At 39.7% G+C, this 71,193-nt stretch overlaps 4 protein-coding genes, 3 long non-coding RNA genes and 1 pseudogene across 15 annotated transcripts; all 8 read left to right on the top strand.

Annotated features, from left to right (window-relative positions):
* The first annotated feature begins 2,472 nt into the window (after positions 1-2,472).
* LOC120287577 (TMV resistance protein N-like) lies at positions 2,473-6,290 on the top strand. 2 transcript variants are annotated; one of them, XM_039300440.1, is made up of 3 exons: positions 2,473-2,651; positions 2,817-3,353; positions 5,050-6,290. In XM_039300440.1, exons 2-3 carry the CDS (start codon positions 2,875-2,877, stop codon positions 6,209-6,211), a joined length of 1,641 nt encoding a protein of 546 aa, XP_039156374.1. In that variant the 5' UTR covers positions 2,473-2,651; positions 2,817-2,874; the 3' UTR covers positions 6,212-6,290. The 2 variants fall into 2 exon arrangements, with proteins under 2 accessions (XP_039156374.1, XP_039156375.1); XM_039300441.1 differs by having other exon boundaries at positions 2,840-3,353.
* Positions 6,291-6,651: 361 nt separating this feature from the next.
* On the top strand, positions 6,652-9,137 carry LOC120287578 (disease resistance protein RPV1-like). The gene is made up of 2 exons (XM_039300442.1): positions 6,652-6,916; positions 7,021-9,137. The coding sequence occupies exon 2, from the start codon at positions 7,482-7,484 to the stop codon at positions 8,601-8,603; it is 1,122 nt and encodes a 373-aa protein (XP_039156376.1). The 5' UTR covers positions 6,652-6,916; positions 7,021-7,481; the 3' UTR covers positions 8,604-9,137.
* Positions 9,138-15,673: 6,536 nt separating this feature from the next.
* LOC120287581 lies at positions 15,674-18,741 on the top strand. 3 transcript variants are annotated; one of them, XR_005545708.1, is made up of 5 exons: positions 15,674-15,896; positions 16,132-16,341; positions 16,835-17,056; positions 18,052-18,310; positions 18,417-18,741. It is a non-coding gene; the product is annotated as an uncharacterized LOC120287581 (long non-coding RNA). The 3 variants fall into 3 exon arrangements; XR_005545707.1 differs by having other exon boundaries at positions 16,967-17,056; XR_005545706.1 differs by having other exon boundaries at positions 16,971-17,056.
* A 3,830-nt stretch (positions 18,742-22,571) lies between these two features.
* On the top strand, positions 22,572-24,995 carry LOC120287580. 2 transcript variants are annotated; one of them, XR_005545704.1, is made up of 4 exons: positions 22,572-22,703; positions 23,717-23,767; positions 24,157-24,249; positions 24,458-24,995. It is a non-coding gene; the product is annotated as an uncharacterized LOC120287580 (long non-coding RNA). The 2 variants fall into 2 exon arrangements; XR_005545705.1 differs by having other exon boundaries at positions 22,598-22,703; positions 23,588-23,767.
* A 5,232-nt stretch (positions 24,996-30,227) lies between these two features.
* Positions 30,228-31,529, top strand: LOC120287159 (disease resistance protein RPV1-like). The gene has a single exon (XM_039299863.1). The coding sequence runs from the start codon at positions 30,228-30,230 to the stop codon at positions 31,527-31,529; it is 1,302 nt and encodes a 433-aa protein (XP_039155797.1).
* Positions 31,530-49,237: 17,708 nt separating this feature from the next.
* Positions 49,238-71,193, top strand: part of LOC104414065 — a 118,302-nt pseudogene continuing 96,346 nt past the window's right edge.
* LOC104414214 (disease resistance protein RPV1-like) lies at positions 55,789-62,711 on the top strand. Its single transcript, XM_039300439.1, has 5 exons — positions 55,789-56,079; positions 56,302-56,770; positions 58,239-59,355; positions 59,804-60,076; positions 60,180-62,711. The coding sequence occupies exons 2-5, from the start codon at positions 56,559-56,561 to the stop codon at positions 61,185-61,187; spliced, it is 2,610 nt and encodes an 869-aa protein (XP_039156373.1). The 5' UTR covers positions 55,789-56,079; positions 56,302-56,558; the 3' UTR covers positions 61,188-62,711.
* Positions 63,500-68,191, top strand: LOC120287582. Of its 5 annotated transcripts, none has more exons than XR_005545711.1 (3): positions 63,500-65,514; positions 65,640-67,494; positions 67,622-68,191. It is a non-coding gene; the product is annotated as an uncharacterized LOC120287582 (long non-coding RNA). The 5 variants fall into 5 exon arrangements; XR_005545710.1 differs by having other exon boundaries at positions 63,500-64,760; positions 65,243-67,494; XR_005545712.1 differs by having other exon boundaries at positions 63,503-67,248; positions 67,331-67,494.

Below are 71,193 nucleotides of genomic sequence, written 5' to 3' on the forward strand. Positions count from 1 at the left end.
TGCAGCTTTTTGTGGCCTTGTCCAGTCTTTAAGGGTGCGCATGGTTTCATTTTTGTTCCTTTTCTGTTCCCGTGAACAAAAAAAAAGTGTTTGTTCCGGGAACAGTTTCTGAACAAAAGAACGCGTTTGGTAAGTGTAAAAAAAAAACTGTTCTTGGAATAAAAAAGAACAGAAACATGTTTGGTAAATGCAGTCAATTTCTGTTCTTAGAATAGAAAAAGAAGAAACACGTTTGGTAAAACGACAAAACAATTTCTGTTTTTTTTTTTTAATAAAGTTTAAAATTGATATTAAATTGTCATTCTTATGAAATGCTCATTAATTTTATTTTGTTCATGGTTAGTGAAGACAAACATTTTTAGCATGATCATATGGCATATTTCGTATAAAATTTTGTAATTAAAGTTTGTATCTAGTAAATTCAAGTACAACCACGCTGCACCCCGACTTCAGCTAAATCTCCCCCTTGGTGGTGAAATCGTCCTTCAACGCTCTCGCCACGTGCTTCACCAGCCTGTCCATTCCACATCACCATGAGCAACAAAATAACAATCGAAGGAAACCACATCACCAGCCTATTCATTCAAAATCACCACCCCCCGTCCACCTCGCTAGAGCTGCAGCGGCAGCTGCCGCACGAGCAGCTCGAGCAGCTCCGAGCTCACCGCAGCGGCTGCCGCTTGAGCAGCCCCAGCCGAGCCGCAGCTCCGGTGCCGAGCTGCAGCTCACCGCCGCTGCAGCTCGGAGTCGAGCCGCAGCTCGCTCGAGCTATCGCTCTCCAAAGAAGCTGCAACTCGAGCTCGCAGCAGCTCGAGCTGCTGCAGCCGCTGGAGTTGAGCTGCAGCTCGCTCGAGCTCGCTCCAAAGAGCCGCAACTCGAGCTCGCAACGGCTCGAGCTGCCGCAGCAGCTGGCCTGCTCGAGCAGCTCGAGCTGCTGCAGCCGCCGGAGTCGAGCGCAGCTTGCTCGAGCTACTGCTCCAGCAGCTGCAACTCGAGCTCGCAGCAGCTCGAGGCAGCAACTCGAGCTCGCAGCAACTCGAGCTCGCAGCAGCTCGAGCGAGCGAAGGGGGAGGCAATGACGAGCTGCAGCTCGAGCGAGCGTTGCTCCCCTTCGGCGCGGCAGATCTGGGCGAGCAACGCTCGCTCAAGCCTTGAGCGAGCAATGCTCGCCAATGCTCGCCCGGATCTGCGGGCAGTCTGGCCGAGCAACGCCGCTCGAGGGACGGCTCGCCGCACCGAAGGGGGAGCGTCTTGACCGGAGAAGGAGCGCCGAAGGGGGAGCGACGCCGACCGGAGGAGGAGGGCCGAACGGAGAGCAACGCCGACCGGAAACGTACCTGGAGTCGCCGGAGTGAGGAGTCGCCGGAGAGTTAGCCGAGTGGGAGCCGCCGGAGAGATGGAAGACACGCCGGAAACGGAAGAACGAAGCTTCAGCCGAGAGGAGCGACGACGAGCACGCACGAAGAGTTCTTCGCTTTGTTCCGAATTTGTTCTTTTGTTTCTTTCGTTTTTGTTCTTTTGTTCCGTCGAAGAAGTGTTTCTTTTCAAAAGAAACAACTTTTTTTTTTGTTTCTTTTTCTGTTCCTATTTCGTTCCAGAAACAAAAAAACAAAAAGGAACAAAACGCAACCAAACGCGTTTTGTTCCTTTTTGTTCCCGAGCACACTTTCCGTACAAAAGTGTGCCGGAAACGTTTCTTAGAAACGTTTCCATGCACGCCCTAAGAGTCTCGAATGAGCAAAGATAGCCATTCTAGAGGCTCTTCTTGGGTAGTGGGCAGAGGGAGTAGAAATTTTCAGTGGAACATAGAAAGGCACTATTGAGAATATCCAATGGGAGATGCCTCTCCACTGATCCCCATAATCACCAGCAGCAATTTTTCACACCAAGTTCTCCTTACTTGGAGCATTCAGAATAAGAGGTTACGGACTTTAGTGTTTGTCCCAGCAGCGTAAGAACGTCTGTTTTTTTTTTTTTTTTTACCAGTGAAAGTTCAAGTAAAATTTGTTCCGACAATGAAAGTAAAGCATTTCTTTTGTTCTCTTTTTGTATTTGGGCATCAGCGACAACTTCAAATTACACCCCTGAAGAGGACAACAAAGATATATAAAAATAAGGTATAAGTATATTGGAAGTTTTTTAAACTTGTCAAGAAATAACGATTGGGTTTGAAAACTTTTAAAAATTACAATTAAGTTCTAAAACTTGTTACAAAAGTACATTCGAGTCTTAAAACTTTCAAAAAGTATAACCGAGTCTTAAAACTTATTATGAATGTGCAATTAAGTCTTATAACTTTCAAAAAGTATAATCTAACTCGAGGATTTGATTGAATTATTTTAATAAGTTTTAAGATTTGATTGCACTCCTTGAAAGTTTAAAGACTTAATTCAACTTTTACGATAAGTTTGAAAAACCAAAAATAATGTTAAAAAAGTACGCCTCTCTGGTCTTGTAAGGTCTGTTCTTCGGAACCGGATCCACACCCTAAAATATCTTGAACCTCAAGCACTTTCTACCTTCTTGTTCTCACTCTCAGATCTGGGCTCTCTCTTCCCTTTCTCCTGCGGTGCCCTTCGACCTTTCTCTCTCTCGATCTCGACTCAGTCGCTGTTTCATCTCGGTCGGCCGTCCGTCAATCAGCGCACTAGGTACTCTATATGGGTTTCGTTTTTAATTTCTTGGTCGAATGTCATAGCCAATTGATGGCTGTGATTCAGTGACCAACCTAACCTACCACCTGTTTTATTTTTCTTTTTTTTTTTTTTTTTTTTTTGTTTCTAAATTGCGCTCAATTGATATCTCGCCTCAAGCAGGCCGATTGATAATTTTCGTTCAGCTTGGTTCTGACTCAAGTCTCGATTGCTTCGTGCAATGGCAACATCCATTGACGCTTCAAGAATGGAGTTCGAGGTGTTCCTGAGTTTCAGGGGACCGGATACTCGGGACAACTTTACTAGTTGCCTCTATCATGACATGGTCGAGAAAGGAATCCGCGTCTTCAAAGACAACGAAGAGCTCCGAGTCGGTCAGAAGATTGGTGGGAACCTTTTGCGAGCCCTTGACAACACTCAAATTTATATCCCGATTTTTTCTAAAAGCTTCGCTTCCAGTGTGTGGTGCCTCCGTGAGGTTGCGCATATGGTAGATTGTACTTTAAAGTCGGACGGGAAGAAGGAGATCCTCCCCCTTTTTTTCGACGTGAAACCAGATGATGTCAAGCTCAGAACCGAATTGTACAGTAATGCTCTGTCTGAGAATGAGAAGAAGTATGGCCCCGATGAGGTGACGCTGTGGAAAGCTGCTCTTCGTGAGGTTGCAACTAGAGCAGGTTGGGAGCGGAAAGGGGAAGAGTAAGTTTCCGCAACTTATTCCAGCTATTAATTAATTTTAATATAATCTGAAAGGGACGCATATTTTTCTTATAGATTTGAAAATATCTTATATTCAATTTATCTTCTAGTCCGACCAAAAAATATTTATTTTCTAGTAACTATAATTTCTCCCTATAATTGATACGATAGTTGAAAAAATTTAATGCGAATGTGGAAATCATTGTCAAGTTACAGTTAAATGCCAAGTTAGCATCCTGTTCGTTTGTCAAAAACCTAATATATATATATATAAATAGCGAAATAAATATCTTTCAACATTTTAGGAAAAAAGGTAAAGTAGAAACAACAAAAAGACAGATATTAATGCTTATTCAGTGATGATCAAACAGACTGATTCTGTCCTACTAGCATACGAACTAATTATGTGTTTGATCAGTCTAAAGTATTGCCTGCACATTAAAAGCAACTATAACTTATTTGGTGAATATCAGTTTTCAACAAAGAACGATTTATTACGACCAAAATAAAAATAAAAATCAAAGAACGATTTATCAATATAAAGTAGATAAGCAAGCATCCGGATCCGGCCACTTCTTCTCTACTATCACTAAAGGACCTATATAGACTGCTAGCGTTTCAACGGTGCTTTTTGCAAAAAAAGAGCAGAGAAAAAAAAATGCAAAACATTTGCATCATATTTAGTCGCAGTAATAGTGTTATTACATTACGTGTTTTATAATTCCAATTTTAGGAGTATTTTGGAAATTCTGATAATATTGCTCCTCTATAACATGTTATTCATGAAACCAAATAGCGTAATAGTGATTAAAGCCTTGTTAAATCTCAAGATGATAACTAGTACATAGATGGATACTAGAAGCAGCAATCTTGCATCACGCCTCACTTTCTTCATAACAAATCTGAAAATGGGGGAAGTTTATTGACAACGTCTTAAGACATTTTTATCTATGTATCTCGCTGAGATGGGAACAGTCATGGCCAGATTAACGGTATATCTTGATGGTGTCTCCCAGATCTCAATGACATTGAGAGAGAGAGAGAGAGAGGTGACTTGGAGACACGGCCTAAAGTGAACTTTCTATCCCACTATATATGTATGTATGTAAGTATGTATGTATTCTATAACATGAATTAGTTGATGCTGATATTGAATCTTTAACGAGCTAAAGGCCAAGCTACTAAAGTTTTTATATTTCATTTATTTAGTCTATGAATAAGTAGTAGGACAAAATAGTCATAAAAATATTTTAGATTCCTATTCATTCTTTTCCCTTCCTCCATCAAACATGAAATGACCTAATTTCCTCTATTTGCATTCTTTTCTTTGTAAGCATACAAACAACGTTACCATCCAATTATTCCTTTATTTTGTTAACTCTCTGCGGTCAGAATCCATCTTATTTCCCCTTCCTCTTAAATCACTGCATTGAAACTGAGTGTTAGTGTTTAAACCCAACCAATGGGCGTCTGGGCAGCAGCCGCAACAGCTAATTTGAGCACTTCGTGTTTTTAGATAACTATCATTGTAACTTGAGATTGATACTTTCTAATGGGTTAAAATTTGTTATTTGAATAACTGCCACCGTTTGTAAACCTGTTGTAACATATTTTGATTATCTTATTTAAATTGTACATGCTTGATAGTTAGGAATAGTACGTTGTTAACATTTTCTTAATCCAAAATGTCTGGCAGATACGGGGAGCTTATAAAATTGATTGTTCGAGAAGTTCTGCTTAAGCTGAAGGTGAAGAGCAGAGATCTTCCCTACCATCTAGTTCAAGTGGATGATCAAAAAGATATAGAAAAATTGTTGGATGTTGACTCTAATGGCGTCCGTTTTGTTATTATCCATGGGACAGGTGGAATTGGTAAATCAACTCTTGCTAAGGTTATCTTCAACCGATTCTTGCCTAAATTCAATTACTCTAGTTTCCTTGAAGTTGTCCAACATCAAGATCTTTTACAAGTGCAAAAGAAACTCTTATCCGACACACTGGGCTTGACCTCTATTGACGGAATCCATGACACCCATGATGGGATCCATCGCATAAGAAATGGACTCAGTGACAAGAAAGTTCTGGTTGTTGTCGATAATGTGGACGAGAAGAGGCAACTCGAGAGCCTTGCAGGTAGCTGCGATTGGTTCGGTTCCAGAAGTAGGATCATGGTCACAGTCAGGGACATACGCGTAGTACTAAATGAGGACAAACAAATGCGACCTAGCAATTACTTGGCCCACTCAGTAAATGAGATGCCTTTGTATCGAGCAATTCAGCTTTTCAGTAAACACGCATTTAGAAGCGATACTCCTCCTGAGAATTGCTACGATTTCTCGAAAGAAGTTGTTTTAAGCGTAGGAAGGCTTCCTTTGACTCTGGAAGTCATGGGTTCTCTTTTTGCTGGAATGAACAGATCAAAGTGGGACGAGACACTGGAGGACTTAAAGCAAGGCCCACCTAATAATGTCCGAGAATCACTGATGATAAGCATCAACAAATTGAACACCATAGAAAAAGCCATATTCCTAGACATAGCATGTTTTTGCATCGGGGAGGATAAGACTTATGTGGACTACATGTGGCGTAGTAGCAACCATTCTCCACGCAGTGCAATTGATGTTCTCCTCCTCATGTTGTTGATAAAGATCGATTGGTACAATTGTTTTTGGATGCATGATGAAGTTCGAGATCTAGGAAGGTACATCATCAAGGAGGAGAATTTTGAAGATGCTGGAAAGCGCCGTTGGATGTGGATTGATGAAAATACTCTAGACATACTAAGGAGCGACGAGGTGAAAGTTATTAAGAGTAGAAGATATGGTCAATCCAGCAAAATCTCTGGTTGTGTTCCTTAAATTGAGAATGTCGATTGATGGCCTGCTTTGTTTTCTAACTTATAGGGAAATAAAAAGCAACTCTATATAAACAATAAAAGTACATGTTTCCATGCCTTACTCATGTGAAACGAGAAAAAAGTGCACGCTCTAGTTGGTTAGTTGGAATTCTTCATTTCTTGTTTCAGTGAGAATGAAAATGGATTCTTTGCTTCCTCGAAAAAGTGTTTAGTCTGTGAAAAGACAAAGGAATCAACACCAAATATACATTTTGAACATGCTTGGTTTGTCTTATTTTCAAGTTGAGAATAACACTAATTATCTTGTTACTACACGCCTTTGATTTAATTATTTTGGGTTCAAAGAAAAACTATTGATATCTTTTACTACTTTGCATTAGTTTTTTGCTTCCTATGTTGCATACTCATCTTTGTTCCTTGCTGCTACTAGCAGGAAAAAAGGAGCTATACGTGCTCTCGTTTTGGTATTAGTCATGACTTAACATCTAAAGAAATAGCATATTTGCCAAAACTGAGGTTCCTTGGAGGGCAACGACTGAATTTTCAAGGCGACTTCAAAAACGTTCGTCCTAATCTGAGATGGCTTTCTTGGCATGATTGCCCGCAGGATTTTTCAGCTACGAATCTTTACCTGGATAATTTGGTTGTGCTCGACCTTTCGAGGAGTGACATCACTGACGACTGGGGTGGATGGAGGCAAATCAAGGTACCAACACACCTCACTCATGTTCGTTCCAAATTGTGTCAATTGATCTTCATCATCTCAATACTTTTTGCCGGCATGTAATCTGCCTTGTTTTTCCATTGCAGATGGTTAAAAAGTTGAAAATTCTAAATTTGGCGTGTTGCTATTGTTTAACCAAAACACCCGATTTTTCAGAGTTTGGCAATTTGGAGAAATTGATTCTAGAAGGGTGTGAGAATTTGTCTACCATTGATAGCTCAATAGGTAAGCTAAAACTACTAAGTACTTTGAATATTGAAGGATGTACATCCCTTGGAGAATTGCCCGAAGAAATTGGCTCTCTAGAATGCTTATCAAAAATTATTATGCCGTGCACCGGCAGCCTGTTTAGGCTTCCAGAGACACTAGGCAATCTAAAATATTTGACGAAGTTTAAAGTTACAAATCATCCTTATATTAGCCAAATTCCTCACTCTATTGGAAGGTTGAATCTCAAGCATTTGGTTTTGTTTAATTGCGATAATCTTCATGAGCTTCCGGATTCTATTGGGGAAATAGAATCATTGGTCAAATTGATTTAAGAAGCATGGAGATTTTTGTTCTCCCTAATTCCATTGGAAGGTTAAAGAATCTCAAGTATTTACTTTTATCTGAGTGTAAGAATATGTTGGAGCTTCCAAAATCTATTGGGAAGTTAGAATCATTGGTGAAATTGGATTTAGAATCCTTGGGCATCTCCGTTCTCCCTTATTCCGTTGGAAAGTTAAAGGATCTCAACTATTTGCTTTTATCTCATTGCAAGAATATGGTCCAGCTTCCAGAATCTATCGGGGAGCTAGAATCATTGGTGAAATTGGATTTAGAATTGTCAGGGATCTCCGTTCTCCCTTATTCCATTGGAAATTTAAAGAATCTCGATCATTTGCTTTTATATAATTGCATGAATATGCTGCAGCTTCCGGAATCTATCGGGGAGCTAGAATCATTGGTGGAGTTGGATTTAAGTTTGTTGGAGATCACTGTTCTCCCTAATTCCATTGGAGGGTTAAAAAATCTCAACTATTTGCTTTTAGCAAGATGCAAGAATCTACATAAGCTTCCAGACTCTATCGGGAAACTACAAGCATTGGTCAAGTTGGATTTACATCTCTCGGGGATCTTTGTTCTTCCTCATTCCATTGGAAGCTTAACTAGTCTCAAGTATTTGTCTTTATCTGAATGCAAAAATCTGCAAGACCTTCCGGACTCTATTGGGGAACTAGAATCATTGGTCACGTTGGGCTTAAAACTCTTGGGTATCTCTGTTCTTCCCAATTCCATTAGAAGGCTAAAGAATCTCCAGTATTTGCTTTTATCTGAATGCAAGAATTTACATGAGGTTCCGGACTCTATTGGGGAACTGAAATCATTGTTTGAGTTGGATTTAAATCTCTTGGGGATATCCGCTCTCCCTGATTCCATTGGAAGATTAAAGAATCTCAAGCATTTGCGTTTACGTGAATGCAAAAATTTACATGAGCTTCCGGACTCTATTGGGGAACTAAAATCATTGGTTGAGTTGGACTTAGAACTCTCAGGGATCGCCATTCTCCCTAATTCCATTGGAAGGTTAACGAATTTCACGCATTTGTCTTTTTCTGGATGTGAGAATCTACTTGAGCTTCCGGACTCTATAGGGAACTGCAATCATTATTCGAGTTGGATTTAAATCTCTCGGGGATATCCACTCTCCCTGATTCCATTGGAAGATTAGAGAATCTCAAGCATTTGCGTTTACGTGAATGCAAAAATTTACATGAGCTTCCGGACTCTATTGGGAAACTAAAATCATTGGTCAAGTTGGACTTAGAACTCTCAGGGATCGCCATTCTCCCTAATTCCATTGGAAGGTTAACGAATTTCACGCATTTATCTTTTTCTGGATGTGAGAATCTACTTGAGCTTCCGGACTCTATTGGAGAACTGCAATCATTGTTTGAGTTGGATTTAAATCTCTCGGGGATATCTACTCTCCCTGATTCCATTGGAAGATTAGAGAATCTCAAGCATTTGTTTTTACGTGAATGCAAAAATTTACATGAGCTTCCGGACTCTATTGGGGAACTAAAATCATTGGTCAAGTTGGACTTAGAACACTCAGGGATCGCCATTCTTCCTAATTCCATTGGAATGTTAACAAATTTCACGCATTTGTCTTTTTCTGGATGTGAGAATCTACTTAAGCTTTCGGACTCTATCGGGGAATTGCAATCATTGATCGAGTTGAATTTAAATCTCTCAGGGATATCCGTTGTGACATCCTGAATTTCCAGTGTTGTTTTCAATTGAATGAATCGGGCTTTTCATCGACGCGTCTATAATTCTATTCTATGAGCTGATCATGCACGAGATAACTAGTTTATCTGGTGAAGCCATTAAGGGATTTTAACGCACTATATTTGAGAATTCGATCAGGAATCGACCGCTCGACCGTGCTAATTTGCAAGAGTCATTACGGCACAGTTAAAAATCGATCAGAAATCAGAAATAGGTCGATTCAACAGAGATATGTGATTAAAGTGTAGGTGATTCCACCTAATTGCAAGAGTCATTACGGCACTAGATCGATTTTCCGCCATTTTGGTACCCTATGCCCGTATTTAAAACCTCGAGATTTTCACGATAACTGAAAGTCACCAATGTGTCAAAGATGTACAATGTGGCTCGAAAATAATCGACCACGGGTCAATTACACTAAAAATTCCTAAAAGCTACCTGGTTGGTTAGGTCACACTAAAATCGCGTCAGATTGAAATTAACCGTGAATTTAAACCCGATTTCAGAAATTGAAAATTCTATCATGTTACGATTCATTTTAGGAACGTTGACTCATCCTCCGAAGATTTTTCTGCAAACCGAGACTTTTGGCAAAATTTCAAAGTATGGCCGTTTTTGTCTGGAAAAATTAAAGGACCATTTTTTGTCACGTTTTGGGATTCGGGTTGGACAAATTGATGATGTAAAATGTTGATTTGGTTGATGGCACCTTAGTGGGATTTATGGACATCAAATTGAATCCAATTGGAAAGGAATTGAAGTGGATTTGGGGGATTTGGTCCAAAATTCGTAGGCCAAGGGGTGTGCAATATTTGAGACATCAATGAAGTTTCTAGGGGAAGATTGTGGGCTGCAAATTAGCTTGGATGAGAGCCAAGTCAAGTAGGGGCCAAGAATTGATCAAACTAAGAGATATTTAGGCATTTTGGGTCCCTCCAAGTCTTTAGTTGTCTTCTTCTTTTTCAGCAGCTTGCTTTATCCATTGTTGTCACTTTTGAAGCTCCAAAATTTCAGAGAAGCTAAGTAGCTCCCTCCCCCTTGCCGTCGCACGCCGCCGAAGCTCCCTGCCACCACCACAAGCCGCTCGCGAGCCTGTCGCGCCCAGCCGCTTGTCCCATGCGTTGTGCGCCCGTCTCGCATGTCCTAAGCCACCTCAATTGAGCTGCCCAGGCCACCGTCAAAGCCCCAGGGTCACCGTCCAGCCGTCGTCCGCCTCCGCCTGGCCCATTGTAGCCACCCGCCAACCCTCTTTGCCGTTTCGGCCTTTCCCGTCGCCATTCCAGCTTGCTCGGCCTTGAAGCAAAACCAAACAGCCAAAAAGGGCTTTGAGGTTTCTAGGCTATTTTTCAGGCCCGCTCGGTCCTCCGTTGGTGTCGCCGCAAGGTTGTTTATTGCCTGTCTCCGCGTCGCCATTGTCGTGGACTCATCGAAACCCAAAACTGGTGAGTTTACTTGCTAAAATCTGTTTGGAGAGTTAATGATACTTAAGGGTTGATTAGTTTAGGCTAATTAAGGTTTAGGTGGTTAGTTAGAACGGATTAGCGATTTAATTATTCAATTTTGCATGTTAAGTGGTTAGAACGGCTTAATTAAGGACTAGATGGATCGTGCTATTTATCTATATTGGTTCGGAAATTTTTTTGGTCCGTTTCGGTGTTTAATTAAGCATTTTCGGCCTAAGTTGCTATTTTTGGTAATTATTTTTGGTATTTATTTAATTATTTATTATTTTCCGGAAATTATACCGGGATAGTCAATGACCGGAATTTCGTGCTGATTGCAATGGTGTGTTTAGTTTTAGCAATTGAATGCTATTTTGTGAAAATTGAGTGGAAATTGTAATTTTTGGTATTTATTCCAAAATTATGTGATTTCGAACTATTGTTCATCAGTTTTCAACACCAAAAATACTTTTAGGCACTATATTAAATAGTGAGATTTTTTAAAATAAAGATATTGCATTTTTGGCTTAGGCGGACCGTATACCCATACACAATTATTTTATCGGGTATTTTTAACACGATGAAAATAGGCCAAGTTTGTTATTTTAATTGAGGAATTTGTGTACAAAGCACAATATCCTTGGCCGATATTGATTGATCGTGTTTCAGCTTGTGTGAGCAATATTGAATCGTTAGCTTGTGTGAGGAATATCGTACGTTAGTTTGTGCGAGCATTATTGTATGTTAGCTTGTGAGAGTAGTATACTATATCAGCTTGGGTGAGCTATAATATATATCAGCTTGTGCGAGCTACCATCTATATATCAGCTTGTGAGAGTTATAACCATCTATTTCAGCTTGTGTGAGCAGTGATCATATCGATGAATTGATAGATGGTATTGTTTGATAGATGATATTGATCGAATCAATTGTATCAAATTGAATGGATTGAATGATCGATTAGATGGAATTGATTGGTCGAGATTATGAATTGTATAGACGTGCAGGAAGAAACTGAGGCAAGGTAAGTCCTCTGTGTGTGCATAGACTGCCTTTAGGCGTATTTCCATCCTAGTTAGAGTTTAGGGGGTGAATTTGCTGAAATATTGTCTCATCCCGTCGTGGGCTCAATCTGTTCAAGTCCTTAGATGACTGTTCCTCCCGAAAGTTTTGGTCGGCCCATGAGGGTTACAGAGTGGATTTTTAACTATCATGATCCCTGAAGTCATTGGGTCTATGAACTTATGGTGACCACCGTCTGGGTTGAAGAGGGCTTACCTCAGAGGGTACCTCATTAATTCAGAGCGTGGTTCTGCTATGGACCCAATGGATTCCCGGTGGGTCCCCTCCATGTTTTGAGATCCCCTTGGTGGTAGTCGACACCGCTCTAGGTGAGAGTGCAACTAACCCTTCTGATGGTGGTGTGGAGAACTGGAGCCCCCAGAGCCTGTAGAGATCGAAGGTTCAATGAATGTGTCCGACTAGTAGGTCTTAGGACAGCTTCTTTTGAGAACCAGTCTTTTGTAGACTCTTGGCTATAGTTTAGTGTGTATATAAACCGGGGTGTTTATAAAAGTGTTTTGGTTGTGAATATGCTTCCTGCTTTTCTATCCCATGTTGGTTGTTATCAGGAGTTTTGTTTCGCTTCTGCATGTGCATTAAAATGAATGGATTGGCGACGCGTCCTAAGATGTCGCAAATTTAATCAACCACCGAGGGATGGGCACGCGCTCGAGGCTTGGAGCATGACATCCTTTCTCCCTGATTCCATTGGAAGATTAGAGAATCTCAAGCATTTGTGTTTACGTGAATGCACATAAGCTTCTGGACTCTATTGGGAAACTAAAATCATTGGTCGAGTTGGACTTAGAACTCTCAGGGATCGCCAATTCAAATGGAAGGTTAATGAATTTCACGCATTTGTCTTTTTCTGGATGTGAGAATCTACTTGAGCTTCTAGACTCTATTAGGGAACTGGAAACATTATTCAAGTTGGATTTAAAACTCTCAGGGATCTCCGTTCTCCCTTATTCCATTGGAAGGTTAAAGAATCTCAAGCATTTGCTTTTATTTGAGTGCAAGAATTTACATAAGCTTCCGGATTCTATCGGGGAACTGGAAGCATTGTTCAAGTTGGATTTAAAACTCTCAGGGATCTCCATTCTCCCTTATTCCATTAGAAGGTTAAAGAATCTCAAGCATTTGCTTTTATCTAAATGCAATAATTTACATGAGCTATCGGACTCGATTTAAGAACTAAAATCATTGGTCGAGTTGGATTTAAAACTCTCAGAAATCTCTATTTCCCCTTATTCTTGTGGATGGTTAACGAACTTCACGCATTTGTCTTTTTCTAGATCCAAGAATCTACTTGAGCTTCCAAACTCTACTGGGAAACTAAAAGCATTGTTTGAGTTGGATTTAAAACTCTCGGGGATCTCCATTCTCCTTAATTCCATTGAAAGGTCAAAGAATCTTAAACATTTGCTTTTATTTGAATTCTCACATGAGCTTTCAAATTTTATTAGAGATCCAGAATCATTGGTCAAGTTGGATTTAAAACTCTCCAAGTCCATATTCCCTAATTCCATTGAAAGATTAACAAATGTGACGCGTTTGTCTTTTGGTATAGACGATAGTATACTTGAGCTTGTGCGCACTAATTGGGAACCAAAGTCATTGGTCAAGGTGAATTTAAAAATCTTGGAGATCTCCGTTCTCCTTGATTCATTGAAAAGTTCACGAATTTAACCCATTTGTCTTTTTCAAGATGCATGTATCTACATGAGCTTCCAGACTCTATTGAAAAAATGGAATTATTGGTCGAGTTGGATTTAAGATTCTCGAGGATCTCCTTTCTCCTTGATTCTATTGGAAATCTGAAGAGACTAAAAGTCTTAAAGATGGCATACATAGAGATACACACGATACCTTGTTCTCTTGGAGGGGTGGAGTCGCTTGAAGAGCTCGATGCCTCATTTTGTCCACATCTCAAGGATGAAATCCCATGGGAATTGTGGAGCTTGACTCGTTTGAGGATCCTGGATTCAGATGGGAGCCCAATCTCTACAAAGGCCGAGAAAGATCGGTGGTTTCCCTAGTCTCCAGATGCTTAAAATTGCAAGCCACCGACTTTCCCCCTTGCCAGAGCTTCCCTTGAGTTTGAAATGCCTTGTTGTTGGAGCTGCTCAACTCCCTATTCTTCCCAACCTCTCGAGCCTAGTTCATTTACATCATCTTGAAGTGCATAAAGAACAACGTATGACACTTTGGATCCCGCACAAGGTTACCTCACCTTGGAAGGACGTGCTATCCATCAATCGGCTTCCACTTATCTTATCAACCTTGAAAATTCACTCTATCCCGCAATTGCCATACATTTATGACTTGCAAAATTTGTCGGTTCTCTCTATCAGCGAATTTTGATGCCATGCTTGCCTGATCTATTGCACTTGAAGAGATTACAAGAGTTACAGCTTAATGACTTCCACAAACTGGCGGTGATTCCAGGTTTGGGGCATTTGGAATCACTGAAGTTTCTGCACATTATCATGTGTGATGTGATCAAACAATTGCCTAACCTATCGAAGTTGAAAAATTTATTGCATCTCAAGCTAATACATTGCATAAAGTTGAGAGCCGTTGAAGGCTTGAAAGAGTTGAATTTTTTGGAGTATGCAGAGATCAGATATTGCAAGTCCTTGGAAAGGTTGCCCGATGTGCCGAAATCCACCAAATTGGAGACAGATCAGGCGCCGCTAGAACCTGCTAAATACACCATGCAGCCAGCAAAGCGATTGCGACTTTGAGTGGACTAGTACGACAGGTGGGCAATTATAGCCTCGTTGAACTTCTCAAGTTCGTTTTTTTTTTTAATAATGAGGGAAACAGAAGTTTTCATGAGGGCTTCTATTTGCTAACCTGTAGAGTTGGCTTGGAATAAAGGCCAAGAAAGAGCTGGCGGCGAGTATTCAGAGTTTTAAGACCCTGCACGTGGAATAAAAACCAAATTTGCGGCCTTGCACGTGGAATAAAAACCAAATTTGCGGCCTTGCACGTGGAATAAAGCCAAATTTACAACGCACGGTATAACCGACGAGAACTAATCCAGGTGTCTTCATGTCACTTCTTGCGCCATCTATTATATTTCTTGATAGTGTTAGAACGATGTTTTCAATTTTCAAATTTAATTCTCGTGAGGCATTAAGTGTTTTGCTCTATTCATTTCAATCATCTCTAAAGTACGAATTTATTATGTTTGAGTAGGCTTAACAAATATCATTACCTAACGCACGGTATAACCGACGAGAACTAATCCAGGTGTCTTCATGTCACTTCTTGCGCCATCTATTATATTTCTTGATAGTGTTAGAACGATGTTTTCAATTTTCAAATTTAATTCTCGTGAGGCATTAAGTGTTTTGCTCTATTCATTTCAATCATCTCTAAAGTACGAATTTATTATGTTTGAGTAGGCTTAACAAATATCATTACCTATATCTATGATGTCGGCTGCATTAGCCACGATGGCATTTCCTAGTGTTTGTCATTTTGCCAATCAAAGACTCAAATTATTTTAAATTTGTCATCCATCACACTTTTGATGGAACAATAAATGGGACTATTGTAATTACGTAATCCGCCTATTAAAATGTTGCCTACGTGATTCTACACGGCCAATGAATTATATCACACATCAAGGACTATGTTTTTCATTTGGCATTCAAAACAGCACATACTAATGGTTTACATTGATGTAATAATTTAGCCATCCTAACTTTTGATTGCATAAATTTAACAAGTTTTAAAATTTGATTATGTTATCTAGAAATATTAAAAATCAATTATACTAATAAGTTTTAGAACTCAAATGCATCAATCCCAAGATAAAAGGTAAGAGTTGGGTCTTTTTTCTCCGCATCCCCAATCCCCTCCCCCGCCCCCAAAAAAAAAAAAAGAATTAAAGGGTCTGATCCTTCAATTTATCACTTGTAATGATAATATCCCCCCCCCCATCCTTCAATTTATCACTTGTAATGATAATATCTTTTCTTTTGTAGTGGTGGATGTGATTATAATAATCAACGTTAAGGGTCTTTCGAAGTTGTGCTCTTGGAGGGATTGGGTGGCCTCTGGCAGTTTTGACGAAGATCAACCCGCCTGTCTCTGTTCTTCATCTGTATGATGTCGAGAATACTGCCGGTGTCACCGCGGATATTAGCCCCATGGACACCGGTGCCGTGGTGAGTTTCCCTTCCCATCTCTAATTCGCCTGCTGTTTGCTGAATTTAGGATGAATGGAATTGCTAGGCTCTATATCAAGGTGGAATTTCATGTTGTTGATTGCTTTCTTGGGGATATTGTTTGGATTTCCTATTCAGATGAGTAAGCTCGATATCATCCTTGAATATATGGATCGTTTCATGCATCAGACTAATTTATTGCTTCTATTATCTGGTCCGTGGATTTCTGAGACAGCAACAAGTGGAGGAATTGTCAACATAAATGCCAGAAAGGTCAGAACCCTCTGTGATGGAATTACCGAATGTTGCCCGAAAGCTATTGTCAACCTGATTACCAACCCTGTTATAACCCCAGCTTCCGTTGCAGCCAAAGTTTTCAAGAGAGCTTGCCCTCATGATCCAAGAAACTGTTGGGTGTGACCATGCTCAACTTAACTAATTCGTGGTACGTATCCCTCCTGGTTCTACTGCTGGTACTATCAAGAAGAATCGAATATGTTTATAGGAGTACAGAGTATCAGGTTGTCTGCTTTGTATAAGCCTACAAAGATAGAAGCGTGTTTCTCCTTGTTTATTGCCCTATTTTGTCTCAAACGTCATGTCTTGCGTACCTGCAATTGATAACTTGCTCCAAGGGCATTTAACCTTTTCCCAGCTTTCGAAAAGATATCTATGTGGACTTGGTATTTTATTAAATAGGCTAATGCCTCACGTATGGATCATGTGGGAGGTGTAGAAGTGAAGTTTATAAAATTGGGCTATTTCCAAGTCTAGCAGCAGAGTCCAGAAACCCCATTTATTTGACTGTTTGGGGGTGAAATATTAATGTAACTGCTGTTATGTGCTAGTGAGTGTTAATGGTTCTCTTCGCATGATCAGAAGGTTGTTTATGATCAGAGATACTTGATACTAATGCTCAGGCAGCAAAATCTGTACAGGATAGCAGTTTTGAGACAATGCCATGAAAGCCAATAACTTCTTTCCTAACCCCTTCTTTCCTTCCCGCCAATACATTGTAGGTGTTTGCTGATATATCTCATCAGATTTCTGATCTATTATGTTCCATGAAGGCAGAAGTACTAGGTCTTGATCCCAGAGAAATTGATGTTCCAGTTGTTCGAGGTCACGCAAGGGTGACAATATTACCTCTTTTATCTCAGGTTTGTGATGTATTCTTCCTAATAAGAAATTCTTATATGTTCAACAGCAAGCCTATTAGAAATTGCACTTTCTGTAGAATGCAAAATGTCAGTTGGCATTTTCAAAATCTGTAGACGTCAATTTTGGCAGTGTTGACGTCATATCACATTCCGTTAGTCTCTTCAGTTTTGGGTTTCAGGTCTTATAATAGTGCTTTAGCTATTCTAGTGATGTTCAATTTGCTTAGGGCTTGTGACAAGCTCCGGAATACCAAGGCTCCCTGAGGAATATACTTTTATTTACCAGCAAGCATTTTTGTTTCCCAGACACTCGACTGCATGCTTAATCATGTTAGAGTCTGTAATCTTTAAATTTACGAGCCATTTTGAAGATGTACTCTGCTGAGAAGTTTCTTTATGAGAAGGATGAGATTTTCGCGAGAATCACTTCTTAGGTGACATGTGGGCTATATCCTGCAACGAACATTAGAGAGCTTGTTATCATCTCTACATTCGATTTACAAATGCTGCCTTTGGCAACCTATCCACTACCACTACACAAGAAAAGTGTTAATAAAGATCTTTGTCGGAATAAATGGGACACCTCACGTGTGAAAGTATGCACAAGGTGATGATTGCTTTGTCTTGGGCTATCGGCAGAAGCAAGCAGTTATGGAGAATATCTTAGTTTCTGATTATTTTGTTTGGTCCTTATGAAGGAAAACAACGGAAATTATCAGAAAGTATGCAAAACAGAGCAGCATGCATCTCTTGTTGTTACGACTAGGAGGATCACTTGAATTTTGATGATAAGTGGAGAAGTTTCGTGCAGTGACAAAATTGTTGAATATATCAAATTCTCTTGAAGTGATTTTTGAGGTCAACTCGAAACTGGATTTTTTTGCATCGATTTCCACAATGAAATGATGACATCACGTCTTAGTCTACATTTGTCTGCTTCCTTTGTTATGTCATGAAGCCGACTGAATCGTGTACTCTGTGTTTGATGACTTTAGGCTAAAAGCTGGAGCTGGCTTGGCAACTCTCTCAATGGCGAGTCCTTCTTCGGCCTTTTGAGTTGTGATCCGATCTCTTTCATGAATGGGAAATTTGATGGCTCTTTTATATGTGGACTCATTTCACATGGTCACATAATGTGAAAATGAAATATGCAGGCATATGCTGCTATGAAGTTCGCCGATGCGTGCCTGCGTAGGTTGAGGGGCTACGCTGGCCTAAGCTGGCATTGTTCAGTGTGCATTTGTTGCTTCTCAGGTTTATTGCCTTAAATAAAACTTGTCAAGATCCAATCCTCTTACTTCTCTTGAATTCAAAGTAAAATGACCAATGATTTTCTCTATTGTCGCCCCTTTTTTTTCAGGTGACTGATCTTCTGTTCTTTTCGTCCAAAGTGCGCCTCAATCGTACTTGGGCGGAGGAGCTTCTTCTTCTTGGCCCACTGAATGAGTACGAAAGGTCTGGAATTTTAATTAATCTTGAGATTTTTAGGTCTGCTCAGATGACAACAAAGGAAGATGGAAGTTCTTTTAATTTCGGCCTTTGTTTGTTAACCTGTGGAGCTGGCTTGGAAAGGGCAAAGAAAGAGTTAGCGGCAACGAAAATAGTTTCTGGTTAGTCGGTACTCAATATGGGTTCTTGGGAATAAGTGGTCGGACCTAAGCAGATATCAAAATTTATTCTGCATAGCTGACATAGGCAAAACACCGGGGTTTTTCTTTTCTTGCATGTAACTTACTCAATGGAAATTTGCGTAATAACAAGGTAGACGGATGTTTGCATGTCATCGTTTTATGTCTGTCTTTCTAGTTTCGCGTTTACATTGCTGACTTTCTTGTGCACCTGTAGTGTTGCCTCCAAGGAGCACTGTCAGTTCAGTTATGCAATACCACAATAAGCAAATGATGGAGAGAGGGTGCAGAATGAGCTGAAGCTCAGTCATTGCCACCAGGTTTGAAGTTTTAAGAGATTCAAGTGCAGCTTTTAGGGCTTTGTCCAGAAGATTTGAGAGAATGAGCGAGAGAGCCATTATAGAATCTCTTCTTGGGTAAGTTGGCGGAGAGTGAGTTGAAATTATCATTTCGACACCATAGCATGAGATTCAGAACTTTCAATTGGAGATATCTCTCCGCTAAATTCTCCTTTTTTTTTTTTTTTTTTTTTTTTTTGACTCAAACGTTGCATTTCATTCAAGGAGGTAGAAGTTACAACCTGTATGAATGGTGTCGGTACATAGCAAATCCAGTAGAAGTTGGGGAGGCGAAGAAGCCCATTTTGGAGAAAGGATGCCACGGCCATGGGGCATGGGCCTTTGCGGCCCAATCAGCTATAGAGTTTGCTTCCCGTCTGCAATGCTGTATACGCGGCTGAGGGAAGCAGGGAATCAGTGCTGCAGCATCAGCAAACAACGCACGACAGTCCCACGGCGGTAATTGGCGATGATTGACGATTTCCACAAGCACGAGTCAATCAGATTCGACCAGTAGGTGAGCATTGGCATGTCCTCTCTGCAACAAATATGTGAGTGTGATAATTAGGGCTTGGATCTCACTTTGCAGCGGGGAGGAAGAGGGGACACTACCGGAGAATCCGTCGATCAAAATACCCGAGTGATCTCTACAAACACACGCGATGGCACCCGTGTGGTTCACCGTTGGAAAAGCCCCATCAATATTGACTTTGATGCCGCCCGGGAATCCACACCCAATTAGGGTTCAGAAGTGGTTGTCCTGTGTCTGTTGCCGGCTACACAGTGCTACTGATAAGCATTGCATTGGTAAGAGCCAGATCCACAAGCTGATTGGGGTTGGTGCGTTGATGTCAGAAGGTGAAGTGGTTGCGCGCCTTCCAGATCTACCAAAGAAGCGATGCAACTCAAGAGTGGGTAAGTTAGCCTTACTCTCAAGTAGATCTTGTAGCCATGCATCCATTCTATGCATTCTGTAAGCTGAAATATCAATCTTTACACTGGGATGAGACCAAATATCATTTGTCCATGGGTAGAATAAGAAAATATGTTCAGTTGTTTCAGGAGTATGTGATGAGCATACCGACAGACCGGGTCTGATTGATGTGTCACCGAAAAAGGTTGTCCTTTGTCGGGAGGGCGTTGTGACATAAAGACCATAGGAAAATTCGAATTTTTGGGGCAGTCTTTGATTTCCAGATCTGTCACCATAGTTGGGGGGATGGTTGGTATGATGAGGATGCACAATTTTTGTCACTGCTGTGAGCTGAATATCTGAGGTTATTATAGCCACTTTTCACTGTATATGTACCTGTATGCGTCCCTGTCCATATAAGTTGGTCTGTGGTAGAAGCATGGCGTAACTGAATGGCAACAATTTCCTCAACTATTTGGTAGTCAAAACTATGTCTAAGAAGAGGAACGTTTGAGGTGTTTACTGGGATTATAAACCGGCTACCTTCTCGGGTTTCTCCTCTAGGCGTTGATCCGCCAATGATTCCTCTCGTGAGCCATTTATCCTCACGTATTCGTATCTTCTACCCATTACCTACAAACCACTGAAGTTGGTTTAGGATAGAATCTCTGCCTAAAAGTAAACTTTGCCAACCCCAGGATAGTCTAATGCCTTTTTCTGCATGCCAAAAATCGCCAGAATGAAAATAGTCCCTTGAAAACTCAACCCCATAAGGATAATGGGTTTTGGAAGAGTCTCCATGCTTGTTTTCCCAAAAGGGCTTTGTTAAAAGTAAGTCTCGAAATCCAAGTCCCCTTTTATTCTTCCGATCTTTAAGTAGGTCCCAAGCCCTCCAGTGTATTCCGGACCTGGTATTATTGTTTTGCCACCAGAACTTTGCTATTTTATGTTCAATGGACTAACAAATAGAAACAGGAAGTTTGAATATGGACATGGCATACTGCGGGAATGTCCGCACCACTGTTTTTAACAGGATTTCCTTGCCTCCTTTAGATATGAGATTCTCTTTCCACCCTTCCAGCTTTGCATTGACTCGCCCCAGAATCCAAGCAAACCCATGTCTTTTTTTGGAAACCCCCCAATCATATGGTATACTCAAGTTTTTCCCTATCTTTTCAATCACTAGTACTCTCAATTCTCCAGCCAAATTTTGTTTTAAACTGATAGGACAATATCGACTAACGAATAGTCCTGATTTATTTCTATTCACTGCTTGACCCGTGGCTACACAAGATCGGGTGTAGTATATTTGCTAAATTCTAGCATTTTAGGATTCGTCCATTTAAGAAAAATATTGTATCATCCGCAAAAAAATAGATGAGAGGATAGGATACCACCTGTTAAGTTTGATCCTCGTTAGATTCCCCATGTCGACAGCTTGCTGAATAAGAGTAGATAAGACATTAGCCATAAAGATGAACAGATATGGAGAGAGAGGATCTCCTGTCTAAGCCCCATTGTTGGATGAAAATAAGGCAATGGTTCTCCATTTAACTTAACACTAAGGGAGACTGTGGTGATGCATTGCATCACCCACTGTACCTATTTATCATGAAATCCCAGTTTTTTAAGATAGGTCTCTAGAAAATCCCACTCAACTTGATCATATGCTTTCTGCATATCCAATTTTAACACTGCTTGAAATTTTTTCTTTCTTTTCCTGATTTTAAGTTGGCGAATGACCTTTTGTACAACCAGAATGTTAACTTGTATTTGTCTACCCGTCACAAAGGCACTATGTTCTGTTGAAATCAACCCAGGTAACCAAATCTTCAGTCAATTCGCTAGCACTTTTGAAAAGATTTTGTAGATAAAGTTGCAGAGACTAATGGGTCTATATGATCTAACTTCTCGGGGTGCGGTACATTTGGGATCAGAGAAATGAGTGTTCTGTTAAAATTAGGGGGCAGCACTCCTGTGTTGAAAAAATCTTGCACTGAGATAAAGATATCATCCTGGAGAATATCCCGGTGGGTTTGATAGAATAGCCCGTTCAAGCCATTGGGTCCCGGTGCTTTAGTAGCCCCTAATTGGAAAGCTGCGTGCTTAATTTCCTCCCGAGAGACCACTGCTGTTAAACCTTTATTCATTTCTGATGTGACCACTTGGGAACACTGGGTGAGTATAGGGCCATAATCACGGTAACCAACCGAACAATAGAGATTTTGAAAGTAAGTCAGTGTCATATTCTTCAGTTGGTTAGAATCGCGGGTCCACCCGAGGTGTTCATCCTGCAACATGCTAATTCGGTTGCGTTGTCTGCATTGTATAGTAGTCGCATGGAAAAACCATCGCAGCCATTAAATCCTTGATCTCATCACCCAATATTGTTCCTCATGTTGCCATATGTGTTGTACTTCATCTTTCAGGCGAAACACAAGTGCCTTATCATAGTGATGACTGGGTTGATTGATATGATTCCAAATCTGTTGCTTTAACAGTGAATTTGTTTCGGCCATTGAGAATTTTGATTTACTCCACCGGTGAGTGCCAAAGAAGTGTCTTGAAGCTTGGCAGATAGAGAGGAAATCGGTAGCGGTGAAGAGGCCCAAGCATCTCTAATGACCGTGCGAGCCCTTGTCTTGAAGCCAAAAGGCTTCGGGAAAGTGAAAGTCTTCCTCCGCCTTAAAGGATTGAGTTCAGTGAGTTAGTAGGAGCGGGTTATGATTTGAGCCCAGTGCAAGAAAAGCAAAGACTTCAGCTTCCGGGTAAGTTATTCTCCAGTCCATTTATCCAGCGTCCTATCAAGTCTTTCCTTGACCACCTCATCACCATCTCTATTGTTCATCCATATGAAGGCACAACCCTTACTTTCAATAGCCAGAGGCATACAGTCATTTAAAAATTCCCTGAAGGAGTGCAACCTATAAGGCTCAGCTATCTTCTTGCCCGCTTTCTCCCAATGATATGTAATGTCATTAAAGTCACCAATGCACACCCATGACAGGGTATTTGAAAAACTAGGTTGTCTTAAATCTGCCCACAATTGCTGTCTATGTTGATAATTTGTAGGCGCATGAAGGCAAGTAAGTCGCATGGGATTTCCACTCGGTGCATCAGTACAACTCATGTCAATGAAATATATAGTATGTTGCTCCACGCATAAAGAGACCTGATCATTCCAGAATACCACCATCCCTCTGGCCAATCCCATAGCACTCACCACAAAACAACTTGGAAATTTCATCTTCCTCCTAATTTTCTGAATCACCATGTCCTAATTTTTGGTTTCCATAAAAAAAAAACGACATTGGATCTTTCATGGGCCACTAGGGCCCTTAACGCCTGAACTATCAGGGGATTGCCCAATCCTTAACAGTTCCAACTAATACTCCTCATTTGTCACTTGGTGGCTTGTTTGGGCAAGCCACCACAACCCAACTACCTACCCCTTCGGTTGCAAATATTGGGGTATCGGTAAGATGAGATTCATCAAGGCTTTCATTGACAGTAGAGTGCGCTCCATAAGGATTATATCTCTTAGCTTTCTTGAGAGGACTCTCTTTGGTGTTTTTTTTTGGACTCTTTAGTATCTTGATTTTGGAAGAACCTTCAGCTGAATCTCTGAGTATTGTATACTGTTCCACTGCAGGGGATTTTAGTTTAGGCGCTACATTTACTTTTGGATAATCATCAAGGGTAGGATGTTGCAGGATTGGTGCTGTAGTACGATCAATGTGTTGTTCTGAACTGACCTCCATGTTTGCTGGTTGCTGATTAGGGCTATGAGGTGCAGCAGAGAGTAGGAGAGGCGAATGCTGTGGAGTTTCCGGTATGATCTCTTCAACATCATCTTGTTTTGCTGATGCTTATAAAATGCTTGCCAAAAGGGCTGTGTTCTCGACTTCTACCCTTAGCCATTGACCATATGATAGTTTATCCTTCCCATCCATTTTTGCCTCATCATAGGGAATGGCTTTACAAGACATTGCGTAATGGCCTAGGATGCCACATGAATAGCAATAGTGGGATAGGCGCTCGTATTGAAAGTCAATCCATATATTATTTCCTTCTAATCTGATAAGTTTACCATATTTAAGCGGATCTTGCAGATTGAGTTCCACTCTAGCCTGCCCTGACCTAAGTGTAGAGCCCTCTTTAGTCTCAATTTTAACCTCCTACACCTTGCCAAGATGTCATGTTCTCTGTACATCTTTCCAGGGGAAGCCCAAAAACTTGCACCCAGAATGCGCAAGTTGTAAAGTCATAGCAATGCAAGGGTGTATTTGGTACCCAAGGCTTCACAATAACTAGGTGACTCGCAAACAGCCAAGGGCCATTATCTAAAATCCGTTGCTTTTCCCCTTTTGAATTGAATTTAAATACATAGAATCATGCTTCACGTTGAGAAATTTCGACTTGATAATTGCGCCACTCTTTTTAAAGTGTTCTGAAGCGCTTGAAAGTTAACAGAAGGGTTAGACAGGATTTTACCCACTAATATGAGCTTACATTCTTGTAGCTTCTCAGCTGGGACTTCTTCATCCCAAACATCAACTTCCTGTTCGGACTAGAGTCGACCAAGTCTGTTGCAGAGCGCAGCAAGACGGGCATCCTCTGCCTGTCCAGTTTTATCCATCAGCAATCATGCCGAAGAGAGGAAGCAGAAAGGGTAGGTAGATTCCGCATGCAACGCACCGATGAAAGTGAAACAGAACAGCTCTGCAGTCGGGACCACGCCAAGATAACGCGAAGGATTCAGACGAGAACACCAAGATAACTTCAAACGATGAAATTGAAGGGAATCACCCAGACGGTCAATAGAGGTGAAGATGGGCGACAAAAGTGAAAATTGCACGGTATGCGTAAGGGGGTTAGGGGTGGGAATATGAGAGGCGGAGACTACAATGATGAGATGGGGGTCTCGGTTGGATGAAACCCATAGCAAAATTGGAACGAAGCTCCTGGAAATTGAGATGATGCGAAGGATTTGATGGAAATTGGTGAAGGAACTGAGGGTTTAGATGAAGAAGAAGTCTACCAGAGGGTAGAGACAAAAACTCTACATATCGAGAGAAAGACTGCAGTTAATTCTCCCTATTCACCAGCAGCAATTTCTCACACTAAGTTCTCCTTACGTGGAACATTCAAACTGAGAGATTATCGAGTCTGTTTTTTTTTTTTTTTTTTTTTTGCATGAAAAAGCAATTGATTTGCTGAAAAAAGAAAAACAAAAAGCTTTAGAACATTATCTTGAGGTTGGACGGGCCTCGTAACATTTGCTGCTTTCTTTGGGTAGTGGCTAGCCGCTCGTGACCGACTGACAACGAATGAGTATTGCTTCAAGTTAAAGATCATTTTAAATCCGTTTTGCAAGTCTTTTCTCTTTAACTTGTGAAAGTTCTTAGTTGAATTTGCTCCAACAACAAGGGTGTGTTTATTTCATGTGAAACACGAACATTATTTTTAAAGAAAGTAGTCAGTTTTTACTTATTAAGTGGTATATTGAAAAGGTACGACTGAAAACGTTTTTGCATATTAAATCTCATTTGAAATAATAATTATTAAATAAGATGAAAAAGTGAGCATTTGTTAAGTCCTTACTACGTTTGGAGAAATGATTTTTTATATTTAAAAAGGGGAAATCTGGAAAATTAGTTCGTAAAAAGCTCTTTCAATTAAACAAAGCTACCCTCAGAGTATACATTTCTATTTTTTTTTTTGGTCGGTCTCAAAGTATACATTTCATTTGTTCTCTTTTTCTTTTCTTTTTTGGTATTTGGGCATCGGTAAAATCTTGACATTCAACCATGAAGAGGACAACTTATATCCATAAAAAAAAAGTGCTAAAAGTGCAGAGTACCTCTTCGGCCTCGTAAAACCTTAGAATATCTTAAGGTTAAAGCACCCTGTACTTTCAGGTTCTCCCTCTCAGATCTGGCCCCTCTCTGGTCTCTGCACCCTGCATCGCCGTCTTCTCTCTCTCTCTCTCTCTCTCTCTCTCTCTCGGTTTCTCAGGTTGCGGCCTCTCCTTTGTCGATTGGCCGTCAGTGAGCCCACTAGGTAATCTATGGTTTTCATTCTCGATTTTTTCATTGAATGTTTCGATTCCAGTGTGCTGCGATTTCGATTTCTTTGTTTTTGATTTCTTTGGGAGTTTCCCATCGCAATTGACGGCTGTGAGTCGCAACTAACCATACCCACCACCTGTTTCTTTCCTTTTTTCTTTCAAACTGCCCTCAATTGATCTCTCGCCTAAAGCAAGCTCAGTGGCAATTTTTGTTTGGCTTGATTCTGTCTCGAGTCTCGTTTGCTACATGTGATGGCACTAGCCACTAACGCATTAGGAATGGAGTTCGAGGTGTTCCTTAGTTTCAGGGACCAGATACTTGGGACCACTTTACCAGTTGCCTTTATAGTGATATGGTGGGGAAAGGAATTCGTGTCTTCGAGGATGACGAAGAGCTCCGAGTCGGTCATAAGATTGGTGAAAACCTTTTGCAAGCCCTCAACGAAACTCAACTCTATATTCTCATCTTCTCTAAGGGCTTCGCTTTCAGTTCACGGTGTCTTGTTGAGGTTGCAACTAGAGTAGGCTGGAAGCAAGATGAGAAAAAGTAAGGCCATGCATGGTAATGTTCTTTTTTGTTGTTCATGAACAAAAATTTTGTTTTTTTGTTCCTGTGAACAAAAAAGAATGTAAAACGCGTTTGTTCGCGTTTTTGTTCAAAATCTGTTTTTTTGTTCTCGAACAAAAAAAAAAAAAGAACGGAAATGAGAAACAAAAAAAAAGTTGTTTTTTGTTCCGAAAACAATTTTGAAGAAACACTTCTCTCTCTTCTCTTTTCTTCTTCTTTTCTTCTTTTTTCTTTGGCTGGTCGCCAGCCTTGGCCATGGCCGTCAAGGGTCGGCGACCTCGCCGAAGCGTCACCGGCCCCTAGTGAGGCCGAGCCTTGCCAGGCAAGCGAGCCCAAGCTCGCCCAACCAAGGGATGCTGGCCCCGTCGCCCGAGTCGCCGGAGGCCGACGACCGCCGAAAGAAGAAAAAAAAATAAAAATAAAAAGAAAGGAAAAGGAAAAATAAAATAAAAATATTTAAAAATTAAAAGAAACAAAAAAGAATATAAATTTACCAAACGTGTTTCAATTCATTTTTTATTTCCGGAACAAGTTTACCAAACGTGTCTTTTCGATCAAAAATTGTTCCCCTAATGTAAACACTTTTTTCTATTTTTGTTCCGCAACAATTTTTTAACAAAAACGTTACCAAACGCGCCCTAAGTTTCCACAACTTTTTCTAAGTTGCTAATTTTAATAAAATCAGTAAAGAGTGGATTTTTTCAAAATGTTAAACATTTGACGATATTTCATATTCAATTTATCTTCAAGTAACTATAATTTCTCTCTATAATTGATATGGCAGTTGAAAAAGTTTTATGCGAATGTTGAAGTTATTGTCAAGTTGCTGTTAAATGCTAAGTTAGCATCCTGATTGGTGTCGAAACCGTAAAACAAATTCAAATAGCAAAATAAATATATTTTTATCTTTTGGTATGAAAAAGTTTAGGAGGAGGGGAGTTTACCCATGTCAAGGCTAAGACATACCACTGGTCTAGAAGGTCTTATAATGGATTTACGAGATAAGAATATTACAAATGCCGTAACATTTTATTTTTTTTTAACCACATAAGTATCATAACTTCAAAAAAAGTTTCACTCAAGTGCTATAACTTTTAATCAATCACTTAAATGCCAAACAATTTAAAAACGTTCACCAAAATGCAAGAAACCGAAATGGTATAGCACTTGTGATAAACGACTTAAAAGGTTATGGCACTTAAGTGATAGATTAAAAGTTATAGGCAAGTGATCTGAAAAAAGTTATTATACTTATGTGAATGCCATACATAAGTGATCGAAAAAAAAAAAACTTATATACTCAAGCAAACACCATACGAAAAGATAGCACTTATGGTATCTAAGCCGGGCCTTCGTTTCGCACTATTATGGATACGAAAATAATGAAAAAAAAAAAAAATTGGATTCTTTTTCTATGGATTTACATGTCGCCTGCCAAAAGGGACTGCTGGTAACGAGATTCAAAATACTTTTTTTTTCAACAATTTAGTAAAAGGAAAAGTGGAAACAACGAAAAGACATATAATAATGCTTCTTCAGTGTAGATCAAACATATTGACTTTGTGCTACTAGCATATGAAATAATTGTATATTTGATCGATCTCAAAATAATGCCCGCACATTAAAAACAGCAAACTTATATGATGACTATTGATTTTCAATGGAGGTGTCAAAATGGGTTTAAAACCCATTTATAAACCTGATGGGTTGGGTCATATATGAGCTAGCTAAAATTTGTTAAATGAGTTAATATGGGTTTCAATAATAAAGTGCAATATAATGGGGGTTTTTAATGGGTCTAAAGCTCAACCTACCTGCAGTTCCTCTTTACTTGTCTTCAGGTTTAGGTTGAGGCGAGTTTTCAGGTTGGGCAAACTTATTTTTTAGTTTTGTCTTCTACTAATGATTTTCTTTTTTTCAAAATTGATAAACAGTAAAAGATTTATGATCTTTCGAGTTTTAGAAAATCGTGAAAATTAATATATGATTTTACATGTCAATATGTATGGGCTTATTGAGTTTAATGCGACCATGCAATTACTTGGCCCACCAAGTAAACGAGTTGCCTTTAAATCGAGCTATTCAACTTTTCAGCAAGCACACCTTTAGAAGCGACGCTCCTCCGATAGATTATTACAATTGCTCGAAAGAAGTCGTTGCAAGTATAGGAAGGCATCCTTTGACTCTTGAAGTCGTCGGTTCTCTTTTTGCCCGCACCATCAAATCGAGTAGGACGAGGCATTGGAGGACTTAAAGTAAGTCCAGCATAGAGACGTCCGAAAAACACTGATGATAAGTTTCAACAAATTAGATGACAGAGAGAAAGCCATATTCTTGGACATAGCATGTTTTTGCATTGGGAAGGATGAAACGAATGCCTATTACATGTGGCATAATAGCGGATATTCTCCTCGCAGCGCAATTCAAGTTCTTCTCCTCATGTCTTTGATAAGGATCGACGAGGACGATAAGTTCTGGATGCATAATGAAGTTCGAGATCTAGGAACATACATTGTCAAAGCAAACAATGTCGAAAATGCTGGAAAGCGCATTTGGGCATGGATCGATGAGAACACTTTAGACATACTATGGTGCAACGAGGTAAATGTTACTAAAATTAGAAGATAGTCTAGGAATATCTCTCGCCGTCTGCTCTTATATCTACAGTATGGGTTGATGGCCTGCGTTGTTTTCTAATTTATAGAGGGGAAAATAGCTAACTCTATAAACAACAAAAGTATATGTTTTATGCATTACCCACGTGAAAGGAGAAGAAAGCTTAGGCGCCATTGGATAAGTGGAAATTTTGTTTCTGTTTTTCGGTGAGAACGAAAATAAGTTCTTTGTTTTCATGAAAAGGTATTTAGTGTGCGAAAAGATAGAAAAATCATCATCGAATGAAAATCTTAAACATGCTTGGTTTGTCTTATTTTCAAATTGATTGAAAAAAAAAGAGAGTTAATTGTTGTGTTGCAACATGCATTTGAGTATGATAGTTTGGTGTCGAAGAAGAACTCGGATATTGATTACTACTTCCTTGGTTCATTGCTTTCTATGTTGTGCACTCATCTTTATTTTATGCTGCTAGCAGAAAAAACCAGCTGTACGAGCACTCAGTCTCGGTATTAGTCATGATTTCACACCTGAAGAATTAGCCAGTTTGCCAATGCTAAGGTTCCTTGGAGGGAAAATAATGAATTTTGTAGGTGACTTCAAAAATTGTCTTCATAGACTAAGATGGCTTTCTTGGTATATTGCCCGTTGGATTTTTCAGCAATGAATTCACCCAATGAATCTACTTGTGCTCGAACTTTCGCGAAGTAACATCATTGATGACTGGGGTGGATGGTTACAAATCAAGGTACTAACACACCTCATGTTTGCTTCAAAATCAATCTATTGACCTTCACTAGCTAGTTGTATGCTACTGTATTCTCTACTTTTCATCAGCTTATAATCAGCTTCTTTTTTTTTCCACTGCAGATGGCAAAAATTTGAAAGTTCTAGATTTGTCGCATTGCAAAAGGTTAATCAAGACACCTGATTTTTCCGAGTTTGGCAAGTTGGAGAAATTGATTATCACTGGATGTGAGAAATTGTCTATGATTGATGGTTCAATCGGTAAGCTAACACTACTACGTATGTCGAATATTGATGGATGCATTACCCTCCAAGGGTTGCCCAAAGAAAGGTTCTCTAGAACGTTTGTCAGAGATTATCATGCCCTCCAAAGGCAAGCCTTTCAAGCTTCCTGAGACACTAGATGGCCTAAAATCTTTGATCAGGTTTGAAGTTCGAAATCATGATGGTATCAGCCAACTTCCTGACTCTATTGGAAGGTTAACGAATCTCACACATTTGCTTTTGCCTGGATGCAAGAGTTTATATAAGCTTCCGGACTCTATTGGGGAACTAAAATCATTCGTTCACTTGGATTTAGAACAGTCAGGGATTAGGGCAATCCCTGATTCCATTGGAAATCTGAAGAGACTAAAAATCATTAGGGTGGGGCACCCAAAGATAGAAAGGATACCTTGTGCTATTGGACGCACGGAGATGCTCGAAGAGGTCGATGCCCCATGTTGTTATCATCTTAAGGATGAATCCCTATGGGAAATGGAGAGCCTAACCCGTCTAAGGATCTTGAACTTAGATTGGACCCCAATCTCTACAATGCCAACAATGATCAGCGGTTTCTCTAGTCTCCAAACGCTTATGATTACAAGCCAAAAGCTTTGTCCATTGCCAGAGCTTCCCTCGAGTTTGAAATGTCTAGTGGTTGCAGCTGCTCAATTTCCTTTTCTTCCCGATCTCTCGAGCCTAGTTCATTTAGATCATTTCGAAGTGTGGAGACTTGATTCAAGTACTGCATCATCTGGGGCGAACGAGGTTATCTCACCTTGGAGGGATGCGCAGTCCATCCATCAGCTTCCGCGTAGCTTGTCAGAATTGAGACTTAGCGGGATCCCACAATTGCCAATTTTTTCCGACTTCAAAAGCTTGTCGGTTCTCATTATCAGCGGATGTCCGTTGCCACATTTCCCCGCATTTGAATACTTGGAGAGGTTAAGGGAATTGAAGATATCATTGTGCGAATTCCTGGAGAGCACGCCCAGTATGTTGTGCTTGAAGAGGATACAAAAGTTACAGCTTAGTGACTTACCCAAATTGGCGGAGATCCCAGGATTGGGGCAGCTGGAATCACTGAAGTTTCTACACATTAGCAGGTGTAATGCTATCGAACAATTGCCTAACCTGTCGAAGTTGCAAAATTTACGGCATCTCAGGCTAGTTCACTGTGGAAAGATAAGAGCCATCGAAGGTTTGAAAGAATTGATTTCTTTGAAGAATGCAGAGATCAAACGTTGCATGTCCCTTGAAAGGTTGCCCAATGTGTCAGCATCCACCAAGTTAGACACTAAATGGAAGTGGCAAGACGCTGCTGAAGACATCTAGTAGCAGAGATTTCTGCATTCAGTCTACCGTACCAGGGTGGCCAATTGTGATTTTCAGCATTGTAGGACAAATAAGCCTAAAGCAGATTTCATCATTCCGAATACGCAAGGACCTCCAATCAAAGTACATCTCAAACATGTAATCAAACGAATAAGATCTAATGAGGTTGACCTCGCCAACGGTCGGCCAGGACAAGTCTCCCCATGGCTAGGCAAGCGAGTTCAAGCCTCAAGCAAAGGCCGGGACGACAAAAAAGCCCAAATCGCCAAATTAACCCCATCAAAGCCCACTCATCCCTGCAAGCAAGAGAGAACAATGGGAATCAAAAACAGAACGCGAAATGCCATTTTTAAGCCCAATACTGGACTCCTCGATGTTAATGTCGTAGGGGACACCCTCGTACCTGATCTCGCTCTCGGACGTCAAGCTAATTAAGCTCCCAATGTACGAATCCGCCGTCGAATTCAATCTCGAAGAAGAACTCGCGATTACCATGCTGTCACGCCATCCAATGGTTGGGCAAGGCTAGTGGCAAGGCGAGCTCGCTCTTGCCCTGCAACGATGAGGGGAGGTCAAGCCTTCCCGGCCCTTGCCTCTTGCCAGTATCAAGGTCCGGCGACCAAATGGAGGAAAAAGGAATGAAAGAAGAAAAATAAAAGAAAAATAAATAAATAAATTATTAAAATTTTAAAATGTAATTAATAAATGTTCACATTAGCGCCGACCGTGTCATATAGAATGGCCGACATCCACGTGAACACCAATTAGCCAAAATTGATAAAATGAAATGGACTGGTATAAATACAAAATGTTTAAAACTCAACACCAATCATGGAGGTAAAAGGGTGGACCTCTGTCTTCCCTTTATGCTTTTTGCATGAAGGATCTTAAGGAGGATGATTAACATCACAACTAATTAGATGAGATCTTGATTTATGAAGAAAATATTTATCCTTTACCAAAAAAATCCACTCATAATAAAAAATGCTAATTAGTTGCACTCGCTGCCGTATGGGATTTGCTTTATTGTACAAGATATAAAATATTCAATTTTAGAATTGAAATTCATAAGAGATATTATAAATTGTATGAAATGTCCACTGGCTGGATATTTACATAATAACTCATCGAGGAAATTTAGGAGAAAGAAATTGGGATCGCTTAAAAGTAGATAAATTGTCTTTGCTTTATCTATACTAACAAATATGAGGGCACATGCGTATACGTGTCAAGATAAATGAAAATAAAGATTAAATGTGTGAGAAGACAGATAAATATCTAAATACAAATCATTTGATGCAAAAAAATTCTATCATATGAAAATAGGGAGCTTCACAATTAATTTTGGAAAGTAATATATTTTATATGACAATTATAGAAATTATGTTTTGTCAATCATATCACTATGTCACCATAATACATTCAAAAAGACACGGAGGTTTCAGGAAGTTTGTGAACTTTTCTGGGAAGATTGTGGATGGTATAGAAAAGAAATTAAATTCTATTTGATAGAGATATCGTGAAATAATTATTAATCTCTGCATATATCCATTGATATAATGTTTGTAAATGACTGATTGAGAATATTGAGGAATGAAAAGAAAAGATTAAAATCCCTTAAAAGTTGCGGGTTCTCTTTACTTTACATACTAGTATAGCTTATATATACAAATAACAGAAGATATATGAGCATGAAATTTCTCTATACTTTGGCTAAACAAATTAGGTACATGAAATAATATTTTCACTAACAAAAGACAAATTATTACATCTAATAATTGAGATCCCAGGTTGTCGAGTCAAAAGGAAGAGGCACATTAAAACTGGGCCTGCCATTTTACCAGCATCGAGGACTTTGCATTTCTCTCTTCTTTTGCTCAATTATTTGCATTTATGTCCGACACCAAGATCTTCCTTCCAAAATTATATTTGCTCGGTTACATTCACGGCACCATTTAATGCCCACTCTTATTCGCATACGTGCATGTGCGGCAATTGAGTTATGTACCCGGAGAATTCTTTATATCAAAGGTGTATTTATTTCTTGGAAAAAAAAAATTGGTGGAGAAAAATAGTTTACAAAGAAATGGCTGTTTTCGGTTATTCGACAGTGTACCTGAGAATGAGACGGAAATTTTTTTGATTTATAGATCTTACTATCTTCCAAAATTATAACTCCATAGCCGAGTGAAAAATTATATAACCAAATGATGATTTAGTACGACAAACTTACAACAAATTGGACACTTACATGTGATTGAAGCTAACGTTAGAAATTTACTTTTTTTATAGAGATGAAACTGCTAGAAGAGGAGGAAAGACCAACGAGGAGAGGGAGAGTAGATTCAAGCTCTATGCGAACATGCACGAGGAAAAGGATCCTGGCAAAACAATTCTTCTATTTAAGATGGGAAATCGTTTTCCTTAAATTTAAGCATGGTTACTTTCCTCGATTGGATAATCTTTTCCGTTGATTATCCACTTTTAGGAAACCAAACATATGAAAATTTGGAAAACCATTGCATAAAAATCATATCATAAAACCAGACACATCCTAATATTGCTAGATTATTTATTAAAAAAAAATCCTAGCTACTATATTCTCCCTCACTAATATAGAGGTAATTATGGTATGTGCATATTGACCCACTTTCTTCATTGTCTTCACCCATTTTTATATCTTGAGAAAATTGTCCCAAAAATCCTAAACTCATTACACTTTTACTAATTCAATCATAAATCTTTAAATTTTATCAATTAAGTCCTAAACTTTTTCACGTTTTACCAATTAAATTCTAAACTTTTGCATGTTCTACTAATTGAGTTCATTTGGTTAATTTAAGTCAGAAATTATTGACGTGGACGCTGACCATCCTCCGAGGCATAGGCTATGCTAACAAACAATTTTCAATAATATTGTAATTTTTTTTTTAAATTTTAAATTTTTATTCTTTTCTTTTTCCTTTTTTTCTTTTTTTCTTATCTTTTTCTCTAGCTCTAAGCCGGGAGGTCGCCAATCAACCCTTGCCGGCCATGGGTGGGCCTCGTGGCCCTAGCCGGACCCTTGTCCTCGCCAACCAAAGGGCAAGGGTCCGGCAAGGGCCAACGCCCTTGCTTGTGGCCGATAAGGGCATGGAGGCCCTCACCCATGGCTAGTGAGAGTAGTGACACCCTCATCCAAACCAAGCAAGGGTCGTGACCCTCTCCCTATGGCCAATTGGAGTCAAGCTGCGACTTCACTGTCCTGGGTTTAGGAAAAAAAGGAAAGAAAAAGGAAAAAAAAAAGTGAAAAAAATTGATAAAATATTAAAATATTATTAAAATTGTGCACGTCGGTACAAGTCGTACCATGTACAACAGTTGGCATCCACATCAGCTCTTAAGTGTAGAGTTGCCTCCAACTTACACTATCATTTCATTCGTGTGACGCAACAATAAGCAAATGATGGGCAGAGAGGGCCGAGGGAAGGCCGCAGCTCGTAAGTGCTAGTAAGCTTTGAAAGTAAAAGAGACGCAAACTCAGATTCTTGAGTCTTTGTCGACACGATTTGATCATAACCAAAGAGATTGTAACAATAAAGCCATTGTTACAGTGATCGCGTGCTAGCGGGTGAAATCAAATACAGGCGACGAAGGTGGCTTCATCCGGGATGGCGCATGCTCCTCCAAGAAAGTCGACCGATGGGCTGTTCCCCTGGGGATGAGGCCCGTGGATTCAAACGCAGTAAAGGACTTGATCAATCCCTACAAACGAGCGGTTGATATCTCTAGGAGACAATTTTGTAGTTCAAATTTGGAAATCTCAATCGAACTTTCGGTGTTATTATTCTCAAAGGTGTAATAAAAACAAATAAGGTATACGGATTGATCTGATCAATGAGTTTCACTCTGCACACAAGAGAAGAAGTTTGTATAGATTCAAGACCCTCCTAGTTATTTAATCTTCCCTACTTCTGGGGAATCAAGTTGAAACTTAAGTAGATCTTTTGATTGGTAAACAATACTCTTGGCCTTTTTCATTTTCTTTTTCAGTAATAAAATAGTCTGAAGCCAGAGAAATCAATTAGGGATAGTTATACGAGGCATTAAAGTCACGTCACCTTAATGGACCCAAAGCCCAAACCTAACAAATTCTATGTAGAATTCAAATGGGCCGTCTTTATGCTCTTGATTTCCAATTCAGGCCCTTGAGAAGAGCTTGCTCCTGGAAGGCACATTGCGTGTTTATCTTTCTAAAAAACAGAAAGAGGAAGACATCATGCGACACGCATTTACCACCCACATGAACTATATAATCCAAGTGTCCATGTCACCTCCCGAGCCATATATTATATTTCTTGTTCATGTTAAGATTATTTTGTCTTTTTCAATTTGAATTGTTGTGATGCGTGAAGTTATTATGCTTTGATCATTTTAATAATCTCTCAAGTATCGATGTAGTATGTAAGGTAAGACTTAACAAATTTTCATTACCAATAAATATGAGATTGACTGCATTAGGCACGATGGCATCTCCTGGTTCTCGTGGTTTAGCTAATATAAGACTAAAACTATTCCCAATTTGTCATCCATCGCACGTTCGATGCAACAATAATGGCTCCTACATGGCCAATTAGTTGTATTGCATATCAAGGACTTGCTCTGCAATTAGTGTTCAAAACAGAACATACTGATGATTTACATTCAAGTAATAATTTGATTACCTTAAATATAGAGAGTGATCCTAGTTAATTGACTCAAGTGCTCTCTTAGATTTCCAGAAGATGTGAATCAACATCGAAGCCTATAGACAATCCACAAACATTGCTAGAGAGTTGAAACTTTTACACACAATGACTTGTAAAACTAATATGGTAAAAAATTATCTATTATTGTAGATATGATTGATGTCTTCTCATAACGTGAATATAAAAAGATAATACATAGTGACGAAAGTAAGCTATTGTACACTGCTTTTAATACCATGCTTTCCTCTGTTTCTGGTTGGAGGAAACCGGCCTTCTAAGTTATAGGTTACAAATATAGGCATCACTAACATTTCCGTTTAATCAAATTTACATGTAGATGATGTTTATAACTTGTATGGCATAATTGGAGAAAGTTTCTTTTAATTATAGATGAAGGAAAATATGATCCTTACCGTATGGTATCTGGAATATCCTTTCTAAATGAATAGATGTAACTAGATCACTTCAAAATGACATGTACATCGCATGTTCTGAAACAAGTGAAAACTCTTATTTCTAGGAATTAAATAATTCAAAGTTTGTCTTGCAAACATAAATAACTGAAAAGAGTGGACTTAGGTCAGGGGTGGTTGCAAGAGAGAACGCAAGTTCATCATATTTACCTGCCCCAACCATTTCCTCTCATTTGCAACTTATCCTAAAATAACCAAGCAACTGAAAAACCTCAAAAAGTTTCGACCCCTTTGCAAAGTCTCTTGTCCTATTATTTTCTCTTTCCTCTCTTATATTTTATGCATGCCTCACCCACTCGCCCGCAATCGAATTGAAATGTCAAAAAGAAAAGTTGTGGAAAAACATGAAAGGTAGAGTCATGCATGTGTCCCCTCCTTTTGCTTTTTCCCAACATATCACTTCGAATTGTACCTGAGGATTACGAAGAGATTCTCTATGTTCTTTTTCTTTTTGCATGAAGGATCTTAAGGATGGATGATTGAAACTTCTGTAAATGTACATGTAGAGCATGAAGTATTCCACACTGAATCATGCTAAACTTCCCATCTAAGTATATGAGATTTGCACCGGTGTCTAGTCATTCTTTAGCTATAGCATTTAGGTTGGGAGGGGTCACTATAACTTGGTTCAATTATAACTTCTACAGGTTCTGTTTAAATCACATGTCTCTCAATTTCTAAGGCGCTGGTTATAACTTATAGAAGCGTGTAAACTAGAGAAGAACAATGATATTAATGGCACTTAGTAAACTTCAAAAGATACTGTTTGGTACAAACTTTTTCATAGTACTTTAAGTTATCAAAAAAGGTTTGTAGTTTAATAAGGTGTTTGGCAAATATTTTATAGCTATACTAGCTTATAGCAGAATTTAGGAACTACCTTATCGAATTTTAAGGTTTTGTAGTTTCAAAATACATATTATTAAATATGTAAAATTACAACCATTCAGAGCACAACTACTATTTATTCAAGATTATAGCAAACGAGCTCTTATTGTGTAGCACCCCAAGTCCATTAAAAGTTAAAAGATTGAATAATAAAAAATAATTTAGTATTCAATCCCAGATGCTTACATATTATCCACATTACCAAAAAAAGATCTTGAAATAATTAAGATCTACATGTTATTCATTCTCACTGTAAAGAGAAAACACTCATTATTATCTTAAAAATATTTGAAACCCCTACAAAAATTAGATCCTGGAATCATGCCACAGAGTGCTCGAATTCGCCGACACCCCGTCCAGTCGAGGATTCAAACCAAACAAAATCCAGAGCTTCTCAACAGCCACGGGGACGGCCAAGCAGGAGCGCTGGAGCGCTCGCCCCTCCAAAACTTGCTATTAATAAGGCCGTGTGGTCTATAAATAAATGGAATAAATATGCTGAAAATACTAAAAATTATCACAAAAGTGTCATCAAATTCTAAAACTTTCAGATAGTGCAATCAAATTTTAAAAATTATCAAATTATTTGTAATTAAGTCCTTCATTAACTCCATCCAATTTGGCTAACGAAAGGCATTTGTGTTATGTGTGGATTAGATATATAGTAAATGGTACAATATTGATCGTAAATTTGTACATCTAGTCGCCATAAATCTCCTAACCACATGATAATTTGCGCCAAAGAAGTTGAAACTTGTGTATTGTTCGGTGCTCATAACCTTTTTAGTGTCTTCTAAACACGGTCGTATGACAAGGTGGGGGCAGAATTTTACTCAATGCCAAAAAATTATCGATTCTTTTTTATGCCACTACCAGTAAAAAAAGAAGTGACCAATGACTTTTGCTCAAGTAACTTGTTGGTAGCTTACTAATATTTTACGAAAGTACCAACATCTTTTAGGTAAAATATTGCCAAACATTTTACTAGCAAAAGTGCACATGCGATTTGTGTATGCAAAAAATTGACAAGTGAATTTCCTTATTACGGAATATTTGAATTACTAATAAATGAAAAGAGATTTTTGATTTAATATAAATAACTTACAAATTTACATATGAAAGAGAAATATATTTCAAGTTTTGAATTAATTTTTCCGTAAGGTCGTTATAAGATAGAAAACATTCAATTTTCACATTGAAATTCATAAGAGATGTATAAAATTCATAAATTTTACGTTGCTGTCCATTGGTTGAACATGTGTATAATGACTCATCGACAATATTCAGGAAAAAGAAATCGCGATCACTTAAAGTTAGATAAATTCTCTTTGCTTTATTTATACTAGCAAACATGAGGGCACATGCGTATACGTGTGAAGGAAAATGGATAAGAAAAGATCAAATGTTTGTAAAAACAGATTAATATCAAATAAATTTATGAAAGAAATTTCAATGATTATCAGAATAGAGAGTTTTACATTTAATTTTGGAAAATAAAATATTGTATTTGACAATTATTTGAATTACGATTTTGTCAATCGTTTCATACTATCTCGCCATAATACATTCAAAAAAGACACGGAGATTTCAGGAAGTTTTTTGAACTTTTCTAGGAAGATTGTGGGTAGTAAAAAAAAAAGAAAATTATATTCTGTTTAAGAGAGATATCGCCAAATAATTTTTAATATACGCATATATCCATTGATATAATATTTATAAAATGAGTAATCAAGGGTATTGAGGAATGAAAAGAAAAGATTGAGATCTCTTAAAAGTTGGGAGGTCATCTTAACTTTATATACTAACATAGTTTATAAACATGAATAACAGAAGATACATGAACATGAAATAACTCTATTCTTTGACTAAACCAATTAGGTAGATGGCATAAATATCGATTTATTTTCACTAACAAAATACAAATTATTACATACTTGGATGCCCATGTCACGATATTTGGACGTATGTGAAGATTTATGGGCCAGGAGTCGAATTTCAGATCATTTGAATCGAGAAACGAAGGATATAGGACGACTATAAGAGCAGGAAACACTCATTTTACGACATTGTCATTAAGTAGAGAGGGTGGGCACATGTAGCTGGTCCCAGGTTCGTAACTCTTGTCGAAGGGAAAAGGCAACATTAAAACTTAGGTCTGCCATTTCACCAGCACCGTGGACTTTGCACTTTTCTCCCTTCTTCTACTCAATTATTGGCATTTATGTCCGACACCAAGATCTTCCTTACCAATTATATCTTGCTCATTTATGTTGACGGCACCATTCAATGCCCACCCTTATTCGCATACGTGCATGTGCGGCAATTGAGTTATTTTCCCGGAAAATTCTTTTCATAAAAGGTGTATTTATTTTTTGGAGAAAAAACTATGGAGTATGATGTCTTTCGTGAAAATCATTTTCAAAGAAATGACCGGTTTTCAGTTGTTTGGCAGTGATCCTGAAAATGACATGAAAAGATCTTCCTATATTCTAAGAATGTAAGTTACATAGCCGAGTGAAAAATTATAAAATTATACGATGATTCAGTCCAATGGACCTACAACGAATCAAACGCGTATATGGGATTGAATCTAATGTTAGAAATCAATTTCAAGAGGGAAGACCAGTGAAGAGAAAGAAAGAGAGTAGATTCGAGCTCCATCTGAGTGCACGTGTGGGAAAGGAGCCGGCAAAAGAATACTTCTTTTCAGGCTGGAGCAATCATTTTTCTCAAATTTAAGTACGGTTATTTTTCTGGATCGAAAAGTCTTTGCCGTTGATTATTCATTTTTTAACAAGGCAAATACATGAAAATTTGAAAATCGCTATATAAAACTAATTCATAAAAACAAACGCACCCTAATTTCACCATATAATTTTAACAAGTCCTTGCTACTATATTCTCCCCCCCTCGGGTAGACGTAATCATGGTACGTGGGTCTTGACCCACTTTCTTCATTATCCTCACCCATTTCTCGGCAAGTGTAAATTTTTTTTTGAAAAATGAGACACTTGAGTGTCACATCTAGTGAATTATGTCGAAAATTCTACGTGAAGATTTTTTATTAATTTTGCTTGCTTATGTGACTCGCTGAAAGGCTAACTTAGTAAAAAAAAAACACAAAAACGACTTGTTTTGCACAATTTGAATTTTAATATAAAAATTAATTAAATTTAATTTAAAACCAAATTTATATTTTTTTAAAAAAAAAGACAAAGATGAATAGCAGCACGCCGCAGCGAGAGCTCAGCCCCCGTCGCCACCATTCGGCCCTTGGCCCCGATCGAGGCAAGGGTCGGCGACCCTCACCGAATCTAGGGAGGGCCACACCCTCACCCGGATCTAGGCGAGGGCTCACGAGCTATCCTGTCGGTTGATTGGGGTCGCTAGCCCTTGGCTAGGCTCGCGACCCCGGCCGACCCTCCCCCACCTTCCCGGCGATGGTGGGAAAGCAGCGACGATGAGGGTGAGCCCTCAACCGCCGGCTGCTATTCATCTTTCTCCTAAAAAAAAAAAAAGACAAAATTAGTTTTAATTTAATTTTTATATTAATTATTTACCTACATCAACAACAAAATGATGTCGTTTTGGCACTTATCTAGCCATGTCAACATGCAAAACAACATCATTTTGCTTTTGGCTCGTCGGAAAATCGCCATGTCAATGTTTTAGCCGGATTTTCTCGCTATTGGCACTTAACTAATCCATTTTGCTCCAATTTTGGCACATAAATGTCACTTTTCTAATTCTTGGCACTTAAGTATTCTCTCATATCAAGTTTTGAATACCCGAACTCCCCATTTCTCTATCGCCATTATCACCAATGTTGCACCTTTTTCTGCTTTTCTTTCTCTTTTTACACACATTCATCCGTGTCTTATTTAATTCTTTCCTTTTCTTTTTTTCCAGTGGAAATTATTATAATATTGAACTTATGGGAGAGACTAATGTAGGATGAGAATCAAATTATAATTTTTATCTAATTAACCGGTATTTGTTTTTTTATAAGATGATTTAGGTTCCTTAGCATACTAGATTCTCGTTTTAGGATTTCATATAAGAAAGTTCTGTCTATAGTTCCAAATGTTTCACCAAATGTATAATCAACTCCTATACTTTTGAATTTGCACAATCAAATCCTAATTTTTCGGTATTGGACGTAATTTAGTCAATCTGGTGAGCTCACGTATAACTTTGCTAACATGGCATGTCAAAATGCAGCATGGCATTTTTTTTAAATTTCTTTATGCATATATGGCTTTGACATGGCACCACGTCAATAAAATTAAAAAACTAAAAAAGTTTGAAGAAAAACCCAATAAATTAAATAAAAAAGCCAAAGATTATAGATAATTATTTATTAAAAAAAAAAAAAACAAAGTCATATGGAGAGGCACTATACGTAAATTATCACTAGCAGTGCACTTTCTTTTCTCTGTCCTTCATCCTCCTAATCATTTTAGTTGACACGAACCTGCAAATTATCATATCGAATAGCTTGATTTTTTTAGAGTGGAATGTCCCTAAGCTAGAAGCTCGGTTTGATTGAATGAGCTTATGGAAAACGAGAGATTTCACCTTCAGTCAGGGATGTAGATTGATTAAAGGGAGTAATCACGTATTTGGCTCGTTCCTACTGAAAATGTGGCCTTTGAATATTTTGTCTCTCCCTCTCTCTTGAATTATTCTAGAATATTTGCATGTATATATAGTCATCTCCCCCTCCCCTCCCCTCAAAGAGATCAAGAAGCAACTCCCAGCATGCTTCTAGGATGGCTAAAGGAGTAATAATGAACCGGACTATACACCAAGTAGGGAAAGAGTAATTCTGAGATATGTATGAGAAAACTGGAATTAACTTACGAAGACACAACGGCAAGCTTTGCTTAAGTGAGCTCTAGTTAAAGCACTACCAGAAAGGTGATCTTCAAGGAAATTGCTTGCATGCACATCAAATGACAAAACTCGAGGCTCGGTATGGGACAGGTCAAAATGGACAATACCTCGAGTAAGTTAATCTAGGATTATCACATCAACTTATATTGAAAAACAAACAAAGCTGAATGTGAACCAAATTATGTGTAGGCATAGAGATATATGCAAAAATAAGTCTTATGCTATTTGGTATTGAGTATTTGATATTCTAAGAGCATCCAGCCAATTTTCAGGAGCCATGAAATAATCCCACTGCCTTGAATTACTTTTGTGCCACCTCTCGACAAATATGCTTGTGTTTTCAGGATGCCCTTCTGTTCTCCCTGATTCCATTGGAAGGTTGAGGAATCTCAAGCATTTGCTTTTGAATGGGTGTGAGAATTTGCATGAGCTTCCAGACTCTATCGGGGATCTAAAATCATTGGTGGAGTTAGATTTAGAACTCTCAGGGATCTCCATTCTCCCAAATTCCATTGGAAGGTTGATGAATTTCCTGCATTTGTCTTTTTCTAAATGCAAGAATCTACATGAGCTTCCAGATTTTATTGAGGAACAAGAATCATTAGTCGATTTGGATTTAAGTTACTCGGGAATATCATATCTCCCTTATCCTATTGGAAGATTAAAGGATCTCAAGCATTTACTTTTATCTGAATGCAAGAATCTACATGAGCTTCCAAACTCTATTGGGGAACTAAAATCATTGGTCAAGTTGGATTTAAAACTCTCAGGGGTATCCATTCTCCCTGATTCCATTGAAAGGCTGAAGAATCTAAAGCATTTGCTTTTATCAAAATGTGAGAATCTACATGAGCTTCCGGATTCTATTGGGAAACTAGAATATTTGGTCGAGTTAGATTTATCGCTTTCGGGATTTCGATCTCCCTAATTCTATTGGAAGATTAAGGAATCTCAAGCATTTGCTTTTATTTGGATGCAAGAATCTAAATGATCTTTCGAACTCTATTGGGGAACTAAAATCATTGGTCGAGTTAAATTTATAACTCTCGGGGATCTCTATTCTCCCTATTCCATTGGAAGGCTAAGGAATCTTAAGCATTTGATTTTATTTGGATGCAAAAATTTGCATGAGCTTCTAGACTCTGTTGGGAAATTACAATCATTGGTTGAGTTGGATTTAAAACTCTCGAGAATCTCTGTTCTCCTAGATTCCATTGGAAGGTTGACGAATTTCACGCATTTATCTTTTTCTAGATGCGACAATCTAAATGAGCTTCCGGACTCTATTGGAAAACTAGAATCATTGGTTGAGTTATATTTAAAATTTTCGGGGATCTCTATTTTTCCTAATTTCATTGGAAGGTTAAAAGATCTCAAGCATTTACTTTTATCCGGATGCAAGAATCTACATGAGCTTTTTGATTCTATTGGGGAACTAAAATCATTGGTCAAATTGGATTTAAAACTCTCGGAGATCTGTGTTCTCCTTGATTCCATTGGAAGGTTGACGAGTTTAACGCATTTGTCTATTTCTGGATGCAAGAATCTATATGAGCTTCCATACTCTATTGGGGAAATGAAATTATTGGTTGAATTGGATTTAAAATCCTCGGGGATCTCCCTTCTCCCTGATTCCATTGAAAATCTAAAGAGACTAAAAGTCTTAAATGTGGCATACACAAAGATACACACAATACCCTATGCTCTCGGAGGGGTAAAGACACTTGAAGAGCTCGATGCCTCGTTTTTTCGGCATATCATGGATGAAATACCGTGGGAAATGTGGAACTTGACCTATCTGAGGGTATTGGATTTAGAATGGAGCCCAATCTCTACATTGCCAGGAAAGATCAGTGCTTTCTCTAGTTTCCAAACACTTAAAATTGCAAGCCACCGGCTTTCCCCATTGCCAGAGCTTCCCTCAAGTTTGAAATGTCGAGTGATTGCAGATGCCGAATTCCCTGCTCTTCCCAATCTATCGCACTTGAAGAGGCTACTAAAATTACAGCTCAGAGACTTCCCCAATCTGGCGGAGATTCCAAGTTTGGGGGAACTAGAATCACTGGAGTCTCTGCACATTACCATGTGTGATGTGATCAAACAATTGCCTAACTTATCGAAGTTGAAAAATCTACAGCATCTCGAGCTATGCCGTTGTAGGAAGTTGAGAGCCGTCGAAGGCTTGAAAGAACTGAATAATTTGGTATATGTGAAGATAGAAAATTGCAAGTCAATGGAAAGGTTGCCCGATGTGTCGACATTACCAAGTTGGAGTTGGGTTTGGCAGAAGCTTTAAAACAAACCGTTCTCTCTACCGTGCAACTGATTGAAGAATATCATGACTGGTATCAAACTGGTGCAGTTGGCTTTGAACTTCTCCCAGATTTTCTTTGCAACCAAAGTGCGCATCGGTCGTACGAAAAGGTGTGGGAGTATAGCCTTGTCGAAATTCTCAGGTGCGTTTTGATTACATCAAAGCAAAACAGAAGTTCTCATTTCGGCTTTTCCTTGCTAACCTGTAGAGCTGGCGGTTGGGAAGAGAGTTGGCGGCGAGTTATTCAGAGTATTGAGGACCTGGTCATGGGATAATGCCAAACCTGCGGGCCCTGCACGTGGGATAAAATCCAAACTGGCGACACACATTCACCACCGACATGAACTAATCCGAGTGTCTCTCATGTCACTTATTGAACCATCTATTGTATTTCTTGATGGTGATTTGATTTACAGGGTGCCAAAGTACGAGAATGCATCGTATCTCTAATTTACTCCCATTAATATTCAGTGACTATTCCACGCATTCATCTTAGGCCAAGCTCTAAGTGCAATGAGTGAGAGCGTTAGAGTATTTGAATATCAATCATGAGGCTCCATTTATTTAGTACGTTAGTACTTTTGGATCCATCGGCAGCCACTGAGCCCTCTTTTCTTTAATGTTGTTGACTTTATTTTTCGTGAAATTTTTACGTGAAATTTTATAAAAGAGAAATAACCCTATAAGTTAAAAAAAAAAGTCTTCATAAACCAGCATCCTAAAGGAAAATAATCTACACCCAGCTCGTCTATGTTTTTCCATCTGTAGGGTGTTGTGAATACTCCTGGTGTCACCGCTGATATCAGCCACAAAGACAGCGGTGCCATGGTGAGTTTCCCCCTCCGATCGTTAATTTGCTTGCTATTTGCTGAATTTAGCATGGTGGAATTGCTAGGCTCTAGACAAAGATGAAATTTGATATTGTTGATTGTTCTGTGGGGATATTGTTTGTTGGATTACCTTTCCGGATGAGTGAGCTTCATATCATTAGTGAGTATATGGATCATTTTTTATGTCAGACTAATTTGATATTGTTGACTGTTTTCTGTGGATTTCTGGGACAACAAAAACTGGAGAAGGCCCCTGTAGGGATGGACCTCGTCATCATCCCTGCCGGAGTTCCTAGGAGAACAGGAATGAAAAGAGATGATCTGTTCAAAATGAGTGCTGGAACAACGGAACCCTTTATGAAGGAGTTGCCACATGTTGCCCGAAAGCCATAGTCAACTGGTTTTGTAGCTCTGTTAACTCCACAGTTCCCATTGCAGCCAAAGTTTCCAAGAGCGCTGGCACTTATGATCCAAGAGACTGTTGGGTGTGACCATGCTCGACGTAGTTAGAGCAAATACTTCTGTGGTACATATCACTCCTGCTTGTATTGTCTTGCTGATACCGTCGAGAAGCATCAAGTATATTTAGAGTTCAGAGTGTCAGGTCGTCACTTTGTATAAGCCTACAAGTTTAGCACGCTTGTCTTGCCTGCAATCAATTGCTCCAAGGGCAGCTAACTTTTTCCCATCTTGCAATAAGACTGGTATTTCATTAAATAGGCTAATGCCTCATTTATGGGATCATGTGCACAGTGGAGACGCCAAGGTGAAAAATCAGGCTATTTGCAAGTGCTGTTATGTATTAGTGAGTGTTAATGGTTCTCTTCTCATGATGATGACCTCGTTTTTGGTGATAGCTATTTGGGACTAATGCTCAGGCAGAAGATTTGTACAAGATACCAGTTTCGAGAGTGTCATGCAAGCCAACAGCTTTTGTACTTTCCCAGGTAGATTTCTTATCTGTTATGTTCCTTGCAGGCAGAAGTACTTGGTCTTGATCCTAGAGAAGTTGATGTTCCAGTTGTTGGTGGTCATGCATGAGCGACAATTTTACTTCTTATATATTCGACAGAAAAGCTATTAGAAATTGCAATTTTTTTATATGCCAAATTTCAGTTGGCATTTTCAAAATCTGTAGGTTAAGCCACCTTATTCTTTCACTCCTCAAGAAATTGATTACTTTAAATCACATATCCAAAATGGCGGGCCAGAAGTTGTTGAGGTAAATAAATTTCATTTCGTTTACAGATTTAGACTTCAATTTTAGGCAGTTTTGATGTCATATCACATTCTGTTAGTGTCTTCAGGGGCTTTTCATTTTTTGTAAAACAGTGCTTTAGCTGTTCTGGTGATGTTCATTTTGTTAAGGGCCTGCGACAAGCTTCAGAGTACTGAGGCCCCCTAAGGAGTACACTGTTCCAGGAAAGCATTTTTTTTTTCTCCCAGACACATGAGTGCATGCTTAATCATGGTAGAGTCTCTAAATTCTTAACATTTACAAGAAATTTCGAAGATGGCTTTGCTGAGAACTTCCTGTTTGAGAAGGATGAGATTTTCACAAGAGTTACATCTTAGGTCCATATGGGCATATGTCATTTGCAAGTCAATTTTATCGTGTGCAGACTTTGCCTATGCACTGTAATGATTAATGAATATAAGAGAGCTTGCTATTGTCTCTACTTGTAGAGGTCACAGAATTCGATTTATCGATGCCACCTTGAAAACTTATCCATTACCACTACCCAAGTAAATGCGTTGATGGGATACCTTGTCTCGGGCTATTGGTAGAAGCAAGCAGTTGTGGACAGTATCTTAATTTCTGATTATTTTGTCTGATCCTCAATAAGGAAAACAGAGGAACGTAACAGAAAGAATGTAGAAACAGAGCACCTTCCATCTTTTGTTGTTACGGCTAACAGAATGACATGCATTTTGATAAGCGGAGAAGTTCATGCAGTTGCAGAATTGTTAAATGCATCAGACTTACAGTGATCGTACATGCCTACTCGAAACTACAATTTTCTGCGTCTATTTCCCCAATGAAATTATGACATGACATCTTAGTCTTCACTTACTTTGCTTCCTTACGTTATGTCATGAAGCAAACTGAATTGTTTACATCTGTGCTTTCACAATTTTCATGCTAAAGCTGGAGATGGCTCTGCAACTCTCAAAGATCTTTTGTTTGGCCCTTGAGATGTTGTCTGGTCTCTTTCATGAACCGGAAATTTAATGGCTCTTTGATATGTGGACTCTTTTTACATGCTCAAATGATGTGAAAATGAAATATGCTGCTGTGAAGTCTGCGGATGGATTCCTACATGGGTTGAGAAGCAACGCTGAAATTGTCGAGCGTGCATTTGTTGCTTCTCAGGTTTGGTGCCTCAAAGAAACTTATCAAGATCCAATTTTCTTGCTTCTCTCAAATTCAAACTGAAATGACCAATGAGTTCATCCTGGTGGACGGATGTCCCATATCTCTCATGTTCAGTGTTCAGATTTCCGACTTCCGTTGGCACCCATAATGTTGCCTGTGCGCATTATCAGATGTGCAGTGCCCCTATTGTAATATGTTAACGTAGAAGCTACCTAAGATCGTGTAATTTATGTCGACATGTAATTATCAAAGAAAATAAATGAGAAACAATAAAGGACGCCAAAAATTTACATGGTTCGGTATCAAGTGTCGATACCTATTTCTATAAGAGACGCAACAACAAATAATTTATTAATAATCGGAGAATCCGAATTTATAATCGCCCACGTACTCTTCTATTTCCCACATTTAGATTAAATTCAAACCCGTAATATTCATAAATAAACAAACATTTGGATCTAAAAACTCAATGCATAAATTTCACCATGTTCAAGCACGTCCGCATCGAGAGCTCCTCCTCGTGGCTGCGTTCTCCGTGCGGCGGCCCCTCGAGGAGGCGGATATGGCAAGACTGAGATCCATCACATTTTTAGATGCAACTGTTCACATTTAACGGTCCAAATACATTTTGAATAATGGCTCAAAAAACTCTAGATGGGAAGCTGATGGCTCCCAGACAATCAATCAAGCGTCGCCTTTGTCAAGTCATTATCGAATACACCCTACAAAACCCAAACCACCAGAAATATTAACGAACACAATAAATTAAGGCCATAAATCAAATGATGTCATGCTCTAAGATATAGGACTACCAGAAAGGATTTACTTTCGTTAAATAATTGTCGTGCCGTGTCATGCTTAAAACCTTGATTTTAGATTTTTTCTGATTTTGTTACTTTATTTTTAACTACTGATGGGATGCAAAAGTGTACCATCCTAGATTATAGTACTATTTCACATGGCCTTTTCCTTGAATTAAATCCTAACTCACGATTTTTCTCATCGCCGTTACATGATGGGATGATGGATATATTTAAGTTAAATTCCCATGATTTCATAGAATTGCAATTTTAACTCCAAGTTTTGGCAATATAACGCCTAAAATGAGGGAAGTCCCAAGCTTTATTAAAACTTAAAAATCAAGGTCACTATAGCGTATCTGTCCATTTTATGACAAAAAGTCTGTAAACGTTAAAAAGGAAAATGCGATTGGGGCGACGGTTGTTGATTGATGCTCCTTCGCATCTTTCGTCAACGAAGACTCGAGTGCCGAGCCTTGTGGCGGGCGAAGACTGCGCTGCTGCCGAATCTCCCTTGCTGTGCAGGACATTGCCGGGATTCAAAGTCGTGATCCTGGAGGGATTGGCCAAGCCCCTGGCAGTTTTGATGAAGATCAACTCGCTCTTCTCTGTTCATCTGTACGATGTTGTGAATACTCACTAGTGTCACCACCGCGGATATCAGCCCCATGGACACCAGTGCCGTGGTCAGACCAATTTGTGGCTTCTATTAGCAGGTCCGCGATGGAATTGTCGACATAAATGCTGGACTTATCAGAAACCTCCTGCGATGGAATTGCCAAATGTCGCCCCAAAGCTATCGTCAATCTGATTAGCAACCCTGTTAACTCCACAGTTCCCGTTGCAGCCGAAGTTTTCAAGAGAGCTTGCCCTTATGATCCAAAGAGACTGTTGGGCGCGACCATGCTCGATGTAGCTACAGCAAATACCTCTGTGGGACGTATCACTCCTGCTTCCGCCGTCTTGCTGATACTATCGAGAGGCATCGAGTGTTTTACAGAGTACGGAGTATCAGGTTGTCGCTTTGTATGAGCCTACAGAGATAGAAAGCGCATTTTACCTTGTTTAGCACGTCCTCTTTCGTCTCAAACGCTATGTCTTGCATACCTGCAATTGATAACTTGCTCCAAGGGCATCTAACCTTTTCCCAGCTTTCGAAAAGATATCTAAGTGGACCGGTATTTTATTAAATAGGCTAATGCCTCATGTACTAGATCATGTGGAAGGTATAGAAGTGAAATTTTTAAAATCAGGCTATTTCCAAGAGAAGCAGCAGAGTCCAAAAGCCCCGTTTATTCGACTGTTTGGGGTGAAATATTAATGTAACTGCTGTTATGTGCTACTGAGTGTTATCTGTTCTCTTCTCATGATCATCAGATTGTTTATGGTCATAGATACTGGGTGCTAACGCTCAGGCAGCAAAATCTGTACAAGATACCAGTTTCAAGACAATGCCACAAAAGCCAACAACATTTTTCCTTTCCCATCCCATGATATTGTATTGTAGGTGTTCGCTAAAATATCTCATTAGATATCTGATCCATTATGTCCCTTGAAAGCAGAAGTACGAGGTCTTGATCCTAGTGAAGTTCATGCTCCAGTTGTTGATTATATGCTCGACAGCAATGCTGTTAGAAATTGTAGAATGCTAAATATCAGTTGGCATTTTCAAAATCTGTAGGTTAAACCACCTTGTTCTTTCACTCCTCAAGATTACCTGACGCCACGCATCCAAAATATCAGCACAGAAGTTGTTGAGGTAAACAAATTTCGATTTATGTGGATTTAGACGTCAATTTGGGCAGTGTTGCCATCATAGCATATTCCGTTTGTCTCGAGTTTTGGGTTTCGGGTTGTATTATTCTACATTGTAATGACAATTTGGAATAGACTTTGGCAATGATGACAACATTTGGCAGGACGACAGAAGTACGAGTGCGGTGTAGCAAGAGCAATGTCACTCCCGAGCTTTGAATCCCTTCACGCAGTTTCCTTAGTGTTGCTCTACAACAATGCTTTGCAGTGTGTGTGGAGTGCGATGGAGGAATGATGCACAAAATCGCTCATGGTCGTCTACGAACACCATCAAAAATTGAATGAAGTACATACGATCTTGATAACTACCAAACAGATCCTTATCAATCTTACACTCTCACGTAGGTTCGGAGAGTGCAAACTGATCCTGAGTTGAATACATCCAATTGAAAAAACCGGGGATAGACTGCCCCAATTCCTATATCTTAGTGAGCCAAATCACTATTACCATTACATTGAGCTAGTAAATCTCACATCTCTTTGACAGTCTCAAACCTACTAACCTGTAGACCAGTAAATATCGCTACAAAATCCACATGATGATTTGGTGGTTTTTACTGATCTAATCTTCTGGTTTGTCAGCATTATTTTTTCACAATTTCATCAAATGTTCGTGTAGGCATGGCTTAACCCACAAACAATAATTAGAGCCATCTTAGATGGCTTGGATGGGCCGTGAGACCTGCGACTAATCTTTGTAGAGTACTGAAAGGTTGAAAGTAAAACTGACCTCAAACTTGAACAGGGCACAGTAGAAAAAGCTGTGGCTAGTTTGAATCGGCAATGAATCAATCCATAAGGCCTCGAATCGATCAGTCAAAGTATTAAGCCGGTTCTGTCAATAATGTTATTGGGCTTTTGAAGCCTCCTGCTAACATAACATTGGAGGATCGACTTCTATGGAGATTGATGGCCTACTAACATAGCTTGCTGACGTCATGGTTTAATTGTGTATGAATTAATTTTTACTGGTGCGTATGAAACTAGACTTGGTGCTTGTAGGTGCGTGCAAGCTTCATCTACCCTGAAATTGGAAGACCGACTTCTATGGCGATTGATGAGTTGACTAGCATTGTCGATTGAGTTTTTGGAGGCACAAATGTTGATATAGGCATTTTATGGATTATTGTTAGAGTTCTGATGCCCATTACGTAAGTTGACACCTAAATTTTGGGCATTAATTTAATTATTCATTAATTGCATAGAAAATTATGAATTAATTTTTGATCCCTAGCAAAAATAATTTTCATTAAATTGCATTATGTATGAACATTAGGAACATTTGCGTTGCTAGTATTAATTATTAAAGTTTTCAGAATTTTTTATTTAAAAATAACAATTTAAAAACGTATTGGGCCCGGAGTAGGGCTGGGCCAGCCTGGCCCCCTTTTCTTTTCCTTTTCCCTTCCCCTGCTTGGGCCCGGCCCTTGCCACTTCTTTCCCTCAACGCGACGAGGACGCCGGTACGAGGGGGAACAGCACAACCGCAGGAGCGTCCGGTCGGGGTCAGGCCAGCAGGGGCAGCTGGCGTCGCAGGAGGCCATGCGCGCTGGGCAACTTAAAAGGGAGAGAGGAGAGCGAGCCAAGGGGATTTAGAGGAAGGGGGGTTCGGGAGAAGAGAGAAAGGGGTGAGGTTGTGAGCGAAGGGCCTCCTCCGGTAGCCACCGCGATTGGACCTCGGCCGCTTGCTGATGCGTGCTTCTCCCCCGGTAGGTCTCGTGCGTATCTTTTTGAGTTGTTTCGAGTTGCATCGATTTCCCGGGGACCCCGTTTCGGAGGCGTCCGGGGCGACCCTCGGCCGACCCCCTGTTTATGCCTTGCCTTTGCCCCGTCCTCTCGTGTTTTTGCACGGGCGTGGGTTTCGGGTTCGCTTATGCTGTCCTTTTTGATGTTGAGCATTCCCCACTGATTCGTGTGGAGCTTTGATCCGGTTTCAAGTCATCTTCTTGTCCGGGTTTCCTTTCATTTGATGCCCAGGGAATTTTACGTGCTTGAGCGAAAGGATACTTTAATGTTCTTTTCCTTTTTTCTGTTAGGAGAGGCACAGGTACCTTCCCACCCATTTTCTGCGAAAGTTGTTCGGCGTTTCTAAAAAAGCTTGATGTCGTACTCCAGCTTTTAACTTTTCCGACAAATGAACGTAAGTATTTCTTTTGTTCTCTTCTCGTATTTGGGCATCAGTGAAAACTACAGAGCACACCCATGAAGAAGACGACAACTCAGATATATAAAAATAATGCTTACAGAATACGCCTCTCCGGCTTTGCTGGATCTTCCCCCACCCCACCAAAAAAAAAAAAAACAACACCTGCGAAATTCAGATGCAGATGAACATGAACCATCTGTGGCCGGCAATGCTGATTAATCATTGTTTAAAGGTTTCGAGGGTCTCTTTCTCGATGCTGGAGACATGTCTCCTTTCATGTGAATTTCCTAATTGCTCACGACCTGGTCCGGTTCAGTGCATTGTGCCGTGCACTTTGAAAACTCTCCCATTGAACTTCTCCATCTCCTCTCTGTTTCTAACCATGCCGGTAGTAATTGGCCATCAGTGTCGTCGCCCTTTTGCTTTTATACCAGAACAGTAGGAGGAAGAAGATCTGAAGAAGGTTCGGCCCATTGATGAATCAAGACTTTGCTTGGATGCTAGGATACAGTCCATTGATCAAGTTGGTGGGTTCCAAGTTCAACATCCTTGGCTGGGATTTCAGCCGACCTTATCTTATTGTATTCTATTTGGGGACACGCGAGTTTTTTTAATGGAGCTTCGGTTTTATGGGACGTGTCGTTTTCGGGTTATTTTCAACGACTTTGCGTGCAAGCTGCCGTCCGCTTCCTGATTCCATGGAACGAAGTTTTGATATCTTCTTTTCAACGAGCAAGTTCCTTGGTTTTTTTTTTTTTTTTCCCATTTTTTATGAGTGTAAAATTCAGTAGAAAAGTCGAAAGAAACAAAGTTTGACCCCAATCACCCAGCGCTGCGGCACAGTTGGCTCAAGCACTTGCTCCTCTCGCAAAAGGTCCAGTGTTCGAATCCCGGCTGCGTCGTGCTGATTTACCTGGGGAGCAAGGGTGGTGGTGACTCTACTCCCTCCTAGGGTTTACTCCGCCGCGAAGCGACACACGGAGGTTCCCTAGATCACCAAAAAAAAAAGTTTGACCCCATGTAAGAGTTTTCTGATATGAGTTACATTAATTGAAATTATAATTTACAGTTTTACGAGATTGATTTAATAAGGTAAGACATAATTTCTTAATAGTCAAATATGGACTTGGTTTAATCCGACCCGTGATAAGAGGATCTGGCTGAAAACTCTATAAATAGCGCTGAGTCTCTCCTCTAACCCTCTACTTCCACGAACACACTTTCACCTCATATAAGGCAAGCCGTGAGGGAGGGGTGGTCTCGTCGAGTCAGGATCCAAGGACGATGGAGGAGAAGAACTTGAGCGTCAGATCGTCGTCACTCCGCATAAAGAATGATGAATTCCAAATTAGGTACGCAAATCTTCATATTCTCTTTCAATATGTTCAAGTTTCTAACTATGTTGATCCTGGGACATCGTTTCAACGGCCAACGCCCATTTCTCTACTTTCTTGTTCTCACTCTCAAATCTGGGCTCTCTCTCTCTCTCTTCTCTAGTGACACCCTTCGATCTTCCTCTTTGCTAGTCTCTACTCAATCGCTGTCTCATCTCGGTCAGCTGTCAATCAGCGCACAAGGTAGTCTCTTTATATCGGCATTGTTTTCAATTTCTTGGTCGAATGCCATTGCCAATTGATGGCTGTGATTCAGTGACCAACCTAATCCACCACCTGTTTTATTTTTCTCTTCATTTTTTGTTTCTAAATTGCTCTCGATTGATGTCTCGCCTAAAGAAAGCCCATTGACAATTTTCGTTCAGCTCGATTCTGTCTCAAGTCTTGATTGCTTTGTGCAATGGTGACATCCGCTAACACTTTATGAATGGAGTTCAAGGTGTTCCTAAGTTTCAGGGGACCGGATACTCGGGACAACTTTACTAGTTGCCTCTATCATGACATGGTTGAGAAAGGAATCCGAGTCTTCAAAGACAACGAAGAGCTCCGAGTTGGTTAGAAGATTGGTGGAAACCTTTGCGAGCCCTTGACAACACTCAAATTTATATCCCCATTTTCTCTAAGGGCTTTGCTTCCGGTGTGTGGTGCCTCCGTGAGGTTGCACATATGGTAGATTGTACTTTAAAGCCGGATGGTAAGAAAGAGATCCTCCCCCTTTTCTTCAACGTGAAACCAGATGTTGTCAAGCTTAGATTCGAATTGTACATGTTGACACCTAAATTTTGGCGATCTAGTCATTTATTTATTGCATAGAAAATTATGGATTAATTTTATCCTTGAAAAAATATTAATTGCATAGCATATAGATTTAGGTGCATTTACTTTTAATTTGTATTTTTTGCATTTATTTTATTGGACCGGTGAAGGATTACCTCAAAAGACTCTGGTTGGGGTTGCGAGTAGGAACTGCCCCGTGTCCGACCCATTCTCTTCAGAGTTGAAGTTCCTTCGGGATGGTGATTTAGTCATACTTGCTTCATCCAATCGTTAAATCCAGTCGATTATTGGTAAATTATAATTATATAATTTTTGCTTTATATATTCCTCCAACCCTAATTGAAGAAAATTTCTTCCAATTGCCCTCTAGTTGTGGACGTCAGCCACATTTATACTTAATATGTGGGTGATGTCCGCATCTGAAAGTCAACTATTAGAAAGGCTGTGAGAGGATTTTGGTGATTGGCCGCAGAACCGAGGGCGTCGCGCGGATCAGGTCCCGGAAAGCAGGAGATCGGAGACGGCGCCGGGAGGAGGCGCTTGTTGAGAAAGAAACGGAGGATTCTAGAGAGAGAGAGAGCAATCCAAGAAACCCTAGGCGATTCGAAACCGGAACTGGAAAGAGAAGAGAGGGAGAGAGAAAGAAAAGAAAAAGTTGGGGGAAGAAGTGACGTGAGGAGGGAAAAGGGAGAAAGAAAGAGAGAGAAAAAGAAAGGGGAAGGGGAAGTATCCACAGGGGGAGAAATCATGTGGGCGGGGGAAGAAGCTAGGGTTTTTTTGAATTATGACCGGAACTGGAACCAGGAACGTCGGTTCCCATAAAAGGGAACCGGGAACCGGAACCGGTCTCCTTGGAACCGGGAACCGAACCGGACCCTGCGGTGCGGTTCTCCGGTTCTCCGGTTCTACCCAGGAACCGTGCGCACCCCTACTCTCCGGCCTTGTAAACCCTTTCTACTTTCTTGTTCTCGCTCTCGGATTTGGGCTCTCTCTCTCTCTCTCTCTCTCTCTCTCTCTCTCTCTCTCCTATCCGGCGGCGCCCTTCGATCTTCCCCTTTCTAGTCACAACTTAGTCGATGTCTCATCTCGGTAGGCCGTCTGTTAGCGCATCAGGTAATCTCTATTCATATCGGTTTTGTTTTCGATTTCTTCAGTGGTTTGTCATAGCCGATCGATGGCTGTGGGTTCGTGACTAACCATACCCAACATCTATATTTTTTTCTTTTGCTTTTAAACTTTCCCCCAATTGACGTCCTACCTCAAGCAAACTCATTGACAATTTTCGTCCACCTCGATTCTGACTCTAATCCCATTTGCTACATGCGATGGCACCAGGTGCTGACACATTAGGAATGGAGTTTGAAGTGTTCCTGAGTTTTAGGGGACCGGATACTCGGGACAACTTTACTAGTTGTCTCTATCATGACATGATTGAGAAAGGAATCCGCGTCTTCAAAGATGATGAAGAGCTCCGAATTGGTCAGTAGATTGGTGGAAATCTTTTGCGAGCCCTTGACAACACTCAAATCTATATCCCCATCTTCTCTAAGGGCTTCGCTTCTAGTCCGTGGTGCCTCCGTGAGGTTGCGCATATGGTAGATTGCACTTCAAAGTCGGACGGGAAGAAGGAGATCCTCCCCCTTTTCTTCGATGTGAAACCGGATGATGTCAAGCTTAGAACTGAATTGTACAGTAATGACTTGTCTAAGCATGAGAAGAATCATTGTCCCGGTGTGGTGAAGCGCTGGAAAGCTGCTCTTCGTGAGGTTGCAACTAGAGTAGGCTGGACGGGGCAAGGGAAAGAGTAAGTTTCAATGACTTATTCCATCTATTAATTTTTATTTTTTTTCAGTCTATGCGAGCACTATCGGATCCATAATTGGGGGGCTCTCCCAACACCTTCTACTCCATACACAAGGCTCATACTCGAACCTTGCTTAAGGGAACCCAAGCTCCTTACCACTCGGGCCAACAGACGTTGGTTCCAGCTATAATTTTAATGTAATCTGAAAGGACGGATTTTTTCTTATACATTTGAAAATATCTCATATTCAACTTATCTTCTAGTAACTACAATTTCTCCTATAATTGATACGATAGTTGAAAAAATTTAATGCGGACGTTAAAATCATTGTAAAGTTATTGTTGAATGCTAGGGTAGCATCCTGTTTGGTTGTGAAAACCCTTAAAGCAAATTTAAATGGCAAATTAAATATCTTTCAACAATTTAGGAAAAAGGAAAAATAGAAACAACACAAAAAGACCAATATTAATGCTTCTCCAGTGTAGATCAAACAGACTGATTTTGTACTACTAGCATATGAACTAATTATATATTTGATCAATCTCATAATATTCCCTGCACATTAGAAAAAAAACTAAAACTTATTTGATGAGTTTCAGTTTTCAACAAAGAACAATTTGTCAGTTTTAAGCAGATAAGAAAAGCACCCGGATCAGGTCACATCTTCTATACTATCATTAAAGGACCACATTTAGTTGCAATAATGACTCCCAAATCATAAAGATATTTTAGATTCCTTTTAAATCTTTACTTTTCTTCTTTTTTTTTTTTTTTTTGGTCAGTCTTAATCTAGTCCTACTTTACACTCACTCTCAGACTTTTGCCCTACCTCTTGTAGGGCGTGGGAGTCGAAACCCACTCCTGAAACTTATGCATCTCCACCACATTCTCCCCCCCAGAAGGTGGGGATTTGAACCCCTCACCTCCCCATTTCATATTGAAAGGGTGGCCACTGGGGCGAACCCCCAAGTGGTTAATCTTTACTTTTCTTCAACCAAACATGAAATCACCTAAGGTCCTTTATTTCCTTCCTTTTCTTCGTAAGCATACAAATAACAATAAAATCCAATCATTCCTTTCTCCCGTTTTCTCTCCCGTAGTCATTATCTGAATCATTTCCATTTCCTCTTACTCATCACATAAAATCCATGAGTTGGTTGTTAAACCCAAGTAATGAGAGTCTGGGCAGCATCCAAAACTGAGCGATAGTGTTTAACCCAACCAATGGGAGTCGGGGCAGCGGCCACGATAACTAATTGTAGCCCTTCATAATCTAGATAAATTTCACTGTAACTTGAGATTGTTATGTTTAAATCGATTCAGATTTGTAATTTGAAAAACTGTCAGAGTTTGTAAAGTGGTCTTAACATGTAGCTTATCTTATTCAAACAGCACATTCTTAAAATTAGGAATAGCACATTGTCGTCATTTTCTCAATCTGAATTCATGCACCATCGTTGTCTAACAGGTATGGAGAACTTTTAAAATTGATTGTTCGAGAGGTTCTACTTAAGTTGAAGGTGAAGAACAGACATCTTCCCAACAATCTAGTTGAAATGGATAATGAAGAAGATATAGAGGAGTTGTTGAAAGTTGATTCTGATGATCATGTGCGTTTTGTTATAATATATGGGACGGGCGGTATTGGTAAAACTACTCTTGCTAGCATTATCTTCAACCGCTTCCAATCCAAATTCGATTACTCTAGTTTCCTAGAAGAATTATCACACCGTCATGGTCTTTTACACGTGCAAAAGAAACTGTTATTCGATACATTGGGCTCGCCCTCTGACAGAATCTCTGACATTAACGACGGGATCAATCAACTAAAAAGAGGACTGAAAGAGAAAAAAGTTCTGGTTGTTCTTGATAATGTGAATGACAAGAACCAACTTGAGACGCTCGCAGGGAGCCACAAATGGTTCACTCGTGGAATCAGGATCATAGTCACAGTTAGGGATAGAAGGACAATTCTAGATAGGATAATAATAGATGAGGATGAGCAAAAGCGACATGTTCGTTACATAGAGTACCCGGTAAAGCTAATGCCTTTGGATCGTTCTATTCAGCTTTTCAGTAAGCATGCCTTTAGAAGCAATACTCCTCCAAAAGATTGGCTCAATTTCTCAAAAGATGTCATTTTAAGCATAGGGAGGCTTCCTTTGACTTTGGAAGTCGTGGGTTCCCTTTTTGCCGGTACGGACAGATCAAAGTGGGATGAGACATTGAAGGATTTAAAGCAAGTCCCATGTCAGGAAGTTCGAGAAGCACTAATGATAAGTTTTAACAAATTGGGCCGCCATAACCAAGAAATATTCCTAGACATAGCATGTTTTTGCATTGGCGAGGATAAGATGCATGCGTATTACATGTGGACCGATTGCGGATATTGTCCACATAGAGCAATTGAGGACCTTCTCCTTATGTCATTGATAAAGATCGATGAGGACAATACATTTTGGATGCATAATGAAGTTCGAGATCTAGGAAGGTACATTGTCAAGGAAGTGAGTTTTGAAGATGCTGGAAAGCGCCGTTGGGTGGAAATTGGTGAGAATACTTTGGACATACTGAGCAGCATCGAGGTACAAATTATTAAGAATACATATAGACAATCCAGAAAAATCTTTCATCATGCGCTTTAAAACCAAGAATATCGGTTGATCGCCTGCTCTTTTTCTCATTTATAGAGAAACAGAAGGCGATTCTACATAAACAACAAAAGTAGATGTTTTCGTGCCTTTTGAAATTCTTTGCTTCTTATTTCGGTGAGAATGAAAATGAGCATTTTGTTTCCTTGAAAAGATGTTTAGTTTGTGAAAAGACAGAGGAACCAACACTGAATGGACATTTTGAGTGTGTTTGATTTATCTTATTTTCAAGTTGAGAAGAAGAACAATAATTATTTTGTTACAACATGCATTTGATTTAATTAATTTTGGGTCAAAGAAGAACTACTGATATTGTGGACTACTTGCATTGGTTTTTTACTTGGTATGTTGTACGCTCATCTTTGTTGGCTGTTGCTGGTAGGAAAAAGGAGATGTACGAGCACTCACTTTGGGTATTACTCATGACTTGACACCCGAAGAATTAGCATGTTTGCCAAAGTTGAGGTTCCTCGGAGGGCAAACATTAAATTTCGTAGGCGACTTCAAAAATCTTCTTAAGAAACTGCAGTGGCTTTCTTGGCATCATTTCCTACCGAATTTTTCAGCAACTAATCTTCACCTAGTGAATTTGGTCGTGCTCAACCTTTCGAGGAGCAACATCACCCACGACTGGAATGGATGGAGGCAAATCGAGGTAGTAACACACGTTGCTTATGTTTGCTTCAAAATCTATTAATTGACCTTTGTAGTCTGATATGTTTTGTCGGTGCGTAATCTATCTTGTTTTTCTATTGTAGATGGCAAAAAGGTTGAAATTTCTAGATTTGACGGAATGCTATAATTTAACTAGGACACCTGATTTTTCAGAGTTTGGCAAGTTGGAGAAATTGATTTTTGCAAGGTGTTGCCAATTGTCTACAATTGATAGCTCAATCAGTAAGCTAAAAAGGCTAAGTACTTTGAATATTCAGGGATGTGCATCCCTTGAAGGGTTGCCCGAAGAAATCGGTTCTACACAATGCTTGTCGGAGATTATTATGCCCCACTTTGGCAAACTATTCAAGCTTCCCGATACACTAGGCAATCTAAAATCTTTGACAAAGTTTGAAGTCATAGGTCATTATGGTATCAGCCAAATTCCTCACTCTATTGGAAGGTTGAATCTTACACATTTGGTTTTGTCCTCTTGCAATAATCTACATGAGCTTCCAGACTCTATTGGAGAACTAGAATTGTTGATCAAGTTGGATCTAAGATTCTCGGGGATCTCCGTTCTCCCTGAATCCATTGGAAAGTTAAAGAATCTCGAACATTTGCTTTTACATCATTGTGAGAATTTACATAAGCTTCCAGACTCTATTGGGGAATTAGAATCATTGATCGAGTTGGATTTAAGTTTTTCAAGGATCTCTGTTCTCCCTTCCATTGAAAGGTTAAAGAATCTCAAGTATTTGCTTTTATCATGCATAAATCTACATAAGCTTCCAGACTCTATCGGGGAACTAGAATCATTAGTCGAGTTGGATTTAGAATTGTCAGGGATCTCCGTTCTCCCTAATTCCCTTGGAAGGTTAAAGAATCTCAGACATTTGTTTTTCTTTGCATGCATGAATCTACATAAGCTTCCAGATTCTATCGGGGAACTAGAATTATTGATCAACTTGGATTTAGAATTCTCAAGAATCTCCATTGCCCCTAATTCTATTGGAGGGTTAACGAATTTGATGCAATTGTCTTTTTCTAGATGTGAGAATCTACATGAGCTTCGAACTCTATTGGAGAACTACAAGCATTGGTCGAGCTGAATTTAGAACTCTCGGGAATCTCCATTGTCCCTGATTCTATTGGAAGGTTAATGAATTTGATGCATTTGTCCTTTTTTAGATGCGAGAATCTACATGTGCTTCCGGACTCTATTGGGGAACTACAAGCATTGGTCGAGTTGAATTTAGAGCTCTCAGGAATCTCCATTCTCCCTGAATCCATTGGAAGGTTAAAGAATCTCAAACATTTGCTTTTATCTAAATGTAAGAATCTACATAATCTTCCGGATTCTATGGGGGGACTAGAATCATTGATTAAGTTGGATTTAGATTTCTCGGGGGTCTCTATTCTCCCTGGTTCTATTGGAAGGTTAAGAAATTTCACACATTTGTCTTTTTCTGAATGCAATAATCCACTAAAGCTTGCATGCTCTGCTGGGGAACCAAAATTATTGATCAAGTTGGAGATAAAACTCTCAGAAATCTCTGTTGTCCTTGATTTCACTAAAAGGTTAAAGAGTCTCACGCATATTTCCTTTTTTGGATGCAATAATCTACATATGCTTTCAGACTCTATTGAGGAAATGGAATTATTGGTCGAGTTGAATTTAAAGTTATCGGGAATCTCCCTTCTCCCTGATTCCATTGGAAATATGAAGAGTCTAAAAGTCTTAAGCGTAGCACACACAAAGATACACACGATACCTTGTGCTCTTCGAAGGGTGGAGACGCTTGAAGAGCTCGATGCCTCGTTTTGTCCGCATCTCATGGATGAAATTCCATGGGAAATGTGGAGCTTGACCCGTTTGAGGATCTTGAACTTAGATGGGAGCCCAATATCTACCGTGCCAAGAAAGATAAGTGGTTTCTCTAGTCTCCAAACACTAAAAATTACAAGTCACCGGCTTTTCCCGTTGCCACAGCTTCCCTCAAGTTTAAAATGCCTAGTGGTTGCAGCTGCTGAGTTCCCTGTTCTTCCTGACCTCTCAAGCCTAGTTCATTTAGATTATCTCGAAGTGCGTAAAGAAGAACGCATGACACTTTGGATCCCGAACGTGGTTTCCCCGCCTTGGAAGGACATGCCCTCTACCAATCGGCTTTCACTTAGCTTATCAACCTTGAAACTTCACTCTATTCCAAAATTGCCAAATATTTCTGATTTCCAAAGCTTGTCAATTCTCTCTATTAGCGAATGTCCAATGCCACGCTTGCCGGATCTATCACACTTGAAGAGGCTACAAAAGTTAAGTCTCACTCACTTCCCCAAACTGATGGAGATTCCAGGTTTGGGGAAACTGGAATCGCTGAAGTTTCTGCACATCATCAGTTGTGATGTGATCAGAGAATTGCCTAACCTGTCGAAGTTGACAAATTTATTGCATCTCGAGCTGAGACACTGTGCAAAATTGAGAGCCGTCCAAGGCTTGAAAGAATTGAAATTTTTGAAAATTGCGGAGATCAGTTATTGCGTGTCCCTGGAAAGGTTGCCCAAAGTGCCGCCATTCACCAATTTGGAGACAGAAGGGACGCCGAAATGCACCATTCACCCAAGTAAGCGATTGCGACTTTCGGCGGACTAGTACGAAAGGTGGGCAATTATAGCCTTGTTGAAATTCTCAGGTTCGTTTTGACTATAACGAAGGAAAACAAAAGTTTCCATATCGGCTTTTATTTGCTAGCTTGTAGAGTTGGCTTGGAATAAGGGCCAAGAAAGAGTTGGCGACAAGTATTCAGAGTTTTAAGGCTCTGCATGTGGTATAAATACCAAATTTGCGTCCTCGCACGTGGAAAAAGCCAAATTTACAATGCACATTAGCCACTGACCTAAATTAATCCAGGTGTCTTGATGTCACTTCTTGAGCCATGTATTATATTTCTTGATGCTGTTTTCTTCCTTAAGTTTAATTCTTGTGATGAATGAAGTTGACATGCTCTGTTTTTTTCAATCATCTCTAAAGTATGGATTATCATGTACGACTAGGCTTGACAAAATGTTCGTTACCAATAACTATGATGTCGGGTGCATTAGACTTGATGGCATGTCTTAGTGTTTTTGAGTTTTGCCAATGGAAAACTAAAATTGTCTCCAAATTGTCATCCATTTCACGTTTGATGAAACAATTATTGGTATTACGACAATTATCAATTCCCAATTTGTAAGACACATCAAGGATTTGGTATGCATTTAGCATCCAAAACAGCACATATTAATAGTTTACATTGAAGTAATAATTTAAATAGTTTACATTGAAGTAATAATTTAAATAGTTTACCTAAATTCACAGAGTGAATTGACTCAACATTTTCTTTTTTTGGTTGAAATAGGTAATATATATAACACTAAGGTGGAAAGAACATACAACCCTTTACAAGGGCATCGATACAAATAATATCCAGCATCGCTTGAGGAGGAAATAAAACCCAGTTGTACGGAAGGCGGCCTTGTTCATGGGCTTTCGCAGCCCAATCAGCTAGGGCATTTGCCTCGCGTCGAACATGCTGCACAGAGAGGTTGGGAAAACAGGGGATTAGGGCTTCACATTCAGCGAGCAGGGCACGGCAGGGGGGAGTTTGAGAATTTAGGTCAGTGGCTTTGTCCAAAAGAAGTGACGGACAAATGAGGAAGAGAGCCATCACAGAGGCTCTTCTTCGGTAGTGGGCAGGGGAGTTTGAGAATTTTTCAATCTGTAGATGCCTCTTGGGAGATCCGCCCTAATCACCAGCAGCAATTCTCACACCAAGTTTTTACACCCATGAAGAGGACATCTCGCATCCGTAACGAATTGCTAAAGGAGTAAGCTTCTCCGGCCTTGGGAAATCAGTTTCTTGGGTAAACTCGGTTTTGAACCAATTCCAAAATCGGTTCTCAGGTGAAACCAGTTTAACCGGTTCAAACCAAACCCCATAATGAATTCCCTCTCCCCTCTCCCTCTCTCTCTCTCTCTCTCTCCCTGGGACTGTGGCCTCGCCTATATCGGCCGGCCATCAACCAGCCCACTAGTACTCTCTGCTTTCGTTTTCGAATTCTTCGTCGAATGTTACGATTTCGGTTTGCTGAGATTTCGATTTTGTTCGTTTCTGATTTCTTCAGCGGCTTGACATCGCCATTTGATGGCTGCGAGTCGTGACTACCTCTTACCCACCGCCCGTTTCATTTTTCTTTTGTTTTTAAACTGCCCTCAATTTGATGTCCCACCTCAAGCTTGATTCTGTTTCAAGTCTCGTTTGCTACGTGCGATGGCACCAGCCGACACCACATCGGGAGTTCGAGGCGTTCTTGAGTTTCAGGGAACCGACGGCTTGGACAACTTATACTGGTTGCTTCCACAGTGCAATGGTGGAGAAAGAAATCTGTGTCAAAGACCACATAGAGGTCCGAGTTGGTCAGAAGATTGGTGGAAACAACACTGACATCCATAAGGATTCTCGTATAATGCGTGGTTTGCGCATTTGGTGGATTGTGCTTCAAAGTCGGATGGGAGAGCATCACTATACAATTTGGTTTTGAGCTTGACATCATCCATCTCCACGTTGAATGTTGGATCTGGAGATGGATGATGTCGAGTTTAAAATCAAATCATGTCGCTCCTATCTCTTCCCAGTAGATACGAAAGGGTAAGTTTTCTTTTTCCGCTACTTTTTTGAATTATTTAATTGTAACATAATCTGTGACGCATTTTTTTAGGCTAAAGTTTCATCAATCATGTTACACATATAAAGTTAACAATGATCTCTGCACTTTTGGCTCTTATATAATCTAGTCTTCCTTGGAACGAGAAGAAAGGGAAGGGGCCATTTGGTTTGTTGAAATTCTTCGTTTCTTGTTTCGGTGAAAATAAAAATGAGTCCTTTGTTCCCTTGTAAAGGTGTTTAGTCTATCAATAGACAGAAAATCCAACGCTGAGTGAACACTTTAAACATGCTTGGGTTGTCTTATCTTCAAATTGATAGGAGAAAAAGGTAATTATTTTGTGACAACATGCCTTTGATTTAATTTTTTTGCGATCGAAGGAGAACTAATGATATTGATGACTACTTGCTTGGTTTATTGCTTTCTATGTTGCGCACTCACCTTCATTCTCTGCTGTTGTTGACAGTAAAAAACAAGCAGTACGAGCACTCTGTGTGGGTATTAGTAATGACTTAACACTTGAAGAATTAGCCTGTTTGCCAAAGCTTAGGTTTCTTGAAGGGGGAAGAATTAATTCCATAGGTAACTTTAAAAATCTTCTTCGTACTTTGAGATGGCTTGCTTGGCATCATTGCCTGCAGCATCTTTTAGCGATGAAATCTTCACCTGGTGTATTTGGTCGTGCTCGACTTTTCGCAAAGCAACATCACCGACTGAGCTGGATAGAGGCAAATTGAGGTATGGACACACCTCACTCATGTTTGCTTCAAATTCTATCAATTGACCTTTGCTAGCTAGTTGTATGGTACTGTATTCTTATACTTTCCGTTGGAACGTAATCGGCCTTTTCTTTTTCACTGCAGATGGTGAAAAAGTTGAAAGTTCTAAATTTTACGTGCTGCAGAGTGTTAACCAAGACTAACTGATTTTTCTGAGTTTAGTGATTTGGAGAAATTGATTTTCACTTGGTGTGTGAATTTGTCTATGGTTAATAGCCCAATCGATAAGCTAAAACTGCTAAGTAAGTTGAATATTGAGGGAGGCATTTCCCTCCAAGTGTTGTATGAAGAAATCAGTTCTCTAGTATACTTGTTAGAGCTTATTGTGTACTCCACAGACAAACTGTTCAAGCTTCGTCAGACACTAGGAAATCTAAAATCTTTGAATCACAGTAGCAGCCGACTTCCTCACTTTATTGGAAGGTTAATGGATCCCGTGCATTTGTGTTTGCTTGCATGCCCGGTTATATAAGCTTTTGAACTTTATTGGGGAACTAGAATCATTGGTCCAGTTAGCCCAATTCTATTGAAAATCTGACAAGACTAAAGGGGTCATTAGGGTGCCACACACAAAGATACACACGATACCTTGTGTTTTTTGGGGGTGGAGACACATGAAGTGCTCAATGCCTCGTTTTGTTACTATCTCATGCATGAAATCCCATGGTAAATGTGGAGGCTGAGCCGAGCCTTCTGAGGATCTTGGACTTAGATGGGACCCCAATCTCTACAAGGTTATCATAGGTCAGTGGTTTCTCTAATCTGCAAATGCTTAAAATTACAAGAAAAAGAGCTTCCCTCAAGTTTGAAATGTCTACTTGGTTGACGCTGTTGGATTCCCTGCTCTTCCCAGCCTATCAAGCCTAGTTCAAAGTGTGTAGAAGACATCCAACTTTTGCATTTTGGTGTGTGAATGACGTTATTTCGCCTTGGAAGGACAGGCAGTCCATCCATCGGCTTCCATGTATCTTATCAACCTTGAAACTTGGCTGGATCCTGCAATTGCCAGATTTTTGCAACTTCAAAAGCTTGTCGGTCCTCTCTATCAGCAAATGGCCGTTGCCACACTTGCCCATCCTTATATACTTGGAGAGTTTAAGGGAATTGGAGATATCGTGGTGCGAGTTCGTGGAGAGCACACATGATCTATCTTGCTTGAAGAGGCTACAAAAATTACAGCTCAGTGACTTACCCAAACTGGTGGAGATTCCAGGTTTGGGGGAACAGGAATTACTGAAGTTTCTACACATTTCCAGGTATAATGCAATCAAACGATTGCCTACCTGTCAAAGTTCAAAATCTACAGCATTCCAAGCTAGATGGTTGTGGAAAGATGATAGCTGTCAAAGGCTTGAAAAGAGTTGAATTTGTTGAAGAAGATGGAGATCGCACATTGCATGCCCCTGAAAAGTTTGCTCAATGTGCCAGCTGGCAATTGCGATTTGCAGTGTTGCAGGACAAATAAGCCTGAAGCAGAATGCATCATCTTGAAAATGCAGGGACTTCCAATGAAAGCACATCACGTATGGATTTGAGCTCGTGCTTTATAAGGCGAGTGGCTTTGAACTCCTAGATTTTCCCAGCATTTAAAGTATGCCTCGGTCGTACTGGGCCCGAAGAGGTTAGGTTTTTCCCCTTGGCCAGTTGGACGAGCACAAAAGGTGTGGAAGTGCAGCATGGTCAAAATCTGCAGGTGCGTTCTGATTACATTAAAGTAAAACAGAGGCTTTCATTTCAGCTTTTGTTTGCTAACCTGTTGAACTGACCTGGAAAAGAGGCAAAGAAAGAGCTGGCAGCAGGTATTCAGAAGGGCATTTCGCTCATCAAAAAGCGAACGCGTGGATTGAAGACAGACGTGGATTTTTCGCGAGAAAAAAGATGTACTCTACCTAAGTTTCTACTCATCTCTCTACTCAAAATTGGTTCCTTGCGCTAATGAGTAAGTCGTTCTGGAACTAGGAAGATATGAAAGTTTCCTTTTGCGTAGTCCACGTAAAAAAAGCACATAAGCAGTTTTTCTTTTCCTGCGCGCGACGTTCTGACAGGGTCATTCGTGTAATTGACAGATGTTTGTGCATCATTGTACTGTGTATCTCGGCCGTGTTCATGTTCGCATCTCCTGACTTTCTGATGCACCTGTAGTCTCCCCCAAGTGACCCTATCCTGTGTGACGCTGCAACAAGCAAATGGTAGACAGAAGGGGCCGAGTGAAGGCCGTAGTACTTCAGTGTTGGCGAGCATTGAAATTCAAGATACGCAAGATACGCGGACGAAGGTTTTTACAGTCTTCTTCCGGACGATTTGATCGAATAATTAAAGAGGCGGCAGAGCCATTCTTACAGTGACCGCGTGAAATCAGATATAAGCGGGGGCTTCTAGGGATAACCTGGGGTTTGCTTTCACGGGGGATTTAATCCGAGTTGGTGCGTGCTCGTCCAGCCCAGTAGGACAAGAGGCTGGTTTCTTGGGGCATAAGCCTCGGGTGTCGATTGGATTATCTTATGCGGATTCAAATGTAATAAATGACTCAATCAATCGCTCCAAATCAGCCGTTGACATCTCTAGGAGATAATTGAATAGTTCAAATTTGGAAATCTCAATCGAACTTAAGACGAATTAGGGGTACGGTTTGATCCCATTATACAAGAGAGGAAGTGTGTGTAGCTTTAAGACCCTCCTGGTAACTGTATTTTCTTTACTTCTTGGCCCTTTTTGTCCTTTTCTTTTGTGTTAATAAAATGGGCCGAAGCCGAAGAAATCAATGGGAGATAATTACGTGATGCAGTGAAGTCGTTGCATTAATGGACCCGAAATCCAAGCCCAATAAATTCTATATAGAATTTTAAATGAACCATATTTGTGCCCTCGAGCTTCATTTCCGGCCCCTCGAAGTGCTTGCTCCGTGAAGGCACTTAACCGCCCCTAGAGAATGCCTGAATAATGTCACCTCCGATTGGGTAAATGACAAATAAATTCCTGCATATGTAGCTCGAGAATATTTCCTCCAGTCATTCCTTTAATTAGTGGGTTACATACCGTAGACATCATCTACATGCACATTTGACTAAAAATATGTGATATCCATATTTGCTATCCATCAATCGAAGGCTACTCAAAAGGAAAATTTCTCTAACCAACGATGGAGGAGCATATTACCTTGACTAAATTGGCGAGTTTTGAGGCATGGAGTAATGCCCAATTTGCTGCCTCGCACATGGTGCTAGGGATGAATCTAAGCGTCCTTGCCTACAATTACAGGAATAGTTGGAGAAAGTTTATAATATGTAACTTACCAATCAAAGGTGTAATTGAAGAAAGTTTTCTCAAATCATAGACAAAAGAAAATATGGGCTTATCTTGTAATATTTTGAATCTCCTTTTTGGATAAATAAAACAGTTGTAATTAGCTCATGGGCGGCAGCAAAAGTCTCTTGTCCTCTTCATCTCTCTTTACTATCTTATCTTTTATGAATGCCTCCCCCCGTTCCTCGCAATTGAGTTGAATTGAAAAAATTAAATAAAGTTTGTTTGGCAAAATATAAATAACTAATTAAAGTGGGCTTAGGTCACTAACCCAAAAAAAAAAAGAGCAAATGGTGGGCTTAGCTCATGGGCGGCAGCAAAGTCTCTTGTCCTCTTCATCTCTCTTTCCTGTCTTATCTTTTATGAATGCCTCCCCCGTTCCTCGCAATTGAGTTGAATTGAAAAAATAATAAATAAATAAATAAATAAAAAAGATATGGAAATACACGAAAGGTAGAGTCGTCCATTTGTCTCCCTCTCTTGTCCTCTTCATCTCTCTTTCCTGTCTTATCTTTTATGAATGCCTCCCCGTTCCTCAATTGAGTTGAATTGACAAAAATAATAAATAAATTAATAAATAAAAGATGTGGAAATACACGAAAGGTAGAGTCGTCCATTTGTCTCCCTCTCTTGTCCTCTTCATCTCTCTTTCCTGTCTTATCTTTTATGAATGCCTCCCCCCGTTCCTCGCAATTGAGTTGAATTAACAAAAATAATAAATAAATTAATAAATAAAAAAGATGTGGAAATACACGAAAGGTAGAGTCGTCCATTTGTCTCCCTCTCTTGTCCCTCTTCATCTCTCTTTCCTGTCTTATCTTTTATGAATGCCTCCCCGTTCTCTCGCAATTGAGTTGAATTGACAAAAATAATAAATAAATTAATAAATAAAAAGATGTGGAAATACACGAAGGTAGAGTCGTCCATTTGTCTCCTCTCTTGTCCTCTTCATCTCTTTCCTGTCTTATCTTTTTATGAATGCCTCCCCGTTCCTCGCAATTGAGTTGAATTGACAAAAATAATAAATAAATAAAAAAGATGTGGAAATACACAAAAGGTAGAGTCGTCCATTTGTCTCCCTCTCTTGTCCTCTTCATCTCTCTTTCCTGTCTTATCTTTTATGAATGCCTCCCCGTTCCTCGCAATTGAGTTGAATTGACAAAAATAATAAATAAATAAATAAATAAATAAAAAAGATGTGGAAATACACGAAAGGTAGAGTCGTCCATTTGTCTCCCTCTCTTGTCCTCTTCATCTCTCTCTTTCCTGTCTTATCTTTTATGAATGCCTCCCCTTCCTCGCAATTGAGTTGAATTGACAAAAATAATAAATAAATAAATAAAAAGATGTGAAAATACACGAAAGGTAGAGCCGTCCATTTGTCTCCCTCACTCGCCTTCGCTTCTCTCTCTCTCTCATAAAAGATCTTGAGGATGGATGATTGAAACTTCTGCAAATGGACATGCAGCACTGCGTAGTTTCCAGGCAATGAATCATGCTAAACTTTGCAACTAACTAAATGAGAATTTTCAATTTAATCTTTCATTTATTTTCTTCTATGTCTTTCAATTTCTAAGGCACTCGGGAAAAAAAAACATTTGCTGGAGCACTTATTGCATCCGCGAGGATTTTGACGATTTAGGCGATCAGAAACAGCGAATCAAGCGTTGAATACAATGAATAGTAATGCCGATCGTACAGGATTCTGTAAACTAGAACTTCCAACTTGGGCTTGCAATTTGTCTCCCCGTGGCAGGGTTGGATTTTTCAGCGGAGAGGCGTTTTCCTTGTGAAAAGCCCTTTCTTTGTTTAAAAAAAATAAAAATAGATGAGTCAAGAAATAGTTTGATTGATCGAAATTAAATAAATGTTAAATTCAAGAAGGTTGGTTCATCGTCGGGATGGGACGAGGTGGATTTTAAAGACCAAATAATGGAGTCAGGCCACGCGTTTTCACTTTCCTTGCGTTTACATGGGGCTTTCGCAAGCAGTTTGAGTGGCAGCTGTAGTGGTTGAATCTTGGGGTGAACATGGTCCGGGTAGGTCCGGGCCACCCCCTAACCCTAGGACCCACCCGTACAGTGTCGGTCCCCAATTTTTAGGACCGAGGACCGACCCTATTGAGCCTGGGACAAGGACCGGACCGGCCGTGGGTTCCGGTCAGGATTCCGTGGCTCAGCACTGAGGCCGTCGATAATTTTTCGTCTTATTTTTATACTCCCCTAAAAAAACAAACTTACAAATTCATCCAAAAATGATAATGCGGCGTTGTGCAACTAAACTATAAATACCAATGCATATTTAGCAAATTTAAGATGACACAATAATAGAAACC

The sequence above is a fragment of the Eucalyptus grandis genome, chromosome 8 (assembly GCF_016545825.1).
Source record: "Eucalyptus grandis isolate ANBG69807.140 chromosome 8, ASM1654582v1, whole genome shotgun sequence".
In the NCBI taxonomy this organism is placed as follows: domain Eukaryota; kingdom Viridiplantae; phylum Streptophyta; class Magnoliopsida; order Myrtales; family Myrtaceae; genus Eucalyptus; species Eucalyptus grandis.

Coding starts and splice junctions, on each gene's coding strand:
- LOC120287578 (XM_039300442.1), top strand. CDS start 7,482: ATGGAGATTTTTGTTCTCCCTAATTCCATTGGAAGGTTAAAGAATCTC.
- LOC104414214 (XM_039300439.1), top strand. CDS start 56,559: ATGGTAGATTGCACTTCAAAGTCGGACGGGAAGAAGGAGATCCTCCCC. Junction 56,771..58,238: donor TGGACGGGGCAAGGGAAAGA/GTAAGTTTCAAT, acceptor GTTGTCTAACAG/GTATGGAGAACTTTTAAAAT. Junction 59,356..59,803: donor ACATACTGAGCAGCATCGAG/GTACAAATTATT, acceptor TGTTGCTGGTAG/GAAAAAGGAGATGTACGAGC.
- LOC120287159 (XM_039299863.1), top strand. CDS start 30,228: ATGGATGCATTACCCTCCAAGGGTTGCCCAAAGAAAGGTTCTCTAGAA.
- LOC120287577 (XM_039300440.1), top strand. CDS start 2,875: ATGGCAACATCCATTGACGCTTCAAGAATGGAGTTCGAGGTGTTCCTG. Junction 3,354..5,049: donor TGGGAGCGGAAAGGGGAAGA/GTAAGTTTCCGC, acceptor AATGTCTGGCAG/ATACGGGGAGCTTATAAAAT.